A 71324-nucleotide genomic window follows, 5' to 3' on the forward strand; every position below is an offset into this window, starting at 1 on the left:
GGGGATTTCTTCTGGTAACTTCCTTGGGTGGACAGTGCTGCTGTGGGTGGGCAAACACAGTAACCTGGAGCTTGCAGCAGGCACTAAAGGTTAGAACGTATATAATCCATACTGTTTTATTGTTCCATTTACTTAGGTTTATGAAAAGAGCTCAGCTGTTGCCTTTTTTTTTGCTTAGTGGCACAAAAATGCCATGCCACTTGTACAGTTAAATGGAAAGGTCCAAACTATTCCATATTTCTATGACTCAATAGATAAGCTGTCCCCTCTTCTGCTTGGCCTTGGTGTGACTGTGGCTCAGCTGGTGTGAAGCAGGGACCCAGCAAAGAGGACAGGCATTGCAGCCAGGTCAGAGTGAGAGAAACCCAGGGATCAGGATGCAGACTGGCATGACTTGCACCAAGATCCCTACCGGCCCCAAATCCATCCCATATCACTGGGATAAAAATCCTTATTCTGGTATAATCTCTTTCTAAATTGAAATAATTTATATTAGCACACCTATGTCCATATTACATGGCTATAACTTATTATTTTTTTAAATGTGTAAATCCTGGTCCATCCCTCTTTCTCAAGCAGGGTCATCTGGTGCAGACAGCCCAGGACCATGACCTTTTATCTGTGATCATGGCTTCTGAATATCTTCAAGGATGGGGACACCACGTAACCTCCCTGAGCAATCTTTGCCAGTGGTCAATGATCAACATCCTGGTCATGACAGCTTTTTTCCATGGTGTGTCTTGATGTTACACAAGATTTAACACAGGGTATGTAAATTTTCAGAGATGCTGAGCATATCCCATGGCTGGGATTACTCATTACTTTAAAAGATCAGGCAGAAAAAGTGCTGTGGTTTTCCTCTTCTGCAGCAGTAACAATTTCTGGATGAAAAGACAGCAGATAAAGGATAAATCTGGGGTACAAACAGATACAAGTACACTGCCTGCCCTCTGCCATTTTTTTCTGAGTAACTTTAAACTCTGGTGCACTCTGGCTCTCAGGCAAGGCACATTTTCAGAAGCTCTCAGATGTCAGTGGTTGCAAAGCTCAGCTGAAAACTGAGCACAAATGGAAAATCCTGTCCTTTGGTCTCTCCTGGCATGTCAAGTATTTACTTTGACTTATTTAAAACTTACCTGCTCTGCCCTCACTTTCCCATTTCCACTCACTTCTACCAATTGACATCATTTGGCTGAAAGACAAACTATCCAAACAAATCAGTGTTGCTTCCCCACCATGAGCTAACAAAAAAATGATCCTGGGGGCAGAGACCAGACACTGGCAGGAAGGCAAGTATCAGCACACAGCCCTTGTGTGGTGCTGGTTTTCTGGGGTGATAGTCTATTTATGTGATGCTTTCCATACAACCCATGCTTGCCCTACCCATCATTGCCAAGGTGAAGCTGTCCAGCACAACAGCAAAATAAGCTGCTCTGCCTAGTAGTGGAAAGGTCTTTTCCCAGCACATATTACAGTTTGCTTAGATGGGTGCTTAAAGACAGTGTCTTGATTTTAATGAAGATTGATAGTCAACATGAATATGCTGCCTGCCTTGCTTCTCTGCTGGGTGCTCAGCAGAGAGCCTGGAGAACCTTAAACAATGGCATTGCCTGTTGATTTGGGGATTAAAAGCTGTCTGTGGAAGACCGTACTGAGAAAATGTGCTGAGAGCTTCTGCTGAAGGGGCTAATTCATAGTCTAGTCAAGTAGCTTTATAACCATGTCTATCATGAAAATTTGTTATCAGCATATTGTTTGAATCACAGATCAATGCACACTGATTTTGGCAAATCTAATTAGATTTGATGGGGAAGAACATGGATGCATTTTTTAAGGCTCTGTAGTTCCCATCGTTCTATGCCTATTTTCATTTTGAATTTGTTTAACAGCAATTAAAAGTTGTGAATCGTGATACTGTGGAGATGTCAGCCATGGTTATCCCACTCACTTAACCAATGCTGTCTGTCACCCAGCGCTGAGAACAAGAGACTGGGAGTCAGAACTCCAGTGCCTCCCTGTTACACCAGTCAGAACTCAATGTGCACTCTCTGTATGGCCACAGGCAAGATATTTTACATTTCTGCACCTCAGTTTACATATCTGTGAACTTGGATATAGAATATATATGCATCTTAAGGACATTGTAAGACTTCATTGATCACTACTGCTTCTAAGCTGCTTGCACTTTTTCGCTTCCATGGTGCAACACAACATTAATTGCCATTATTTGAGATGTGGCAGGGGCACAGCCTGGTGCTTATCTACCTTTGTGAGTACTGTGGCTGCTCTGCAGTTGTTTAAATGTCTTTTTGGTACAGCAAGGATGCCAGCTACACAGGTGTCCATCATGAGATCAGGGTTTAAATGGGACATTCTCCAGGACTAAACTGGTGAGCAGATTATGACAGATGCCCACATCAGATACTTCTGCCTCCCTTAGGTCTTTTCTCCAGTGCTGTCGGAATTTCTTTAGTGGCTGCTAACCGGTTTGCCTATTTTCATATCCTGTGCCTTGTAGCATAGGAGTACCAGCATCATGACTGTGAAATGGACTTAAAATCCCAGGACAGTGTCCTGTACATCTTTATCTCTGACATAGGAGCTGGGAAGAAAGAGGACAGCACAGGCCAAAAGGCTCAGGGTGCAGCCACTCTCCAGGCAGCAGGGAGATGCAAAGGAGGGTGTTGGAGCAGATCTCCCATTTCTTAGAGCGGTGCTGGGTCATTACATGAGACATGGGCAGTGGTGCCACTGTCACCAGTGGTGCTAATGAGAGCACAAGTCTCCCAGCTGCCTCCAAGGAAGATCCCATACCTGCAGCCACAAACGAGCCTGTTCAAGCCCCCAGAGGACCCAGCCCCCAAGCCTGCCCCTTGGCTGCGCCCACGCAGGCAGTATGGGGCACATCCATAAAGAAGCATTTTGGGAAAGCTGAACTTCACACAAGTGCACAAATAGCAACTGGTCTTGAAAGGAGAAGGACACCAGGTCCAGCACAGGTTTCACACACCATCCCCCGCTTCCCTGCTGTTGCTGGGGGAGCACTGTGCATTGCCCAAAGCTCAGGTTGTGGCTTGGCTGTGTCAACAGGTCTGTCGTGACAGTCCATGGGCTGCCAGTGTCACTCTCCCTTGAAAATTGTCCACATGAATGTTGTATATTTGTTATAGATGAAGAGATTAGTGTAAAGGCTAAAAAAGGAAAGTAAACAGAAAGGGAAGGACCCTGGGGATATCACGGTAGTGTCTGCCAGCTTGGCTGGTCCGACCTGTTTATAATGTCTAACACAATCACAGGTGCCAAAGAATAAACAACAAATTAAACAGTTTCCTCTTTGAGATTTAGCAACGGGATCTTTGTGTGAGGAAAGCAGAGATCCTGCTGTTTTCCTAGGAGCTGAGTGCGTCAGAAATAGGGGAGCAGACGCTAGGCTCTCCTCTGGAGACTGGTGGCATTTTACCTCCTCTGTGCATCCTCTGCTGCTGTTGAGACACACAGTTCTCCTGTGGGCACAGGGCTCTCCTGTGACCAGGCCCTTATCTCTCATCCAAGGGTATCCTCACATCCATGGTTTCCTACCTCTGCTGACAGCACCACTTTCCACTTCCTCTCCCAGGCATGCAACATCTCTTGTGATCTTTCACCCTTCAGACAAAACAAACTCCTTCTCCCCAAGGATTTAGTCAGTCTCTTTCTCAGGGGCTTCCTGGGAAATCTGGCTGGGACCTGAATGGTGCTGCCTTCCTCTCTCTTGAATTCTCTCTTGTTCACAGCATTTTTCTTTTTCACCAATGATGTCAAACCTCTGGCTCACAGTTTTGATAGCCCTCCCCCAAACTCAAGCATGCTCACCTCTACTTTCCAACTTTAGTAATGCAGACATTTGGTTTCACTTTATTCCAGTGCTTTCTTCTTTCTTAAATTACATTCAAGATAGTAATTTTAAATGCTCTTCATAATCTCTAGTGGAGTTTTTGTACGTCTGTTCTACTAGTTCAGTCTTGTTGCACATGCAGAAAGGTGTCTCTTTGAAAAGTTGTATTTCTTTTTTTTCTAATTATTTTTTCTGCCATATACTTGGGGAATATATGGAACATCTGAGTCACATGCTTCCATAGCTGGTAGCTGGGCCATCAGTGACAAGCCTGTTATTTCTGTTCTTCATACCAACCCTGAATATCCTCTTTCTCTGCTCTGGAGTCACATTTAAGCTACCCAGAATCCATTCTTCATCCCACATTGAGCACTGAGAGCACACAGAAGGCAGTGGAAGTCTTTCCAGCAGCTTCATAAAGTTTCCAGTCTTTATTTTTGGTGTTATCCTGCTCCTGGCTCTTTGTCCCCACCAAAATCACAGTGAGTCACCATCACCTAGAGATGGATCACTGTTCAGGTACAGGAGTGCCTTTTCTTTAAATTAGTATCAGTACTTAAATTAAAAGACTGGGAAAAGAAATTAATTATGATAAGCACCATTGCATTTTCCCATTGTTTTGTCACAGAATGAACTTGATATTGGTAAATACAGAAGGGAGGTATGTAAAAGAGTGAGGACAAGAGCTGGTTTTGTCAAATTGTAACACCTGCTGCAGAACAAATGGCTGTAACTGTCTGTAAATACATTCAGGATGACAATTAGGTGGTTTCTAATCTTCAGAGAAGAAGAGTTCCAAGATAATATCCAAGAAGGTGAGGTGAGGACAAGACACTGATGTTCGACTTAATGTCTTTATGGACAGGCTGATGTGAAATGCTGGTTTCTCTTAGGAGAGGAGCAGATGCAAGGACCTAACCCTTCCTCCTGCGTGTTTGAGATGACTGAGGGTTTTTTGGAGAGTTCTGGAATTAACCTGGAACAAGCTTAATCCCTGGATGAGGGAAGGTATAATTACTGCTATGATTACACACTCAGCTGTTTTTTCTTCTGTGTCTCTCCATGACCCATGTGTGCAGGGAATGTGCGGTGGTTTGCTCCAGCCTCTGCTGCACCTACCTGCCCTGGCTGATGACACTTCACTTTCCAGCTGCCTGTGGTGACCAGCTGGAAACTGTCATCTCTGCACTCTAATAACCTCAAAGAACACATCACACCTCTCCTTGGCTCCACTGGCACAGATTAAGAAGCGCTCATGTGATCCGTGCTGCCAGCAAAGCTTGTGGGGCCATAGGCAGGGAAGCAAAAGCAGAGTGCTGGAGGGTAGAATGCTTCAGCTGCCACAGCCTCATTGCAGCCTGACCCCTGATCTTTGCCTCAGATCTTCTTTTGGCCTTGAAAGAGCATGCTGTATCAGTTGGCCTTGACTTTGCTCTGTTTAATTTGCAGAGGTGAACTTAGAGCAATGCAATTGCCTTGTGTAAGTGCGTTAAGCTGTCGTAAGGATGATTACACTCGAGTGCTTTATTGATATGAGACTATTCAGATCATATTACGAGATGATTTTTACAGTACAAACACTAGATAGGCTGCAGGGCTGAGCGATAAGAACACAAGGCCTATTCTACATGCCTTTTTATGCTTCCTGCAATGAGAGACCCTTGGTGTGATGGAAACAAAGGGTCTCCCCCGGTCGCTGAGGCTCCAACTGTGCCATCACAGGGGAATATGCTTGGTGGTCAGCTTCCACCCCCCTGCCAGCCTCCCTGGAAAGGTATAATGGGTGGTCTGTGAATTTTTATGGGATGTAGAGTCTGACTTCCAAACCCCAGGACTGCCTTGCAGTGGAGGGGAGCAGCACGTCTTTTGTGCCACAGGTTACAGAGGTCCCTCCGGGAGCTACATGTAGATAACCTCTGTGATTGTGATCTGGCTTCTCTGTGTGTAAACAGGCAGGCAAACATTTTTACTCCTCTTCATTATATTTTTCTGGCTTTGTCATGCCGGGAATCGAACATGAAAATACCTGTCTCTCATCATGGCACACAGAGCTGTGTTCACAGCCATGCTGCTGGTGCTGGTAATACCTGGGCAAGTCTGGCATCAGGAAAACCTCTAATTAATTTGAACTGATGTTTTAAAAGCAGATTCTCTATGTGTTTTGCCAAGAAAGGAAGGGAGTCCTAGGGAGAAAGGAATGAAAACTCAATTTTCAGAGCTATTTGATACATATTTCTCTTCCGCTCTGGCAGCCAGGAGCTGTGAAGGAGCCATCAGGGCCCCATTTAAGGGCAATACCCATGTGAAAGCAGAGTAATACTGTTATGCCACTGCTTCTCCCAAACTTTGGAGTGGGAATGGGCCTGGAGAAAAAAGTGTGTCAGACTGCACCTGAAAAAATTGTGTCACTGTGCTCCAGAATATAATGTGTCAGGGTGCTCCAGCACTTGGCCCTTTTTAGCTGATAAAATGAACCTTTGGTCTCTTAAGTAACCTTAGATTTTGATCTTTGTCCTGAGTTCACTGACCTCGGGAAGTAATTTATTTCGGACTTGGTCTCCAGCCAGTTGTAGGAGTATGGCCCAAAGTGATCTCCTCCACCTCTCTTCTGCTGCAGCAGTTTGCTGAAAGGGACAGCACAAAAACCTTTAATCTACCTGCTCAGGAGGGCTCCCACCTCTCTTACCATCAGCATGCAAAGCCTCTTTTTTCAACCCAGTGTTGTATCTTGTTAAATTGCAGGACCACAGAGTTGCAGCTTGCATTTATACCATAATTTCGTGCCTTTTGCACAAGCATTTGCTTCTCCTGTAATGACTGAGTAGTTTTTGAAGATCAGCTCTTTCTTGGAATAGTCAAAGCATTGTGGGGGAGTTGGAATATATTCACTAATTAAATGGAGCAGCATGTGTTATCCACATGAAGATGTCACTAAGCCTGGTAGCACAGGCTCTGTGCAGAGGCTGATTAGCTTGGTGTGACAGTGACAGCTCCCAGGCTGGGCACCACAACCCATGCAGATGCCAGCACCCTCTCAGGTTGTACACACTGCAGAAGTGACACTGCAGCTCCCACCTCACTGCAAGGGTGCCAACACAGCAGGATTCTGGTTTCCCTACTGGAGAGAGCAATAGCAGTATGGAGAAAAATCTCACGTGGCATTGAGGCTTCTACTTCATTTTGGGTCCAGCCTGGAATCAAGGGGATACATTTCATTTTTTTTCTCAGTTTGTTTAAAAAAAAGCAACAAAAAATGGAAATAAAGCTTGTTCTGTCCATTTACTGGAGATTTGCTCTTTTCCTGTATCAACAGTCTGCTGCCTGTTCTGTATTCTCATTGTTCCCTCTCTGTGTTCTTGGAGGGCTGCAAAGCTTCTTTCTGTGTTTGTGTGGAGGATGCTTGTATCTTCTCCTGTGATAATTTGGAGACAGCCATGGTATGTCAGCACTTGGGAGAATGGTACTTAAAAGAAAAAAAAATTCTGTAAGAAGCAAACTCGCAGTGTTCGAGAGAAACGGGGCCGAAGGCTTCTGTTGGAGTGAACAACCGCGTAGGATGGGAAGTGCAGGATTCCGTGCTGCCTATCCGCTGATGTTGAAGCCGATTCCGCTCTTCCGCGGCACCTTCCTGTCCGTGGGGAGCAGGACGGGATCCTGTAACCTCCCCATGCACGCTGCGCGCCTCCGCGCCGGCTTCCCCCGCACCTGCGGAGTGCCGCCGTTAAAAATCGGGTCTTTTCCTTAATTATTTTCAATGTACGCCGAGGTATTGGCGGTGCGGTGCTGTGCCGTGCGGAGCGATGCCATGCGATGCGGTGCGGTGTCGGCGGTGCAATGCGGAGCGATGCCGGTGGTGGGATGCGGGGCAGGAGCGCGGGGCGGGCGGTGGGATGCGATGAGGTATGGGGCGGTGGGATGCGGTGGGATGTGGTGCGATGTAGGGCAGGAGCGCGGTGCGGGCGGTGGGATGCGGGGTAGGAGCGCGGGGCTGGCGGGGGGATGCGGTGGGATGCGGCGCGATGCGGTGGGATGCGGTGGGATGGGGTGGGATGCGGTGGGACGCGGTGGGACGAGGTGGGATGGGGTGGGACGGGGTGGGATGGGGTGGGATGCGGTGGGATGGGGTGGGACGCGGTGGGACGCGGTGCGGTGCGGTGGGACGCGGTGGGATGGGGTGGGATGGGGTGGGACGCGGTGGGATGCGGTGCGGTGCGGTGGGACGCGGTGGGATGGGGTGGGAGGCGGTGGGACGCGGTGGGATGCGGTGGGACGCGGTGCGGTGCGGTGGGACGCGGTGGGATGGGGTGGAACGCGGTGGGATGCGGTGCGGTGTGGTGGGACGCGGTGGGATGGGGTGGGATGGGGTGGGACGCGGTGGGACGCGGTGGGACGCGGTGTGGTGCGATGGGACGCGGTGGGATGGGGTGGGATGGGGTGGGATGCGGTGGGACGCGGTGCGGTGCGGTGCGGTGCGGTGGGACGCGGTGGGATGCGGTGGGATGCGGGGCAGGAACACGGGGCGGGCTGCTGTCGCTGCCCCGGGCTGCGGCCGCGGGCGGCGGGGGGCGGTGACGTCACAGAGCCGCTCGCCAGCACAACGTTCCATTGAGCCGAGCGCGTGCTCGGGCGAGCACATGGGCAGCGGGGCCCGCGCCGCTCCGCGCCCGCCGCTCCGCTCCGCTCCGCTCCGCTCCGCGCCCGCCCGGCCCCGGCCCCGGCCCCGGCCCCGGCCCCGGCCCCGGCCCGCCCGACCCCTGCCCGCAGCGGGCTTCGGTGAGTACCGAGGCCGCAGCGAGGGCGGCGGGGTGCGGGGATGGGGGGTATTTATTTGTTTATTCTGCTTTTGCCTTTACTTTCCCCAACCCCCCCGCGTTGTTATCCCAGTCCCCGGCGGGGCGTGCGGGTCGCGGCGCAGTTCGGAGCCCGGGCGCGGGGCTAGCGCGGATGGGGGGAGGGGAGGGTGCCTTTCGTGTTATTTATTTATCTTTGTTAAAGCGCTGGGTCGCCCGTGGCCTAAAAAAAGCAACTGCACGGAGAGACCCATGCGGATGGGGAGGAGACGGGGGCCGGGGCACCGTCCGGCGGCGAACACGGCCGCGATGGGGTCGGCGCGGCTCGGAGTGACCCGCAGCGATGCGCCCATCCCCCGCAGCTCCCCCCCACCCCAGGCTGCCGGGCCCGGGGAGGGACCGGGGCAGGAAGAAATGGGTGCCCACCCTCGCGTCCCGCGGTGTGGGGAGACCCCCGGGGCAGGGAGGTGACGGGGGGGTCCCCGCGGTGCGGGGCTGGACGAGCCCTCTGCAACTGCGCGGAAAATGCGCGCAGCGCGCAGGCCGGGGCGCGGAGCCGGCCTGCTGCCTGCCCTGCCTGCCCTGCCTGCGCTGCCTTCTCTGCCTGCTGCTGCTGCCTGTGCCTGCGGGGTGAATTCGGCTTTAACCCGCAGCGCTCGGCCACCGTTAGTGTGGTCAGCCTGGTCCTAAGCTGGGTATCAGGACGGCCTGAGGAGAAGACTGGGAAGATTCTTTGGATGTTCCACGGACCGTTTTTACAGGCGATTTTTTAGGCCGTCTTTTCCTTAAAAGTTGTTTAGGGTTTTTGAGTACTTTAATAGGCCTCAGTTTAGTTTTATATCTAAATAATACTGAAGTATTTCCATTGAGAGGGTGCTTTAGGACTTGGGTCTCAGTCTGTTAAACTGTTGGTTGCTGCATCTTAAAATACCATGTGGAGAAATCCCAGCAGAACTGAGAACTGAATCTGAGAGATGCTGCAGGCCTTCAGTGAGATCTTGTTAATCCCATCCTTGTTGACAAGTTTAGACTTGTTGTCCTGGCCACGTATCTGGTCAGACACAGCGAGCCGTGAGCCCTACACTAGTTCCTCTTTACCAATATGTTAAAAAATTTATGTTATTTAAGTCGTTGATTTGGAACAAAAGAGCTTTTCTGAGGGTGTATTAGATAGAACATGTTAGCCATTGCTACATACAAAGAATACACTATGGTTACAGCTGTATGAGATGGAGTGTTTATTTCTTCACAAGAGCAGAAATGCAATCTCACTAATGCCAGTTTGCACCAACTGCAGTCCACTTGTGTGTGTTATTTGAAGAGTACCTATACACATTGTTGCAAATTAGGAGGATATTAAAAAATGTGGCTTGGAAGTGTGGACATCACTAATAAATAAGCATACAGTCTGATACTTAGTCATGCATCATAAACATCCAATTTCCTTTTGATTGTGGTTTTAAAATTATTTAAGAAATATATGTGTTTTCCAAGCATGTGGGGCAGTAAGATGCTCTTTTGTGCTGGGAGCTGCATGTCTCTGATAAGTGCCAGCTCGCAGCCTAGGGAGGTTCAAGTCATTTTATATTCACTGTGCATCATTTTAGGCATGCACCTCTAACTTTATTCTTTCTCTCTCTCTCTTCTGTCTCTTGTAGCATTAAGTCAGGAGTATGGGTTACAGCTAGCTTAGGAATGTTATAATTCTGATTGGCCTGACTGTGCCTCTGTGTGTTTTAAGTTACATTAACGTAATTAGTGATACAGGTGCAGTTTGTCAGCCTGTGGGAACGCCTGTTTGGAGTAAAATGTGCTTGTGTGTCTCGCATCCCTGGGAGAGGGGCTGCGCCGGTCAGCCTGCACAGGGACAGCAGGAGCAGTGCCAGCTCGCTGCCTCTGCACGCCCTGGAGGATTTGGCATCGTTTGCATCTGCACGCTGATGTCCAGCCCAGTCAGAGCCGTCTGCAGTCGTGAAACTAAGGAAGGGCTCAGGCCTGCCGCCGTGCAAGGGCCCATCTGTTGCAGAAAGGAATCATGTGTTCCCATTAGTTTGTAAATTGAAACATTGGCTTCCTGGGTGAAAGTGCACGCTTGGAATATAACTTCGGCTAGAGCTGATGGATTTCAGAGGTGATGGTGAGTTGTGTATCCTGACGGCAGCACAGCTGTGTGGCTCTGTGTTACGGTGTGCTCTCCTCTCTGTGCCCCCGCACAGCCAAAGCCCAGTTTTTTGTTTCATTGAGGTCTTTTATCTTCTAAAATTGGAGCTTATGCTTAATTCTTAGCGAGATTTGAACCATGTCTTCCTGTTTTTAATCAGAATGCTTTACAAAGGCAGCTTATGCTTCCTGGCTGTATATATTTAATTCACTTTTTTTAATGAGAAATTGTTGTCAGGGGAAGGTGATGTGGAGCAAGGCTAGGGGTAAGAAAAGTGTATCTATGTACTTTCAGGGTATTGGTGCATCTTGTGTTTGTTAAGCACCTTTCAGCTGAATGTGTTTAGCAAATTATTACAATCTCACTTTTTCTACAGGCCTCTTTCTACAGGCTTTTTCAGTAATTATGCTGGTGCAGCTCTACTCGGAGTTGCAAGGTTGTAGTTACAAGTGTGACAGCTTTAAAAAGAATATTTTTCCCCATTGGTCTGTGCAGACAATAGTGCTGGCAAGCCATGGGGAAATGCTGAGTTTTGTGACATGGGAGGTGTTTCTTGCAGGATTACTGGGGGTTTGTCTTTTGCTCCCAGCAGATGAATTTAGCGAAGTCTGGTGTCAGGAACTCGTGGTGCAGTGCACCGCAGCTGTGTGCCAAGCAGTTCAGCAGTGCAAATGGGTCTGTCAGAGCCTCAGTGGAGCCTCTGTGCTGCTCTTGGTGCATCACTGCTGGGATGGAGATGCTGGGATGGTGGGCACGTCACCCTGACCCCTCACTGCTGGCCAGGGGGCTGGCGGTGTGGTGTGATGTGCTGTTTTGTGAGCCAGGAGGGGTGCAGAGCTGCAAAGTGAGCTAGCAGAGGAAAATGCATACCTGGTCAGGAAGTTTTTGCCTTTTTGCAACAAGGTGATAGTGATCTTATTTTGAAGTACAGCATGTTGTTTTCTGTCTCCTTGCTGGCTAGTAGCTTTAGTACTGAACACCTGCATAGTTCCTGGTGAGATTTATGAAGAGTGAAGAGGGAATGAAAATATCATCTGTCTCTTGACTCATTATCACTGTGTATGGGGCACGTTTTCCTATGTCACAGCTGCATCTGCTCCTGAGGTTGTCCATCTTCTTATGTAGCAAAGTGCTCTGTGTCCTGGCAAGCAGTACTGATGATGTGTGCCTGCATATGGCATTCTTATACCTGGGGGTACTCACCTTGTGGGTACAGTTCAGTGGAGGACAGCATTTTTTTGGGCTACCAGTGTTGCAATGAAGGAGTGTTCTCAGTTCTCTCTCTCTCTGGCAAGTGCCAGAGGTTGTTTAGAACAGAGCTTGCTGGTGGTGGTTTTTTCCCTGTCACTCCAAGGGTGGCAGGTGAAAAGCACTGAGATGGTTACCTGGAGTATCAGCTCCCCTCAGCTGAACACAGCAGCCTGCAGTGACTCAGACACTGGGCTTTTGGAGTGGTCTGGATGTGTATGATCTAAAACATCCAGATGTGTATGATCTGAATGCCTTATAATGCATGCTCGGATGGTATAATTCATTATGTGAATTCAAGGTATGGATGGGAATATCAGTGTGGAGCTCTATCCTACAAACCAGGGTAGGGTACCCCCAGTGCTGGGGGTATACTGTTTGACTGTCTCCAAGGTTTTCCTGACAGGTTTGTCCCACCCCTTCTGATGCCTGTGCTGACACATCTTCACTGCTATTGGTATCTTATATTTGTCAGCAGATGCTACAATTAAATCTCCCATCACCTCAAAGGAAAAATGATCCATGAATTACTGCTGGTATTGTGCATCATGCAGGAAGGGGCTCTCAAATGCAGCAGTGACAGGCAGAGCTAGAACCAGTGCCTGGTAAATAATTCAAATCAGAAATTATGGCAAATTAGAAATTAAAGGCAAGAGTGATTAGCCCCTGAAACAAATTGCCAAGAGAAGGGGCAGGTTCTCTCTCTCAGTCATTTCCGCCTTAAAGCCTGAGTCAGAAGAAGCAGTAGAAGAAGCTTTGTGTAAAAATTACTGGGCAGGTTCCTGAAAATCAGCTCGTTAGAAAGTTCCTTGACAAGAGAGGGAAGGCTTGACCATGCCTCCCACACTGTGAGGTTGGGTTGGCCAGCCATTGAGAGCCCGCCTGTGCTGCTGAGGTGTGGGCTGGGCTGAGCTGCAATGTGTGGAGCACTCAGACAAGGAAGAAAAAGCCCAAAGCCCTGGAAGGACTGTGTATTTGCATGGAAGAGTGTCATTGCACAGTGGAGCGTTTTTGCCATGAGACATTTTGGAAATCAGCCTTTTGTCACCTCTTTTGCTTGTGTCAGTCAGGAATACCCAGTGCCAAGTCATGTACCTGGCCAAGAGCTGCAGGATTTTGAGAGCTTTTGAGGGGAGAAGTTTACATCACTGGGGTTGTCATCTATAAGCTGGGGGCTTTTCCAGGCACAGGACCCACCTCCTCTTCTGGAGGATGAATGGCAGAGAAGCCTAAAGAAAGCCCCAAAAGGCTCTCCTGTTTTGGGGAGAGGAGGTCCCTACTGCAAGAGCAGTACCCAGAGCTATAGGCTGTTTCCTTAGAGGCCAGTGCAGAATAGAGCTGAGTGGCAAGACCACATCTCATCATGTAAGCACCTTGGAGAGACCCTCAGCAGAATGTGGGTTGTGCTGGTAGCCCCCAGACTTTGAAGTGGTCCTGTGCATGGATTTTAAGGTGGAAAACTCAGGTTTCCTAATCCCTCGTCATCATCTTCCCTTCCTCCAGCTGGATGGTCCAGTCTCCTTCTCCCTGGCTTTCTCTGAATGGCTGTTCTGCTGCCTGGCTTCCATGAATATCTGCTGGTTGGCTGCCTTATCTGTGCCTTAGCTTTATTGCTGGAATGGAGCTGGTTAAGGGGTATGTCAGCCCAGTAGCACCTTTGGTTTGGATGCAGCATCCTGATTCCTTGCTTGGATTTGGTAGAAGCCATCACCACTGTTAAGAAGCCAGTACCACTGTTAAGTTCTCCTGCTTCATGGGATTTTTGTAAGGTAGCAAATCCTACAGGTTCAAAGTCATTCCCAAGCAGGCATGGTACGGGTTGTCTGCTGCCTGCTTAATGTGCTGCATGCCTTTTGTCTCGGGTAATTTTGTACCTTTCCCAAATTTACAACAGCTGGATTTAAGAGGTTGCTTGCCTCACTTTTTTCCTCCCTATCAGGAGAACTAAAACTTTAGATCTTTTCACCAGTACTGCAGGAGTGGCATCCTGTGAGGTCCTGTATAGATCTCAGCTGGTATTGGGGAGCTATTACCAGCAACTTGAAAAGAACAATTTCATTTAGGAGTGTTATCTTTTAAAAAAAGCAGCAACCTCCAACTCTTGATTAGCACTTTGTATTTTGAGGCCTAGATTTGATCATACTGCAGCCACCTCATCTTGAAAATGTTGTCTGAGCAAAATCCCAGCCAAAATAAAATGCATTGCATTGCCTTGCACAGTTCCCTGCCCACACGGGGTGAGCCCTGAATGCACAGGTGGAAGGGGCATGCTGGCTGTGCATGGAACATGTAGTGCAGGAGGCTGGAGGCTTTTACAGTCTCTGTAGGTTTAGGAAAAGTGGCTTTTCCTAGACGTCTCTCAACGAGATGCTGTGTCCTTGCAGCTTAGTGTTGGATCAGGTATCACTGTCCCTGCCAGTGGTGCAGTGCTGGTGTTCATGTGGTGTTGTGTGTGCTGGTTTATGTGGTGGAAACAGCAGTCCTGGGCTCCTGGCTGAGCCTGTGGGATGTGGAGCAATCACCAAAGCCCAGACTGTGCTTGAACTCATGACAGCTCCCTGACTGGATAAAGCATGGGTCCCTCTTTGCTAATATTGATGTTTAGTATTATTATTATCCTCATCAGTGTAACCATCATTATTATTTTATAAGCTGTGTTGTAAACATAATGTTTATTGTACAGTCATGTAGTCATGCAGTCTCTAGATGTGATGTACCAAAACCCCTTTATGCTTCAGCTGGGGTTGTAAATAGGTAGTCACAGCTATCAGTGCAGTGGCCTGTAATTTAACACACAGAGCAAAAAGCTACCATACATCCTTTTGGAAATTTTTAGCAATGTTTCCAGCCCTGTAATAATAATAATAATAATAATAAATAATAATAATAATAATAATAGTAATGTTATTTAGTTTTGGTCCTCCTTCATAAGAGTAGGAAAGTCTGAAATACATTTTCCCAGAAGTTCTCCTGGGGGGAGCAAAGGCCAAGAGCTTCATGCTGTGCCACAGGCAACTGGGATTCTGCTCAGGGGTTTTAGAAGATGATGTTTGCAGTTTGAATTGCTGTATCCTTGGATTTACAGGTATGTCACATCTGGTTCTGGTTCTTCTTAGTTAGCTTTTTGGGATGAGTAAAGCTTTACACATTTCTTAACTGTTAAAAAGGCTGCTGTTAGATTGTTTAAAATTGCTAACAAAAACGTACTTGTGTTAGGTATTACAGAGGAAAATAATCAGCCTTTTATATGAACTGGGAGGTTGGACTGGAGACCCCAGTGGGTTCTTCCCACCAGCATGTCTCTGTTTTTGTGGTATCTGAGGCAAAACTGAAAAGCTGAGCTTCAGGTCTCCATTTGTGGAAGAAGATGGAAGGAGGCCAGCTTTCCTGAATACACAAGAAGAGTAAATAAATGTGATTAACAGGTTCAGAGAGGAAATTTGTCTTGCAAAGTTTTCCTTATCTTGGGTTGTTAGCATGAAGACCCACCAATTCTGCTTGTTAGAAGCATCTTAAAAAGATGATGGGGTTCCCAGTGATTGGCCATGGGGAGGGTTTGGTGTCTCAGCAAGGCATTTTTCTCCCCCCAGCTTCTACTCTTCTGCTTGACTCTTTCATCTGCAAATGTATCGGGGCAGCCACTCTGTTTCACAGGGTTGTTCACAGCATGGAATAGCAGAGGTGTAATGTCAGGTGGACCCTCAGATCCTCATTGAAATGTTTGTGCTCCTGTGTTTGACATGGTCAGAAATGGTAGTGATGACTTGTTGTGCTGGTTTGGCCAAATTTAGAAATATATCCTCTGAGAGAAGGCAGGTCACCACCCCTCCCCCACCAGGTTCGGGAAAAAATAAATTTTCCTTGAAGGAAAGTGAAAGAGATAAAAGCTATTTATTTAACAAACACACAGGAAAAGGAAAATAATGCTAAATAATAAAATCTCTCGCTGTGGAGAAAATACCTGGGAAGATGTTCGAGTCCTCCCTTTGGTCTCCTCAGAGCTGGGGCTTGGGCCAGGGCCAGGCCCTCTGTGCTCGGTGGAAAGTCCTCCCGATGTGTTCTGAGGTTGGAAGCAGTCCAGTAGCAAAGGGAGAAAATCCGAAATTCCAGGGAAGGGAAAAAAAGTTCAACTCTCAGTCTCTCTCCGGAGAAAAAGAAACTGAACAACTGGCCAAGAACTGACCCGGGAGCAGCAAGCCCGGTGCTTCCTTGCTCCCCTGCCTCAGCTGGGGAAAAAAAAAGTCGCTATCTCTGTGTGACCTTGAACAAGCTGCAAACTGCTTTGAAAAAGTTTTGTTCAGTTTTTCCCTCCCCCTCTCAGGCTCAGTTTAGAGGCATAGAAAGGCACAAGAATTAATTTCTGAGCATAGGGCAGCGATATGGGATACACATCATAAAGCCACCCCAAGACACTTGTGTAGATTGCTCTTTAAGGGTCTGGTGGCTGCAACTAACACAACCAGACAGAAAAGAAGCTTTTGAAGACTTCTCACCAAACAGCTCCATGTTTCAAGTGCAAATGCTGAATGTCTGGAAATAAGACCTTCTGTAGCTCCTGTTTTACTCTGACAGTAAGAGTGAATACTGGCTTTTCATCTTTCATAGCATGGTCAATGGCCATTCTTCATATGGAGGAAGAAAAGGAAAGGGAAATTAACAGTGATTTTATAATTGTAATTCTTAGGATAAGTGTATCAAGTACTGTCTACAGGTTACTAGGTGGTAGTTGGAGTATAACTATCTTTGAGACAGGTTGTAGCCTGTTCAGAGCTCAAGATGTTGCCATTAGCATAAAGCACAACATTATATTTCCTGGGGATTCAGCCTGTACCTCTGTTGGTACCCACTGTCCCTGCCTTCCTTATAAATCTTGATGAACTGAGAGACTTTTAGCAAAAAGCTTATTTTGCAGGATATTTTTAATAACTTTTAGTGAGTATTTTTCTTGGACACTTTTGTGAGACAAATTACAATAAATAGAATTTAAATTCTGTACATCTCTCTGTTAATCAACACCACTTCATGGATCACGGCAGTATGGTAGGGGAATGTATGGCAGGAATCCAACAACCTTCAGACACTTGTCCTGATCCTCTGAGATTGGGAGAGCTTACAGTTCTTCTAGCTAATGCATTTCACCTTGTAATAATATTAGGAGTGCTAATATTCATAGTGATAAATACCTGTATCTTGTTCTGCTTGGAAAATTTGGATGTTGAGCAGGTAAAAATGTCGTCTCCACTGGGGCAGCCAAAAGACAGCTCAGGCTGGTGCAGGTACGAGATACCATCCAGAATAGGCTGACATGTGGGATCCATGCTCTCTTGAAAACCAGGGCTAAATCTCTTTAAGGCTTCCTTGAGGTGTGACAAGGCCTGGAGACCCATGATTAACATTAATATTTTATTTGAAGATAGTCAGGGATTCTGATGCCCATTAGAACCTGCCAAGCATTAAGGCTGAACTCCTGTGGCTGCAGTTTCACTGGAGGCTTGGCCAGCAGAGCAGGTCTGCACAGAGGCTCCTGACCTCCTTCCTCAGTGGCAGGGCACAGTGGTGCCAAAAGAAGGAGCTTGAAGTCACGTATGAGTTCTTTGAAATGGCTGGTACCATAGGAAAAACAATGAGATTGTCTTCTCCCACCAGTGTTGGCACTTGGAGCCCCACGCTGCCTTGCAGGAGGTGACCTGGCTGGGCAGCCCAGGCTCGGGTGTGAAGATGATCTGTTTAAACTTTTAGTACCCAGCTGCTGCCAGGGAGCCAAGTTCCTGAACACTGTTGGTTCATTGACAAGGAGCAGCTCTCTGAGCTCCAGCAGTGCCCAAGAGCATGAGGAAGGGAGTGAAGAGCCTGCCGTGCTATCCACAGGTGGTCACTTGAGTGGGATAGTTAGGAGTGCTCTTGACTTTTTCCTAGTGATAAACTTTCTTATTTTGTGTTTCTGTCATGTCTGGCTGTTTATCAGGTGCAGCACCTCTTCATGGGAAGAGTCCTGGTCTTGTGCTTGACATTTGCTGTATCTTGGCTTGACAACAGCAGTGAGATACTTGTGTAGGGAGCCTTTGAGTGAAGGGAGCACTGGCCCATCCAGAAAGCTGCAGCACATCTCTGCTGTGTGTCTTTCTTTGCTGGCTTCTGTATGAAATACAGATCAAGTTTTGAGGTCTTTTGTTCTGTTGTTAGTGTTCTTCCTGAATTGCCTCAGGTAGCTGGAACACTGCTTAAAACTGTGTGCCAAAGGCCATAGGAACTTTCGGCAAGGAAATGAAGCTCTGCTCTCTGAGGGTCCAGTTTTGCATAAATTGTGCAACCCCAAGTGATAAGGATCACCATAAGCCTACCTCATAGTATTCTGCTCCAAGTTATGTCCAACTGAAGGTCCTTTTCCTAAATACATAGCAGTGTTTTGTATGATGTTTAAAGACAGTTAAGGAGCACACAGGCAGAACAAGACCCTCCAGTGCTGGGTTAGAGGAAAGAAGAACATGTATCAGATGTTAGTTCATCAGCTAATACAGTACCCAAAAGAGAATATGGTCATGACTGCAGAGTTTAAACAGCATTGAAAAAAATATATTTGACTGCAGTACCAGTTACCTGCAGTGATTTGAGCCTTTTAGGAATATAAAAAAAAGTTAGGAAATTGCAAGATTAAGGTATGGGCCCAGACATCCTTAGCTCTGCCCTCCCTTTCTTCACCCGTTTCAAACTAGGGTTAATTATCAGAAATTTTCTGTGTCACAAGACTGCTTTGTAGCACTTTGTTGCATTAGCAGGTTAATACAAAAGAGAGTTGCAAGCTCTATTATCTAGCAGATGTGTTAAATGTTAAATTAATATTTTGTTAAAACTATGTTGCCTCATTTATCACCTGGGATGGTCTCACGGATTCCAAGTTAATTAATGTAGGACTCTTGGTCCTCATCTGTTTTGTGTGTCTCAAAATGTGATATAAACAAACCAGCAGTTAGAAGAGGAATCTCAAAGTCAAGATCATGATGGACATTGTGGCTACTTTAGTTAGGGGTTGTTTCTGTGTGGTTTGATGGATGTGGTGGTTCTGATGTGGGCTACTGCTTACTGCTGGTTTTTTCAGTAATGGGGGATCTTTACACCATATCCATTAGTGGTTTAAGCAGGAGTTCAGAGAACAGGGAATGGCTGGGTCTTTGCTTGTGCTTTGTTGTGGTTGACCCCCCAGCTTCCTGTCTAAAGTGGGATTCTTAGATGTGCCCATCCAGGATTGCCATGTATGGTGAGTTGACAGTGTCTCCTTTGGCATGGCTCCATTCTGGTCAGCCTGCCTTATTTGCTTCTGCTTTCTATCTATATCTTGGTTTTACCCTAGGTCATTGGGTCTCTGGGACAGGGTTTGACCTTTCTGTTCTATTTTTATATAACATCCAGCACAGACAAGTTTGGTATCTCAAGCTCTTGGTGGTGCTGTATGTAATGCCAATAACTAACAGTGCTGATACTCCTCCTGGGCATCTGTGGCTGTTTGTGCATACAGTGACCATACGCTGCCATAGAGTGGAATTTCTTACATAGCTGTGTTGTCTCAGCTCTGAGTAGCAGTAAAAGTGGCAGCCGGCTTGGTACAAGAAGTGTACAGAAATCATTTCCATGCCATGAAAACTGTCATTGCTGACCTGGCTGGTGGTGAAGATACAGAATCACAGAAATCCTAAAATGATTTGTGTTGGAAGGGACCTTAAAGATCATGTTGTTTTAGCTCTCCTTCCTAGAGAAGGTTGCTCAAAGCCCCATCCTATGTGACCTTGAACACTTCCAGGAATGGGGAGTCCACAGCTTCTCTGGGCAGCAAGTGCCAGCGTCTCACCATGCTCACAGGAAAGAATCGGCTTTTGTCCAGGGCAGTGTAGATAAAGCATAGCACAGTTTTTCTACTTGTGCTTGTAAGAAATAACATTTCTTGTATTTTATATATGTACAAATATATGTGTGAAAGCATAATTGCCTGGGTATCTCTAACTTTGCTTCTTCCTCCTAGTTTCTCTCCACTTCCTTGTTTCTGTTCCACTTTGTGTTTGAGTGTTATGCCTATGGTGTTTTTCATAAGCCTATTTCCCTTTCTTTTTCTTACCTTCTTTCCCCTTTCTTTTCTATTCTAGCTTTTCATTCTTTACCTTCTTGTCCACATATTTGTACTCCAGGTTGGTTTACAATTTCTGTTTTGTGTGGCTTCTCCTTTCTCTCACCAGGGCAGGTTGGCCAAACACCCTGTTAACCTCTCAGCACACCCCAAAGGTTGGTGACCAGAGAATGATGTCAGCTGTGCCCTTAATTCTTGGAAAAAAGGAATAAGAGACTTGGAGCTGCTCTCATTTCCCTTCTTTCTAAATGATTCTCAGCCTGGATGTTTTGGTTTCCCTTGCCTGCTCTGGATTGCAGCTGCTGTGGGTCAGTGGATATTTCTCATATCTGATGGTTAACAATAAAATTGAGGTTAATGGCCACAGGTATCCCCTGCACCTCAGACTGAGTGGTGTTCCTTTCTTGGTTGCAGTCTGTACTCGAAGCCCAGACTGCATTCCTTCTGTTACCTCTTATCTTGCTGCTGCTAATTTTGGTAGCCTCCTCTGTCATACTGCAAGCCCAGGGCTTCTCCACCTGTTTTCAGCCCCGTTTCTGCCCTGCGTGGGGCTGAGGCCCTGGTTTGTGGTGGTTCTTAGAGGGCTGCCGTGCCCTCAGGGCAGAGCTTTTGGCTGTGGGAAGAGTTGAGGTGCTGGGTTTGTGTGTGCATTGGTGATGGCTCGATTTGAGCCATCCCCCTAAGAAGATGCCACCCGTGAAGAGCAAGAAGGCAGCATTGGGAGCAGGAGCTGGGGACGTGTCCTGTGCAGCACTTGCCAGTCTGTGCAAGCAGTGAGTGCTGCTAAACTGCCTCTTTTAGGGGTTGACTTGTAGACAGTAAAACAGCATTTTGACTGCTTTCGATTATAGAAACAGAGAGATCTGAAATGGGAAAGGCTTTGATGTTGGTGATCTGCAGAACATCCTCAATATCACTTGACAGCAGACATTTTATTCTCTGCTGCATTTATTCTCAGCTCTTGCAGCAAGGCATTGGTTGGGTGACTTTGCTTGCACAGCTGTTTTGGTTTTTTTCCCCCCAAAAAATCCCAGGACTCAGCACTACATTTCCCATCCTGGAAATCTGATGCTTCTAAGCCCCGGTTTGTGGCATTGGTTATTTTCTGTGCATGGCAATTCCTGAACATGCCCAGCCAGCACTCCCCGGGGTCAGGTTGGGTGAGCTCTGCTGAGCGTGGTTCAGGCACACAGACCTATGGAGGGGCTTTCCTTCCAATAGATGGAAAGAGGGTTTTTTTCTTTCTTGGAAAGATGTAACCCGAGCATAAAATTTCAAGGGATGTCATCAAAGTGAATAAACAGAAATCATACTCCAGACATGAAGTTCCCTTCATGTGGCTGATGATAATACGTGAGGCTTCTTATGTGAAATGTGAACACTCAGTGTCGTGTTTCATCCAGGATGACGCTTCATTTTCTTTTCCTTTTTTTTCCCCTATGCAATTCAGACTTTCACAGGTGGTGCAAGTGTCCTCTGCCTCTCACCCCCACCCCTCAGCCCCCTTGGATGAGGGACTATTTCAGGCCATGCATATAACCTGATCCTGCTGATGACCTCTTGCACCCAAGGATCATATAGTGAGAATTGTTAGGGTGATCTGCTATTTTCAAGACACTCAGGCCTGATCCTGTTTCCCTTGCTTGCCCAAATGGGATTTTTTTTTTGCCCTGGCTTAGTTTGGCTCAGGAATGGGCTGTTTGTCTCCACATGAGTTTGGTGCTGTCAGTCCACTGAACACAGTGGTGGCACCTGAACTTCTCTTATAGCTGCAGCCTCAGGGTGGGACACTGAGTGACACTGGTTGACTTGTGGGGTGCCAAGGACCTTGCCTTGGAAAGCATAAGGAGCAGATCGTCGCTGAGGTAACCTGTCAGACAGCTCAGAAGATTTGTTTCTAAATCCAGCTCTACCTAATGCCGAGCGGTCACTGTGCAGGTCCTCCCAGATTCAGTGGTGAGGCTTGCAGTGCTTCTGGTCCTACATTTTTGGGCTCAAGTGGGGTAGACTTGCAATACTGGGAGACATGCTCACATCGTTCTTAGCCAGCATCCTGTCTGCGGCGATGGTCTAAGGCAGGTGCTTCAAAACAAAACAGAACAAAACAAAACAAACCAAAACCAAAACAAAAACTGTGGGTGAAAGTGAAATAGGTGGCTAAAAAGTAGCCAGGTCATATGAGCAGTTTTCTACCAAAAACATTTCAAGCTCATGTTGGCTTGTGCCTGAGTCATGCCTGCTCACTGGAGGGCTTGGTGATGAGTTGAAGGTGTCAGATTCCAGCTAGTTTACAGCATCTGAACAAATAAATCTTTCCTTTCTTCCCCTCCAGTATCTAAGTGTGTGGCCTTTGCTACTTTAGTGTCTCTTTTAAGCAGCTTAAAAGTTTTTCTAAGTGAAATATGCTTCTGTGCTGCAGTTGAGAGATAAATATAGCTGATGAGTTGAAAGAAGGCCATAGTATGTGTTATGTTGCCTTACCCAGTATTTTTTTCTTTTTGTGGTGATCCTGTGCTAACTCAAAATGGAAAATCTCCTGAAAGATGTTATTTTTCCTGTTTAAAGAAATTACAGGCCAGAATACCATTCACTGCCTTAAGCTGCATCCAGTAAATGATTAACCCCCCACCCTTCTTCTCCAGCCCAGCGCCGTGTGTTTGGAAAGCGGGCGCGTTTGCAGCTGAGCCAGCTCTAATAATAATAATTCATGTTGAGAAGCACAGAGCAGCCTGTGATTAGCAAAATAATTTTTGCAGAGTATATAAATTGAGAGGTGGGGTTTTGACAAGGTGAGAGGAGTGCACACTGCAGCTTCCTGGGGTGGCAGTGGACTCCTGTCTTCCTGTTGACATTCTCCCTGTAAAGTTGGGTGCAGGAACTGTGCAGAGCAAAACATGTTTGTAAAATGCTTTTGAGTTTTTCCAGTAAATTCTGGTGGTGAAAGAGCAGCCAGAAAACTTGTAAATAAGAGTTTTACACTGTGCTCAGCTCCCTGGGGTAATTTTTTTTTTTTTTAAAGTTTGGATACTATTGTTGGATTTGATTTCTTAGCTTGCCAGGAGGTCAAACTTTGACTATCTGTTGGCTCTGGAACCTAAAAAATAGCCTAGGAGCCCTTCCAGAACTTCTCCTTCATGGGTTCTGGTTCAGATCCAGCTCAGTGGGATGGAGAAGGATGTCTCTATTACAGGACTCTGCTCTGACATGTATAAAGGCAAGTTTTAGGCTCATAGCTGGTGACTTGTTGCCTTAAAATCTAATCTGTCCTGCTGCCTAACAACGAGCAGAGCATTTTACACATGCTTTCCCCTCCATGCTTGGTGCTTGGTCAGCAAGGGCAGAGTTTCTCCTGGGCAGCCGCTGTGCCGGAGCTGCTGGCACAGAGCAGGTTGGGAGGTGGCACAGGGCACACACAGTTTCCATTGGCCATCACTGGTGCAGGGCTTTGGGGTAGAGCTCACCCCAAAGGCAGGCCCAGGATCAGGGGCTGTTGGAACTGATCTAGCCCAAAAAACCAACAGAGCTTGGGAGATGCTTCCTAAGGATGGTGGCAAGACAGGCATCCCCAGACAACCAATCTGTGGATGGACCTCTGCCTGGGTGCTGCTCAGCCTATGTACCCTCCCTTTTTGTAACATAATTTATCTTCAAATAAATATTGTATCTAATAGAAACAAGTCTCTAGAAAAACAGGTTTAGGCTAAAATGAATAGGGGGTATTCCTGTATCAGTCTAACTGAAGCCAGATCAATCTCTTCCAGACTGCCTTAAGTGTTTGCAGTGGACTTGTACAAATAGGGCTTGAATCTTCCCCCTTGATGCTTGCTACTGTAATAGACAAATAATAATAATTTTTAAAAAGTGCCTTAGTTAGATTTGTTTTACTTGAGGCAAGCAGGTGGAGTGCATCCTTTGATCCTTCCCATCTTTTGTTTGTTGTGATTTTGTGTTTTTCTTTCCTGTATCTCTTTTGCTGACAATAATCAGAAGGGCGTGTGTGTGCATGCATGTATGTGCATGTATGAATACACATGGCACACATTCACACACTTACCTTAAGCTTTTTCTGTATTATAAAGTACGTAGCTGCTTTTTTCCCCTGTCAGAGACAGCTGGTATTGCCTGCATCCAGCTAAACAAGCCACCGAGTTAATACCACCATGGTTCAGGAATACCGGGTTCAGGAAACCCGGTGAATGTTTTTCTAATAAGAGGATATTCTGGTCCTCTTGATAATCAGCCCCCCATTGTAAAGTCATTTTGAGTCAGAGGTTTAAATCTTTGTTCCAGTGGAAAAGATTTTTATGGGCAGCACAAACAGGCATTACAGTCTGGGTATTTTTTTTAGCATAGTTGCTTAAAATAGCACAGATTCTGAATCCAAGGGAAGAGAAAAGTTGAAACAATAGAAATCATGGTCTGGTGGCACAAACCTTTTGCTCCACCCCAGCCCTTGTTAGAAATTTGGCAGAGGCAGCAGGCTGGGTTTCCTTGCTGTGACACTGAATCGCATGCTGGTGATTGCTCTGGGCAGTTGGGTTTCTGTCTCTGCTGGTGGTCACCCTGCTTTTGTTTTGAGGATGTCATAATATGGTTTTTGAAGTCAAAATTATGCCCGTTATATGCAGATTTATTCTCCTGCTTCCTTCTTGTATTTGCAGGCAAAAGGCTTTTCTGGGAAATGTGCATTTTGGAAACATGTTGTCCCCATGATTTTGGGTTTTGATCCTTTTTCCATTCCCTTCTTTCATACTGTGAGTAGGACATCCCCAAATGGGCCCAGTTCCTCCCACCAGTCCTGCACAACTTATTCATTACCTTTGTTTTCACTGGCCGGGGTTGCCACGGCAGCAGCAGCCTTTGGGATAATGATTTTGTCATGGCAGAGCAGCGGAGTCCACACCTCAGGGAAGGTGTGACTTGTGTATTGATGAGGTGGCAGATGGCTCAGAGGAGATGGTACCCAGGTCAAGGTGAACTGGGAAATCTATCCAGATTTTCCTGTGCTGTAGAGGATGCTCCTGGGTGCATGGTGGGTTTTGCCAGCAGCATTGCAGCGATGGAGCTCAAAGCTCTTAAATTTTCTTTTGCTCTTCATTCCTGAGCAGTCTGGTACTGAAAGGTGGCCATGCATCATTTTCTGCTTCCCCGTCTGATCCAGATGCTGATGTTGGTGCTGGTGTAGCAGCTGGGCACGCTCAGATGTGGCATCACCCTTGCACCTGCTGTGCTGCAGGTGATGGATGTGCTGCCTCTAGAGCAGCTTCTTCCTTATCCTTGCAGGTCCTTGGTGAGACCTTCTCCTGGCAGGTGAGATGAGCTCTCCTCTTATCTGCCCCCAGCTATCTCGGTGCATACCTATGCTGTAAGCACTTCACCTGAGCAAACAAGAGCAGCACTTTGATTGCTGCTTTATTGCACAGGAACGGCAGCCGTGGTGCAAAGAACTTTTACACCGGGCAGGGCCTCAAATTGCCAGTCCTTGGTCCCAGGTACTTCCTTCGTTCTCCTGACTCTGATATGGAAGCATCTTTCCAAAATTAAAAAGTGACAGCAGTCTTACTCCTTTCCCTAAAGCAGTCCCTGAGGATGGAGGAACGGCAGGGTTAGCATCTGGAGCTGACGCATTTATTATTGATGATGTCTTTAAATGATTAAACTAATTTTCCTTGCATTATTTAGGGAAATTATGATATTCATCATTAATGGAAAGATGTCTGGGGAAATGTGTGATTCACAGCTGTAAATACCTTCTCTCATTTTGTCACTTGCTGCCTGTCTTCTCCCAGCTCTTGTTTGTCATTTTGGAGTCAGTGTTCGTCCTGTCAGTACCTCCTGCTGCCTTCCCCCTTGATGTAGGTGACTCGTGGTTGCATAAGGGTGAGGTGACTTTTATTCTAGACAGGTGATTTAATTTTCAGTGTCACCAGGGCTTACATAAGGGATGTAATAATCTGGATAAGGAAATAAGGTTTAGAAACTCTTAAGTACATTTAAGAGCTCTTTCTAGCAAATGTTATTCATATTTGTGTTCTTTATATTACTGTCAAGGATAATGGGAAGCATGAACAACCCTGGCATTAGTTATGCTTATCTCCCCATGATATGGTGCAGTATTATAGCTGGGGTTTATTGCAAAATGAGGCATTGTTAACAGATAAGGTGGCTGTGTCAGGGTAGATTTCCCTCTGCAGAATATGGGAGTCCCTTTGCACCAATTAGTTTTACTGAATCCTTTGCACACAGCGGAAATACTTCTTACAGGGTGTGATTTTAAACGTGACAGTTTAGTTTTTAGCTTACTTGCTGTCCCACAGGACACCAACATCCATCGGTGAAGCTTGGGTTGACCTCCATATAGTAAACTCAGTTGTCTTCAGTCATTAATCTAAAAGCTATTTTTAAAAGAAGAGGGTGTTTAGATGGAATCTCAATTGTTGATATTCAGTCTTTTGGCTGAAACTGTATGTCTGCCTCATGCAGAGTGGTACTGCGAGGTGAAGTGGATAAGAGGAATGTGAGGTTGCCTCCAGGCTAGGTTGGGAGGTGAGAACCTCACCTTCGAAGGGGTTTGTGGAAAGGTTGAAAACGACACTAGGAGTCAGTGCCTTCCTCTAGAGCATGCAGAACAGAAATAGCCTTAAGCAAAAAAAAAAAATCTAGGTAAGTGGTTCCACCTCTTCATTCTTCTTCCTGCCTTTACTAATCTTTATTTCTGGTTTTCAGACTTAAAATCATTCCTGTAGGAGCCTGGGAAAGGGTTCATGCTTTTGTAACTTCTCCCCATACAGCTCTGTAAGGGAAAACAATTTCTCTGCTACTTTTTCACCCTGTTTCATTGGCGTGAGAGGCAAGAAGAGGTAAGAGGTGCTTCTCACCTGACATCTCAAGCTTGAGTGCCCTTACAGTGTCTTTCTGGTCTGAGTGGGGTAGCACAAGCAGGGACCTCACAGGTGTGTGGCAGCCTGGGAATGTAGTGATTTTGGAGTGGACCTGGATGAAGGCCTCTCAGCTTTTTCTGTACTTTATATTTTGTAGTCCTCATCCTTTGGGCAGGCTGCTGAACCCCAAAGCACTTGGTTATGCAGGGCACTGTGGTGGTGCTGGGGGAAAGGAGGCCCCACTCCCTGGCTTTCCCTGCCAATCAGTTCAAGTCCAAGAACATAAGGATTTATTGTTTTCTTATTCCACCTAATCTCTCTATAGAGGCTCTGTTTAATATCTTACCCTTGTTTGAAATGTGGAATTCATCTGCTGCTATTATTATCCCAACACAAAGGGGCCATGAAACTCTTTTTTGGTTCAGCCCAGCCCGGATCACTTTGTGCTGGGGATCCTGGCTGTGGGATGGGGCTGCCCTGGCTACATCCTCTGCAAAATAATGTTTTTCCCCTTGTTCTGCAGCTACAGATCCTTTTCCTCTAAAAATTGTGAGTAGGGTGGGAGGTTGCACAGGATGCTTTTGGGGGCCTCGTTCTCTGAGGAATCTTTCATCACCAGTGAGTGATGCAGAAAGTGCAGAGGAGACATAGGATGGTTTTCCTAGCTTGAAACCTCTCATGTAGCCCCACAGTCTTGCTTCTGGATTCCTTCCCAGCAAACTCTAACCCATCCCAGGAGTTTAACTGGGTCCTTTCCAGATGCTTCTTGTAATCTTCTTGTCGCCTTCTTGTGACTGGTAAATGACTGCCACCTCTCCAAAATTGCAGCCCTGTCCCTCCCGGGAAGCACCTGGCAGCCAGCTGTCCCCTGTGCCATGGATAACATCACATTTATCCTGTCCTGGGCTGTGCCTGTGCTCACAGCTGGTCATGGGGCTGTGCTGGCTTTGCCAGTGCTGAGCCTCGTCACAGGCACATGCTCCCGGGGTGCAGCGCTGGCTCCCTCCGGCCCCTGCTTTGGTGGGAAAGGCAGGGAAAAATCCCCTGAATTCTTCACTGCTGACTGTGAAGGGCAATTATTTAATGGGATTTTGCGCAGAGGGAGCCCAAAAAGGTTAGGCTGTTCGGAATCTGAGCCATGAGGCTGCACCGGATGAGTCATGGGGAGAGGAATAGAAATCTCTGAGTTATAATCCCTAATACTACAGAGCAGATTTGCTCTGGGCTGTTTTTGTGTTCCTATGTGCTGACTAATGTGCAGAGAAACAGTGAGAGTGCTTTCTCTGCTCTTTCACCCATGAAGAATGCAGTCCTGTGTCCCCCTCCTCGCCTCCATGACTTACCAAGCCTGGAGTCTCGTCGCTTCCCAGACAGCTGAGCAACACTCACCCTCCTCAAAACCCCCCAAATTCCAGTGGCAGCAGGGTGGGCTCTGGCACTTTCCCAGCTGAGGGGATGTGCCGGGGCAGGACCGTGTGCCAGCAGCTGTTTGTGCCCCTGCGGCTCTGCACCACTGGCAGTGGGGGGACAACCTTGAAATGCCCCATCTTGCAATGGGCACCTGCTCTTTGAGAATCTCAAAGGGATTTATGAAGGGGGTTCAGCAGGGTGGCAGCCACCCAGCACCTACAACTCAGTGATAAAAATACGCTGAAGTGAGCTAGCTGCCATTTCCCTGGAGATATTCCTACAGCTTACCTGAGCCAGACCCCAAGAAGTTTGAAATCTATGTATTTTTAGAGGACATGTCAGTTTTGCCATTTTATTCTGTCAACCTGCTCTCATTGTAATTTCAGATTCAGATGGCACCATGATTCCTCCTATCTTAGATTCATTTTGATTAGATCTCCTCAGAAGGCATGTATAAAATCAATATTCATTTAATAAAATATACCTGCCCCTAGCCCTTTTCATGCACTATATTGGGGCCAGGGATAGAGTATTAAACTGAGTCCCTGGGACTGGTCTTGTCAGCAGTGGCAGCAGCAGTAAGAGGCATCAGACATCCCCAAAACTGTGGTTGAGAGGCTGCAGGAGGTCAGGTTGTGGGTGACAGAGTGGGTCCCCCAGAAAGGACAGCTTTGTCCTTGGGAGCCAAGTTTTGTCTGTCTTGTTACTCTAACTGATTAGATTCATTTCCTGGATGTGATAACTGACTGACATTTTTAATGTTACTTTACCAATATGAACTGCTGGTTTAGACTCTGTAAGATTAAAAAAATACTTTTTAGTATTTTTTTTGCTTAAAGAATGTAGAATTGAAAACTGAATGAACACTGTACTTGCTCACACACAGAAAAGTGGTGCACAGAAAAATGTTACAGAGATTGTAATTTCAGTGAGGAAAGTTGTTTGTTAGAATATGAGGCTGTTCTTTTTCCTTACAATATCCTTAATTAATTTTTCATTATGACGGGTATTGGTGATAAGGTAAATGCTCCTCCCCAGAGAAGAGCTGGTGGCATCCTCATCCAGGAGTGGCAGCTCAGAGTTCCTAGTGCTGGATCTGAGTTCCACTTCCCTTGGGTTTTGTACACTTTAAACTGCTCAGACAAAGAGACAATCTGCACTGTGAAGTTCCTACATTGTTTTGTTTGGGTTTTATTCCTCCTCTGTAAGGTTACTTTTTGCTTCCCTGATGGTATTTGCAGCCTCTCTGCAGGAAAAGAGGAGGCAGCATTTAGGAGAGCAGTGCGCAGTTGGGCAATGCAGATATCACTTAGGAGAGGTTATGTTATCCACTCTCCTGTTGCTGAGTAAAGCCCTTCTGCTGTGCAGCCCAAAGCAGGAAAAAATAAAATTTCTTCAGCAGAAAAAAACCCTTTTTTCTGTTTTTTCTTTCCCACTGCCTCCTTAGTACTCTTTCCAAATCAATTGCATTTCCTCAGCAGAACTACAGAGGTTGTGGCTGTGGGTGTATTCTGAACTTTATTTTAATTTATTTTTCAGCATTTCACAGGCTCGTGGGACATCTTAAGTATGGATCAAGCCAAGGCAAACGTGAGATGCTTTGGTTGCTTATCTTGGTTGTTTGTAGAAAGGGCCTGGTATGCCTTTGGGTGTGAGGATAGGGAATTTGCAAGTCTCTGGATATGGATTATTTTTTTTTCTTCTGTTGTGCTTATGAGATTTAAGGGGGAAAGGAAGTCTTTGTATATTAAAGTGAAATTTTAATTTTTTAAGTACGACAGCATTTCTGTATATGCAAAGTCTTCGCTGACTTGATATTTAATTCTTTATCTTTTTTTGCCACATTACCTGTAGTGATGCAGATGTTGGAGTAAGTGCTTTTACACTGCTGTGCTGACCTGGAAAGCAGACAGACATTTTCCAAATCAAATCCAGCACTTTAACATAGGATCACGCCCCCAGCCTGCCTGGTTGCTGCCTTGGGTTGCAGCCTCAGCCAGCCTTGCCTGCTGTGACCTGTGATGCTGTGATGGTAGCAACCCCTGCCTTATGAGCAGGCAGGGAGGGTGATAGGTTTTAAATAAATATCCATCCAGCTGAGCCTGGTCAGGGGTCTGAAATGAGAAGTGGATTTCCTCTGCAAACATCCCCATCCTTATACACAATCTAAATGAAATGGGGTTACTAATTAAATTAATGCACTCTTGGCATGTAGAAGAGTGTGTTAAAGCAGGTGACACAATCCCACCAGCTTTACTGGAGGGGGGGACATGTCACTGCTGCCAGGCTTTGATAGAATGAGGGCAAACCTCAATAAGATGCTGATGTTTCTGCTTTGCCTTATATTTGCATATTTCCCTGTGCTTTCACAGGCCTGCTTGCTTGCAAATGGTTATCCAAACATTAAGTAATCCTCATCACTTTGGAGCTGTTATTGGTTGTAGTTTTTTTTCTTGAAGGGTGGGAGGGCCTTGTGCTAGATGTTGAAGGTGGAGCTTCTCCGAGAGATTGGACCACCTCCACCTGGGACAGCCCAGCAATGCACAGCAAGACCTGTCTAAACGCAGACTCATTATGTTCTAGAGTACACTTGAGTGCTACCGGAATCTGGATTAAAAGCAGAACTCCTGGTTATTCCTGACCAGCTGCAGCCGGAGCATTTTAGGGGATATATCCTGTGGTTTATTGTGCTGGGGTGGCTTGAGGTTTGTCTCCAGCTGGTTGTCCCTGATCTTCCTGCAGGCTGGAGCATCTGTGCTCAGGTTTTTCCCCTAAGTCCTCAGTGCCAATGAGGTGTATTTCAACTTAGGGAGAGGCAGTGCAGCAGCCGTGCCTGTGTACAGACAGGCTTTCCTGTTCACTTGGCTGAGAATATGAAGGCAAAACCAGGGTCCCAGATTTTCTGTGGAGCGTATGGGACCCCTCAGCAGATGTGCATGGAGACACCTCTGCTGGGATCTGGGGTGTGCCCTGACTGATATAAACCCTCTGGTCTCATGAACACCCTTGCAGCTCCTGAGTCCAGCCTTACGTTAGAAGGCAGTGGAATACAAGAAATGAATCCATTCGTGTATCCTGGTAGTTGTATCAGAGCCACTGGGGATGTCCAGGAGGAAATGGAATCACATGTTGGCAAGGCAGCAGCTGCATTTACTGGCTTAGCTGAGATCTGGTCATTGAAAATCTGCAGCTGAAAGGCTGGACTATGAATCTTGGACTTGAAAGTAATTTTTATCTAAACATAGGGATCTGAAAGCTGGAAACCTATCAAAGATGCAGGCAAAGTATCTGAGTACCTTTGAAAACAAATGGCTTAGAAGAAGTCTGAGCAGTAGTCTCCAAAGACAGCACAAACAAATGCTGGAATTATTTAGGGAATAAGAAACTAGAGTGTCTGATGTAGCAAAGGGACTTCAGGGCAGTGGGATGGAGATGCACTGGGAGGTGGTAGGGATAACATCTCTCTATATACATTGAGAACATACTGGATTTATCACAGCATGCATCTGAAGGGTTTTCAGCAGTGGACAAGGGTGATGGAGCCTTGCTTGTGCTGACCAAAATAACAAAAATCATTGGAAAGCTCTGGGAGTTCTTGTCCTTGGAGGAGTGGGGTTGTAATGCTGCATGGATCAAGGAGGTCTCTTCCTTAGCCTCATGAGCAGCCAAGGCTATAATCTCATTAACAAATTTATCAAGCTGCATCTTAAGACTGATTGGGCTGCCTGCCCTGTGACTGCTGAAAGGCATCCAGAGCTTGGCATGGCAAGGGACCTTCGTGCTGCAGCCTGAAGTCATTCACAGCCAGCTGATGCTTATTTGTTCTTGTGTCAGTGTTGTCCTTTAGCTTAAATCCCTGTTTCCATGATTCAGACAGCATACGTCATACCTTTGCATACCCACTGAGCTGTGCAGGTCTGACACCGGCAGTTCACTCTGTTCTCTCAGATGAGAGGTGTTTGTCATTCCCCTCCTGCTTCTGACAGCTGGATCCTCTACCAGGCTCTATTCAAACATGGCCTTTTTGGACATGAGCTCCCAGGTGGGACAGAGCACCTCGGAGCCAAGGTCTCCTGCTGCTGCTGGTGCATCCTGACATCTTTAGGTCTGCCAGAAATACTTTGTCCTCCAGCTGCCAGCAGAGCCTCATTGCCCCTGAAACCCTGCTGTGCTGACATCCCCAGTTCACCTGCACTCACCTGCAGAGAGAGGTGAAATTTTTAGTGAGACGAGCCTTAGCTAAAATCAACCTTCACCCAGCTCTGGTACTAAGCCCCAAGCTTGGTGGCTGTGGGAAAAGGCAGTACTTAGAAGGACCAACAATGAAAACGGTTTATTTTTCATGTTTGTGTCTGCTTTAGCAGGATTGTTTGGCAATGTCATACAATCCTAGAATGGTTTGGGTTGGAAACGGACCTTTAAAGGTCATCTAGTCCAACTGCCTTGCCGTGGACAGGGATGACTTCAACTCAGTTAAGTTGCTGAAAGCCCCATCCAGCCTGGCCTGGAATGTTTCCAGGGATGGGGTATCCACAACTTTTCTGGGCAACCTTTTCCAGTGCTTCAACACTTTTTGGGGAACCTGTTCCAGTGTTAAGCACCTTCATTCTAAAAAATGCCCTTCCTTATATCTAATCTATATCAACCCTCTTTTAGGTTAAAACCATTGCCCTTTGTCCTATCACAACAGGCCCTGCTTAAAAGTTTGTCCCCAAAAGGAACTATATAGGGTATAAAAACCCAATATATGTTATAAAAAGTACATGTAATATAATGGCGTATTTATTTCGGGTTATTTTTTCAGTGATGACTTAGAAGATACAGTTGCAATTCTGTGATGGTTTTGTTCATAATAGACCTTCTGCTGCTAAGCTGAAATTTTTACTTCAAATTTTCTGCAGATTTTGAGTGCTTCAGTTCTTTGTTTAAACTATTTACATCTCCTTAAATGGGGGTCACAGGGGCTGGAGCGAAACACCAAAGCTTTTAGGCAGCGTCATGTTTCACTTGGCTTTCAAGGGGTTCTCTTTAGCGCTGTGGGTTCATTGCAGCTCCAGCTATTCATGCACTGAAGTCAGGACAAGACCCTGCTGTGGAGGGTCAGAGGAGTTGTTTGCAGTGGTGCAGTTTGCAGTAGGCATTACTCTGCCATAGATAAGGGATTTATCTGTCCAGTTGTACTTGTGGTGACTGTAGTTTGAGGCCCATCACACTGGCCGGGATTGAACTGTCAGTGCAGAGCAGATGCTGACAGGGGCCATTGCTTTTCGTGCTTCGTTTCATGTGTGTGGGAGGAAAGGGAAAAAAAGAGGGAAAAGCCAGCAAAAAAAAAAAGCAGGATTTCTGCTGCAGCTGTTTGAAACAGTGAATGAACCATGATGTGATGTTGTGGGTGTTTGTTTTATTTTTCCCCTTATTTCCTTATCCAGGTTTTGTTATTTCTCAGTCTTGGAGGTGGGAAGGATCATTCTCAAGACCTGGTGCCTTGCCCTGAATCCAGACATCCCCCATTAGCTAGAGTGGTGGGGCAAACCCACAAGAACAGAGATATCTGAGATAAAAAAATATGTCTGTATATCTACCTGGAAGTAAGTGGTTGGTTTAAGCAATGACCTTGTGGTACAGTGGACCTCTGGAGGTTGTAGCAGGTGATCTCCCAGTGATGCAACACCCATAGTAGACGTTGTCATCCCTGTCAGCTGCTTGCTCTGCATCCTGGAAGCTGCCATACTTGCCTTGGGTGACAGAAGGAGAGCCGTGTCAGCTTCTCGGCTGCTACCAGTCAAAGCTGAGGAATTAGTTTAAACTGTTGATTTAATTAAGCTGGAGAATGCAGCAAATAGTTTGTGCATGCCAGTAATGGGTGCCAGCAGGAGTGTCCTCTCACTCCTGCCAACTGCACGGGTCTGCTCTCCAGAACATCTGAGAACTGGATGCTGACTAAGAGTGGTGGTTGGGTTTGATCCCATCTGGTGATTTTTGTGTCACCATGTTTAAAAAAACATCCCTTTCACTGAGAGGCTCCTCACAGGGTCTTTGGAGAGTTCACATTCTTCAGAGTTATTCTTGGTGCCTTTAGATACACAGAGCTGTGATCTTTAGGTATTACGCCTGATGTGCCCCAGGCCATCCTAATGAAAAGGACTACATTAGTGCAAAGGAACCACTTAAAATAATATACAATAAACTATCACAGGCCTCTGGGCTTTGTGCTTGAAGGCTTGGATTTAAAAGGCAGTTCACAGAGGTCTCTTTCTTAGGGCATGTGGAGAAGGAGAGCGGCAGGAAGTGGTGACGTTAACGCAGTTGAGGATCACAGATTCCCTCATCCCCCAGTATCCCACAAGTGGGGCTGTTTGTTCCACTTCATTACACTGTGTTAGGGCTGGAAGGGAACAGACTCCTTTTATCCTTCCCAGTGCCCCGTGTGGTCTTCAATGATTTTACACTGTTGTGAATGTTCATGAGAAGACAGGAAGATTGGATGCCCTCATATCAGTTTGGGTGCATTGACTGCACATCTCTACTGATGGAGCTGTTTCAGTTCGAGGAAAACCAGCAATTTCCATTGGTTTCAGGTCCTTATTAGTGGTGTTTCTGGTACATGAACTGCATGGGGAAGCATGTGGTAGCTGTGTGTGTTTCCAACTGTAGCTGAGAGTGGTTAGAGCTCCTCAAATGAAGTTAAAGTGTGCTCAGAGTTGATGCAGACACTTAGCGTTTGCTTGCCATAAGTTGTTCGCATGCAACTTGAGTACCCAGGTGGATTGAGGTTGGCATGTGAGGAAATGTAGCCTTGAGAGGGTGAGTTCTTACACAGTTTTGCCCTGTGTCGGTGAGAATAACAGTTGCCAGTTAAATGGGCTTTGTCAACTCAAGGCCATAACTTTGGTGTCGCTCTGGAAAGAGCAGGCTGGCTTTGGCATGTTTGGATATCGACATGATGCATTTCCTGGTGGTAGGTGGTGGGAAAGCCCACGTCTGTTGTGAAAAGAACACTCTTTCCTTGGAAAACTATTTACTGAGATAGCGATGATGGACAAGTCTCTCATAATAAATGTGACTTCACAGATCGTGTTTTCAGCCTCATGGAAAAAATAGAAAAGGTATCTTACACAGGTCTGGAGGTTTGAAGGTAATGTGTTCTAAAAATAAATACTAAAAATTATTCTTGAGCTTCGGCCAGGTTGTTTCAAGATCAAAATCAAGACCAAGGCACTTAAGTTTAGCATTCCAGGTCATTTTTATTGGCTTTGTTAATCCATGCTGCTTATGAGGTAGGAATAAATGGTAATATCTACAATGATCTTCCTACTTTCTTCCTGAAAACATGTTTCTAAGAAGTTCTGACTTTTCTGCCAGCTATACCAGTCTGCTTTGACATACAGTTTATCCATTGGAAAAAAACTAGTTTTTGATGCTTTTTGTATAACCAAGAGTCTTGTGACAGTGTTTTGGTGTGTTGACGTATATATAGTGACAGTATGTGGATAACTTCAAAGGGTTGTCGGACTTCAAAAAGATAGATACCAAAATAAATAAATAAATTTTAAATTGCCATTTATGTGAACCCAGATAGGCAGACCAAAAACGTAGCAAATAAACAGCTGGAATAGTTTCTTCTTCGGTTTTCTGACATCTCAAAGGCTAGCTCCAGCACTTCTGATAGCTTGGAATTCCATCCTGCTGGATGGCAGAGCTGCAGTGAGCACATCAGCCAGAGCCAGCTGTGCCCTGGGGAGGATGTGGAAGAGACCAAAACCCAGGTATGACCAGGCGTGCACAGCCTGATCCAGCACAAGAGGCAGTGAGAGCATTTTGATGGAACCAAGATCAGATTTGGCTCTAAGCATTCTCTTGATGGTGGCTTCTGGCACCTGTCTCTGGGGCTGATGAGTTCTGATGTTTTCTCTCTGAATTTTCCAGATTTTTGTTGCTGGCTCTCAGGTCCCGGGTCTGTCATGCTTTGTTCCCAGGATGGAGAGCCAGGGAATTGGAGCTGAAAAAGCCATTGGAGCTTTTTGACATGCTGGCACAATTCCCTGGTGCCCCTTTTTTGGTAAAGGAGCATCAGTCCCCTGACTGAGACAGCTGGGCTTTTCCTTGCCTCCAGCATGGAGCCAGCCTCTGGAGGGGTGAATGGGCCTGAACACTTCAGGAGCCACTGGGAATGGGAAGAGGTTCTCTTTTCCTGGGAGAACCTGTTCTGATCCCCCTATCACTGGGGATAGCTTTGGGCATGGGGTCCCCTCTCCTGCCCTTAGCTTACTGTCCTAGAAGGGCATAACTCTGATCCCGGGACCAGTTGGAGCGAACAGCCACGACAGGGCTTGTTTTCCCAAGATAATCTCTTATCGGGAAGGTGGCTCGGCAGATGTAGGTGAAAGGTGATGCTGGCACGCCAGGTTGGCTTCCACTCTCCAGGCTGAGTCCTCAGCTTTTTATATCCCTGCTGCATCACGCCGCAGCTGCCACCCTCCTCCTGCGCTGCGGATCACCGGGCAGGGGATCGTGAGCATCGTGTCAACTGCAGCAGCAGCGCTGGGCACTCACTGTTACAGCAGGGTTGCATCAGCCACAAACGTGTCTGACCTGATAGCCCGACTCCCACATAACCAGCATCAGGTCAGAGGAGGGCAGGAGGTGTCATTGTCTTGAGGAAAAAAATTGATTAAATTTAATCTTCTATAGTATTTTAATTATTGTTGCTGGTTTTTAGCCCTGAATCATGAAGTTCAGTTGTCAGTATGCCACTACCTATGGTGTTCTTATGATGTGTTACCTGTGATGTGTTTCAATGTCCTTTCCTTCCTCCTTTTCTTCTTCTTTAACCTTGGAGCTTCTTTACCAACTCTATCCCACATTCTGATTGTCTACTGTGAGTACCAACTCTGCACTTGCCATCTTAAGTAAATGGGGGAAAAGGTCTGGAAAGGGCACTGATTTCTGCTGCAGCATCATCTCCAGGAGAATCGAATTCACCCTAGGAAGCAGATTGGCAAAAAGGGTGTCTTGATGAGCAGTCTTCAGAAGGAAGTTATTTCAGATATTTCAGCCAAATAGCTGTGAGGACTTACGACATGGGGCTAACAGTATCTTCAGCTGAGGAAAGATAGGGTCACCTGCAACGATCTGTCTCCATTCTTTGTGATAAAAGAGGGGCATCTGCATGAAAACAGATCTGTTCCTGGAGCAGTTTATAACCATGAGAGAGAAATCCTGACTCCACTGAAGTTAACAGAGAGACAGAGGTTGGGACTGTTTGCTCCTGGCACGGGTAAGTCAGATGCTCAAGAAAGGCTGATCTCCTCCAGCAGCTCTTAGGGAGGAGAGTCATAAGCTCAGGCAGCAGCTTCCCATTCGGGTGCAGTGACAGGTGGCTGGGCACAGGTGGATCTGCTGTTGGTGTTAAGGATTTGCACAGCTGGGAAGAGACATCCCTGACTTCACCTCTGGGTTTGGTGGACTTTCTGGTGGGCCTGCCTTCTGCAGGGAGGCTGTGTGGAGGCTTTAGCTGAGTCTTGGCAGTGGAGCCATGGCATTGGTGAACAGTCAGTGCTGCAGGACCAGTTGTACAGGCTCCAGGTTTTCCCTCCCTATCCAGTGAGCTCAAGTTGATGTTTAAACAGCTTCATCTGACCCTAGCTTTTTTTTTTTTTAATTTATTTTTTCTGGAGCAAGTCGAAGGGCACTCACCTGCATTGCTGCCCTCAGAGGAGTGGCAGTGCTTCCATCAATGGGGCTGTGGCAAAGAGCAGAGAGGACAGAAATGCTAAACTGTGGGATGTGTGGGTGGAGAACCCTGCACCCTCCAAGGCAGCATCATCCCTGCAAAAGAGAAGAGACCTTTCAGACTGGAAACATTGATTGATGTGACTCTGAGCAACCTGATGGAGTTGAAGATGTCCCCGCTCATTGGGGGTTTGCACTAGATGACCTTTAAAGGTCCCTTCCAACCCAAACCGTTCTGTGATTCTCTTGATTCTGTGTCTGTAAGTTCTCCTGAGTCTCACAGGCTTTATATGTAAATACACTATTTAACTGCATTCCCATATAGCAAGTGGTATGTGGCTAGGAATCCCTTTGATGCCTTTAGATGCTAATATAGTGATAAAACTATCCCTTCTTTTTCCCTTATTTTTCTCACAGCATGTAAGCTCTTCAGAAAACCAGGTCATTAAGTATTTAAGAGCCTAGACCTGATTAAAATAAAGATATTGTTAGCAATAAATGAGTGGGAAGAGGTGCAATACTTCGTCAGTCTTGGAATAAAAATTCAGAAATCTCTGGGTTACAGGAAGGTTAGTTGAATTTCTGAGCATATTCAGGCATCAAAATGATGGGGATGCCAACCTGGGGAGGTTATCCATCCGTGAAGCTGAGCTGGACCCTGGCTGCTGCCCTGCTTGTGTGAGGTGCAGGGTTGGTGGGAGGCAGCTCCAGGGCTGAGGAGTAAACAGCTGATTCCCTGCAGCTCCCTGTCACTGCTGGGCTCTGTGCTTGTTTTGCAAACGTGAAAAGGGTTATACAGGAGCCAGACGTGTTTTCAGAGGTCTTGTTTTTTCCTCTTGAGGTGGCTGCAATAATAATCATCAAGGATGGAGGTGAAAGCAGAGTGGTAGGAGCAGAGAGCTGGTAGGAATGAATTGTTTTTTTCAGTAGAATTAAAACTGGTGCATGGTCAGGAGAGCTCTGCAAAACAGTGAGCAAAACACCCCTTCACAAACACGAGGGATGGGACAGGTAGAGCGGGAGTGCAGTCCCTGGTAGGAATCCTTGCATCAGCAGAAAAAGGATTTACTCTTGGATATCAGCAGAAAAATGAGTCCTGAGCTGTAACTTAATAGTCTAACTGTATGATGCAATAAATAGAACCTTTCCATGCTGATTTAATTAAACCAGTGCAACATCTATGTTTAGATGAAGCCAAGTCCTCCACTGTTAAAAAATCTTCTAATAATAGTATTTTTTTTCACCTCATGAGGGTCCTGATCACTGAGCTGCATGTTAGAGCTGCCTGTAAAAGCAGGGCAGGCATTTATTTGGATCTGACAGCTGGAATGAGTCAAGATTATTCCGTGGGCTTTGGTTTAATGGCAAACACTTTCTGTTATTATTTACTGAATATTGAACATGTGCCCTTAATAAGTAGGACCTTTCAAAAAAGTAACAGGCAGACAGAGCCTAATCTGCCAGAATGTTTCTGTGCTGGTATTCCCAGAGCTGTTTTGAAATCTTCACCTCAGTTGCCTTTGTGGAGCCTTGTGCCAGCCCTGGAGCACGTGGGGCTTCTCCTGGGCTCCACAGGGATGCTTGGACCTCAAGCCAAGTGTGACAGTGCACAGGGAAAGTCATTACCACTGGGCTTCTGTCCTATTCTTGCATGAGGAGACAGCCACCAAGGATTCAGCTTTTAAAGGAGCCAGATATTAAGCTGGAAATGTGTCAGTCCTGCAAGGAGTGACTTAAGCTCATTAAAAAATGTCTTTTTCCTCCTTGGCCTTTACCCCCTCACTGCTTCTCGGCAACTTTGGGCTGATTTGCTTTGCCCATGATGAATGCTCCCAGCAAGAGCAGAGTGTGGTTTCCTTTGGGTTGAGGAGTTGAGGTCCAGAGGGACCCAGAGAGAGGCTCAGGAATGTCCCCTTTTGGCCTCACTGGGCCAGCAAATCAACTTGGTGTTTGTGGGGCTGGAGCTGTGTTGGTCCAGTGCCACAGGGATCAAACTTCCCCAGAACTGGAGCCATTGGCTCAGTTTTTGTCCCACCAGTTCCTTCAGAGGACCAAGCCCATCATTCCAACTCTGCCTTTTTGGAGCTGAAGCAGGGACAGCATAGGTGGCATAAATGGGGACAGTGATGGCATACATGGGGACAATTGCAAATCCATTTTAATAGAGGGATTTCAGGAGGCTGCAGTGGTGGGGGCTTGATGAAAGCAAATGTCGGCTGTGACCAAGATGCCTGGAGTTGGTTGATTTTATCTTTCAAAAGTAAGGGGCTGGTGTCTTCTGTTTTGCGGTTTGTTTTTTTCTTTTTTTTTAATAGCATCCAGTTAATCTCTCTGTTAGCCACTTTTATAATTTTAGCACAACTCCTTTGCTCCTGGAGTGATGTAGTCTTGTGAGAATTTCAGCATTTATTTGACTACAAAGCATGTTGTTAGCCTGCATGGTGACAGCCTATATCCTGAAGGTTTAAAGAATAGGTCTAAGATAAAGAACTGAAAATGTAATGAGCAGGAGGATTATTTTTGCAGCTGGCATAGTGATTTTTCTTTCCTTTCATTGTAAGCTAGTAACTAATGTAGTAGACTGAAAATCGTAAATAAAAGGTAGCAAAAGGTGTCTGCAGGCTTCCGACTGAGCCCTGCTCTGGGTAACTAGGATGGTTTGTGGTGACCAAGCCACGTGTGGGGAGCTGTGGGTCATTTTGGCCAAGGCATAAAGCGAGTTTGCAGTGAATTTCCCCAGTTTTCTGTGAATTGCAGCAGTGCCCAGTGAGGGAACCTGGCACTGGGCTGTGTGTTGGTAAGCAGTGGAGCAGCTCTGGAGATGGAGCAGCAACTCTGTGTCACAGCTGTGAGAGCACCTGTAGGTCTTTGGTGTTAGACATGGGATGGTGGGAGAGCCATTGGTGGGAGAGCTGCTGTGTACCTGCATAAGGGACCAGGGAAGGGACAGAGGCTCTTGCTTGAGCCTGCTGGCAGCATGGGAGGTGACGCGGTACCCACCTGGGTGTGAACAGTGGGATGGAAGGGCCCTCCCTTCACCCAGGTGTGGGAACCTGACTTTCATTTTGATGCAGAGATCTTGACTTTATTGTGGTAGTTGAAGTCGATGACAGAGATTGTGGATATAATTGAGAGCAAGCCAATAAACAAAACTAAGGCGCAAAAATCCATTCCCTCATGCACTTGAAGGGTTACAACTTATCTCTGCAAGATTAGCCTGGGGATCAGCGTTTCTGTAAAACACCTTTGAAGCAGAATGCACAGCCCTGGGAGAGCAGGAGGCATGAAGTACTGTCCTGAAGTGTTGTCCCTTGCATTACACTGCATCCCCAAGGAGCCTGATTGCATCTCAGAAGGAGTGTGGTCATTGTCTGAGCTGCAGGTGGTTCAAGGCTGAAATGGTCATTCTTTGTGGACTTTGTTTCTCTGTGGCCTTTCAATTTTTCTAGGTGAGCCAATCCAGTATCTCTTAAGAATCACACTCTTCACTTTGTTGTAAGACATCTTTTGCCAAGAGGAGGATGTGTGGAATGCTGTGTTCCGTATTAGAGGTGATTTTGATAGCATGAAATAAAATTATTTTTTCTTGGTACTGTCACCCAAGTTGGGAAACATTCATGTCTTGAATACTATAAAAAGGCTAGCTAATATTTATCTTACAGTTTGTTCCTTTGGTCTTTTTATGTAACAGTCTGCCATTTATCAGGAGAGTATCTCCCCCCACTTCTCCTTAGGGAATCTTTTAAAGATTTTTTTCTCTTGATGTATCTGTGTCAGCTGGTGCAGACAGAGAATAAGGTTATTAAATTTTGCTTTGAAAATGGTCCAAGGTGACATTAGGTGCCTAAAATATCAGATTGTGTGACATTTGCTTGCTTTTTGTCTTCAAAAATGGTTAAAAGAATGGGGTTAATTGTAGGGCATCTCAGCAGTGCTTCAAATTGTAGCATCCCAGCTTGTGATCCTCATGGAGTCATTTTGTGAAGTCAAAACAGCATAGTCATGACCTGCATTTTGTGTGAGAACTTGAGCAGTAAATACACAGCCCATTGGTCACTTGGGTGTTGGTTCACGTTGGTGGGCAGACCCACCCCGAGTGTGGGTGAGGAGTCCTGGGTGGATGCAAGGGACACAAATTTGTGTGATGATACCTTCAATGGAATAGCTAGACTTAAATTTTAAAATATACACTTTATTGTGAAACTGTTACAAGAGTTCTTGGAAGCATTTTTATGTTGCACTTTTACTGTTACCAAACAATGCTTTTCTGGGTGGAGTGTAGGTTGGAATTCCCAATCTACCAGGCAGTCCTTCTGTGCTTGTCTTTTTTCAGCTTTCCCCTTTTCATTGGAGTTCCCAGAAAGGAATTGATTTTTAGGATGAAAAATGGTAGGGTGAGGCAAGATCAATGGTTCTTGCCTTCATCTTGTTTTCCTAAAATACTCGGGTATTGGATGTGCAGTGTCATTGCCTGGTCACAGACTGGTGGAGCATCTGCGAAGTGCCCTCCCCTCATTAATCATGTCCCAGCTGGAGCTGCTGTTCCTGATCTGGGAGCAAAAGCCCCAGCTCTAGGGACTGCCTGGGATGTTGGCCAAGCTTGTGAAGCCCTCAAAAGCAGCCAGGTTACTCCAAAAATTTGGTGCTGCTGAGTGAGGAGAAAAAGGAGCAGAGGCCTTTACACTATTTTCCTATGTGTTTCTTTGGGAAATAATTGGTATTGTTTATTTGTCTTCTATAAGGACATAAATATATTATAGGCACATGATATAAGAGACTGTCAGCTGGTGTCCTTCCGTAATTCCATAAAGCAAGCCAAGTTCATGTTTCCTCACTGATACGGAACACAAGTCCTGTTGACCTGGAACTCCCTGATTTTGCCACCCTCACTGCGATGTCAGATTCAGTCTATGGCTCTTCTAAAATTTCATGCCTAAGAACAGGAAGCCAAGGAGAGGTTTTGGAGGTGACTTGAGCTGATTAATCAGCTGGATGTTATTGCAGGGGACAGTCTGGGCTTGGTCCTGTGCTTGCTCTTTCCTCCAGGGCTGGTGCTGAGCCTGCTTTGGCTCACTAAACCAGGAGAAATGCATTCCCTCGTGGTAGCTGAGATACCCACTGTAGCAAACTGCTGCCTTTCAGCAAATATATCTGCAACCATTCACTGGAGGATTTATAAAAAAAGGAGAAAAGTTGGATTGTTTTCTTTTTTTCCCTTTTTTATTCTCTGCTGGGTAACACTGACCTTGATAAGCAGTCTCTGTACCTAGAGATGTTCTTCTGCATGGGGATGTAACAAAGCCATTTTGGGATGTAACGAAGCCATTTTGGGATGCTCACCTTGTGTTTAGGAGGGGATTTTGGTGTTGACAAACTGAGCACATCCTGCTCACAGTGCCTGGTGGCAGGAGCAGCAGACATGAATGCCCCAGTTGCATTCTTGCCCATAATAAAGTTACTGCTGGAGCTTACTGCAGATCATGAGGTTTAACAGGTCCCTTACTGCATTTAACTCACATGGCTGGATTGTAATAAACATGCTAGCGTGTAAAAAACCCAGCCCTTGCCTTAAAATAAAACACAGGCACAGAAAACACCCCTTGTTTTGTGAAACGAGCCATTGCACTTGGGACTCTTTAACATTCAAAGTTTAACAGGTGGGACTCCTACTCTCTTCCTCATGTATTTTTCAGCTAATGAGGAACAAGTCTTTTAACTCTTTTTGTGTGTTTATTAATCATTTGGGGTCTCTGTGTTGCAGGGCACACTTTGCTCATTGCTGGTTTCCTCCAGCTGGTGTGTTCAGGTTCTTGCTGCCCTTGGAGAGGAGCTGTGGGCTCGGGGTGCTGCTCTTGTGTTGATGGTGATGCCTTGTTTGCTCAGAGCTGACATGTGCTCGGTGCGTGGTGTTTCTGTGTGCGAGTGATTCAACCCTTGATGTGCACAAGTAATGGAGTTATTTCTTGTCAAGGGATGGGGAAGATGAATGTGTTTTTCAAGTGCTGGCCCATGACTTGAAAAATCTGGATGTGCTTCATGGCTTTGCTGCCAACCTACTGCATGACCTTCAGTGAGTTGATAAGGACAAGACCTAAACTGCTGGGCAACGCTCATGGACAGTTTGCAAGGAAGTCCCTGCAGTTTGAGGGGGAAGCAGCAATGGAGTGAGCTGGAATGGAATGATGTTCTTCCCAGCAAGCAGTGTGCACAGTCTTAAAAATCTGGCACATTTTAAGGGTAGAGTCTAGACAACTGGAAGGTTGTCTTTTCAGGCATGTGCTGGGCACAAGGGTTTGAATTTCATCTGCCTCTCAAACTGGGAAGCAATGAGACAGTGTCTTCTCACATCCAGGAGTGGAAAGTACTGAGGTTCCTCCATACTATAAAGGAAGATACTTAAAATGAACATTAATCATCAGCCATTCGTTTATCTGTTACAATCTGACTAGAAAAGCTCATATGTTTATGTAAAAACATAACCTGTGCAAGATGCTGATCACTGAGCTCTTGCACAGCCTGTGAGTCCTGCTGCCGTCCAGCTGGCCTTGAAGGCAGAAGATGAGAGTGCTGTGAGTGGTGTGGTATATGCAGGATGGGGGGAGATAGAAAATGAAAAAATTACGTTTTCACTTGTTGGACAGTGACAACTGCTGGGCTCGTCTCCCAGGAGAACTGAGCAAAGTACATATTGACACATCCGTGTTGGAGCCTGGAGAAAAAGCCCTGCTGGTGCATCAGGCACAGCACAGCAAGGGGCTAGGCTGGTGGGCCGAGCCTCATTTCTCTGGAGACAGAGCTTCATCTCTGTTTGCATGCTCAATATTTTACAGGTAATTGGTTTATGGAGAAAACAGTTAGCTCGAGGATTTTGGGCAGGTGTTCTTGCTGTAGAGAAATAGGTTTTACAGGCATTTTCAATGTCATACAGTTATCAGAGTGGCTGAGATTGGCTGTGTAATTAGTGGGATGGAAGTTATTTTGGGAGATTCAAATCCTTTTCTGAAATGTTTTCATCAGCTCAGAGGCTTGGGTCAGACCTTCTTCAGCTTCAGTTCATTTATCTGGGGGGAAGTCAGGGAATATTTCATTTCCTAACTCTCCCCATCACTGAGAAAACACTAGAAGCAAGGACAAGGTAATTCAGACTTCTTTTTCCACGAATTAGAGACTTCAAGTGCAACTTCATCTGCAAGCCTGTCTGCAGACTTCCAGTTGGCTTGTACTGATTTGCTGGGTTTTTTAACAACAAAAACATGTTGCAAAGGCACCAGATTTTTGTGAGTTATGGTGTTGTCCCCATAAGCCAGCTTAGCCTGGGTTGTGGTAATGCTGCATCTTTCCTGCAGAGAAGGTAATTTTGATTGTTTTCCCAAGGGAAGAAGAAGTTTTGGTTCAAAGTAGATTTTGTACGTGAGGTGACTTAAGCATGATCAAAGTCACTGGAATTTTATTCAAAATAAACGTGATTATCCTAATCAACCCTTTAAAGAGACCATCTGGGGAAAAAATGTCGGGTTTTTGTACATTTAATTATTCACTTGATTTTTCCCTTTCAAATATCTGATGACATTTCCGCTGTTTGAGGGTAGATAGGTCTTTATTGACACAATTAGCAAAACAAATGATTATCACACCTTTTCCTTAACCCTGTGCTATTTGATCTATTTGCTTGCACTTTCATTACTCCTTTGCTTGGTTGCATTACACACAATGTTATCACCTTCCTGTGCTGCTGCAGCTAAAACAAAGTGAAAAAACCTCTTTTGGCTCTCAGCTGCTCTCTGCTGTTTTCTTTTTACAGTTGGACTAGAAAGCAATGTCAGGCAAAGAGTTATTTGAGTTTCCTTTCAGCACTTGCTGGGCATTATATCTGAGCCTGGCACTTGCCTGTGTTTATGTGACAGCTTTCATATTTTAAAATAACAAACAGAAATCCCATCAGCTCTACTCCCAGCACAATTGGTAAAATCAAATTAAAAGAACTGAAAAAACAAACAACCCCAACCCCCAGATTATGATGGGTTTATATACGTCAAGTACTAGAATCTTTATGACTAATTCCTCAGGTATTTTGAGCCACTTTGCTGGGATGTGTTTATTTTCTCTGATGGTAGAGGTGGGAAGTGTGGCTCTGCCTGGTCGGAGGTCACAGTGGGTTGTTGTACTCAAGAGCTGAGTGTTTCTGCTATGTCACTGATGGGTTGGGCCAGACGTTGATGCGGGTTACTGAAGGTGTGATTCTCCTGGTGGTGGAAGTCAGGAAGGCAGATGATGCTGCTGACCTGCTTCTTTACAACCCTTTCCATCCTTCTCTTCCCTGGTAGAGAAAATACTTCATTAGGTTTAGAAGGTGTGGAAAAAGGAGAGGAGAGGAAGACTCTGTCCTTTCACCTGACAAAAAGAAAAAGAAGAGAGTTTTGGAAAGATCTGTTGGTTAGGTGAAAACTTTTTTCAGTTGCTGGCTTGTCATCCTCCTCATCTCACATCAGCTAGCACTATGAGGCATCTGGAGGTGGTGACTCCATGTTGTGCCTCTGCTCACTGTTACATTCATTTAAGTAAATCATGCAAATTAGAAAACAAAACAAAACAAAAAACAAACACTAAAACCTTCCTTCCGTGCAAAAATAAATCAAAAGATAGGAGTTTCCATGGGAATAGACCTTGTCCAACGTGGTAAGAGCTGTTGTGTAATGACCTGTCCCTTTCTTCTCTCTGAAGGTCCCAACCCCATGTGTCCCACTGGTCTGGGATGACGTTTGGAGGAGCCTGGCAGTCTGGTCCTTTCTGTAGCTCCCAAGGATTTTTAGGATCATGGGATGCATGGACATACGGACCCACAAAACCCTCTGGAGAATGTCGGCTATGGATATAAGCATCTGGAAGTTCCTACCATCTTTTTGCCTTCTTTTTTCCTGGGTCACTCTGTGTCATTTGTGGCCCTGTCCTGAGGATTATAGCATACAGTCACTTACTGGAATATCTCCCCATGCATCTTCTTAAGACGGAGCTATTGCTTTACCCAGCTGGAAGATATTTTCTCTTCTCCCAGAGCTTTTCCAGGGCAGCAGCACTCCTGTCCAGCAGGTATGTAAATGGTTTTGTTGTTGACTGCCCAGTTTGCTTTCTTGATCTTCAGTCACTTTTTTTCCTTATTAGCTTCTGCTGAAGGTAAGACCTTCCAAAGTCCCTGGTGCCATACTCTGAAGGTGGCTTTTCTTTGTTGGGAGAGACCCAATTTGAGATGAAGGTTCTCGTGGATCAGTGGTGTCAGCTTCTGAAGGTTTTTATGCCCAACCATAGCCTCATACATGAGGGAGAGGATGGATCAGATGCTCTGTATTCCTCCACCTGGATCCTTCTGGACTCCTGGGCAGCTGTGTTTGTAACCCACAGCTGCCACCAGCCATGTGTGGATCAGCTTATCGGGCTTCATCGTCTCATTTCAAAAAAGATGACACAAGTGTTAAACACATTTTTTCTCTTCTTAGTTTAATAGAGTTTCTGCTGAAGAACATAATTTTGAGGATCACTTATCCCATATAAAAGGAGATGCCTTTAGCTCTAAAATTAAAACTTTTCCTATTCCATATAGATCTGTATAACTCAATAGGACTAGTGATAACAACCAAATTTGTATTTTTAGAATAATTTACAATGAGTTAGGTGTTTTTGTGAAGGTGACAAATTCTTTTTCCATTCTTTCTAGCAGAGAATTGAATAATTGTTTTGGTGTCTGTGGCTATCAATTTGCTGTGAAAATCATTCTTTTTGGCACTTGTGCTGGTTTGGTCAACTGCTCAGGTGTGCTGGTGAACAGATTGCTCCTTCTACAGGGTAGACAAAAAAGTAGTTCTTTGTATCTAACTTTTATTTTTACTATACAAAGAGGAGGTGCTGAAGGAAAAGGGCTGAAAATGCTTTGCTGTACATTTATTTTGCGTTCCCCTCAGCATTTGTGAGGCATTAAAAGTTTCATCTTCTTGCTTTGTAAGCACAATTTTGCATCAAAGGAAGGAAATGAGGGGGGCCGGGTGGATAGAGCATGTTCAGTGGGAAACATGATCAGTTGCCTCTCTCTTCAATTTGACTGTGACTCCTAGGCCAGATGGAGATGGTAGACAAAGACTGGGGATAAAGTTCTTTGCTTGATCAATGAGCAAAGTCAGGCACTTGCTGTGCTTGTAGGAGAGGCCGGAGCTAACAGTGGGGATTTGGACTCAGAGGTGAAGAGCAGCATCCTGCCAGGCTAGTGGGCATGGTCGTGGTCAAGCCCTGTGCAGCGTGGTCATGTGCCAAGGCAGAGCCTTCTCCCGTAGGATTGCCTGGAGGCTCAGCCCTGCAGTGCCAGACCCCTTTGCTTGCTTGCATGGACTTTGTGCTCTGCTGCAGAGACATCCCCTGGAACCAGCTCTTCATTTGCGCATAGGAGTTTTCCTTGCTTAACCTGAATTAACAGCTTCGGCATCACTGAAATCCCTGGTGTTTTATTAACTAGCTCCTAACAACTTCTAAAGCACCTAAGAAAGACTGGATCACTTGCAGTTGTTCTTTTTATCTGCAATTAAAGCAAACACCATTGATACTTAAAATCCTTATTTTTTTTCCTTGTAGTCAGCTGTTAAAGACATCGCAAACCAGATCTCCACTTGCTCCTGTAAGATGTGAAAAGGTCCCTTGTCAGCAGCACACTGCGGTGGAATGAGCTTTATCTTTTATAAGTAACTGGGATCGAATGGGGCTTCAGTTGCTCTGCTCTAGTGCTGCCAGGCCCTTTGGTGCTTCTGGAGGTGCCTTCTGGAGACCGAGCAAAACCTGCCTGTGACCTGAGTAACCCAGCACAGCCCCAGGGTGCTTGACCTCTGCATTGTAGGGTCTGCACTCAGACCCAGCAAGGAGAAAAGCCGTGGTAGGTGTACCCTGAATTTTGCATTCTGCATTGCCTCTTGCAGTGTGACTCCCTAGTCACACAGAGTCTGGCAGGCACGTGGCACACCTGGGTACCTGGGGGTGGCCCAAGAATTAGAGCCTGGCCGGGAACGATGTTTCAGTTGCAAATGTACAGCTGTCCTTTACAGGGAGGAAAAATCATCTCAGGTTTTGTTAAGAGCAGGTCTCACCCTGCATACATGTGGGGCAGCTTCAGAGGGTAAGTAGTTTAAGGGCTTTCGTGTAGGTCAGCGTGAGGATCCAGGCAGGGGGGCTGCCAGATACATCCCTAGGTGCCAGTTAAAAGATGAACACCATCAGCATTCAAGGTATTTGCTGGTAAAGTGGCAAAAGTTCTCTTTCAGTCAGGTTGCAGATCCTTGGATCAAAATATCCTTTAGGGGGTTGGTCTGTACACAGATGCATGTTATTAATAATAATATAAAAATACAGAAAGCTTCTATTTGGCTGCTTGTGAAGATTATGTGTGTGGGTGTGTTTCAAAAGCACATAACTGATTATGAAAATCATTGATGGACTAAGTCGGTATTAAGCATGGTTGGATGACAGTGAAAAGCAGCCCTGGCACATTGCAGGGATGTTCTTGTCATGACTAACCCCTCTCACTCTCACCCCAGTGGAATTTTTCGGTGCCCAGCACAGACCAGCACTGAAATTGCAGGTTTGCAGAAGTTTTTAAATCTCTCCCCAGCTGGCAGCAAATTAAGGAATTGGAAGTATTTATTGGTTTAAGGATAAAATATAACCTCAAAGCTATAAAAAATTTTGACAATGAGGCTTTTTTAAGGGAGTCTTACTTTCTTTATGGTTTTGTTAGTCGAATGTGTCGAAGCCTGACAGAGGAAGAGGTTTTAATCTACAGGTGCTGTCTCTTGCTTGAGGGTTTCCTGCTTCTAAAATTACTTCCAGGTTTTTTGGAATTGGGGCTGAAACTAGTTTCAGTTTTCAGTTTGTGGGCAACCTCGCTTACCACTTTAGCAGGCTGGGTTTGCAAGGGTTGAGGGCAGCAAATGCTAGTGCTTTTAAAGGTTCTTATTTTGGCTGCCAAAAGTCCATTTGCCACTTTTAAAATATTTACAGCTGAATCTTTGGATTCACGTCTGCCTCTGCTCAGGGAAAATGCTGAAGCTGCCGATGCTGAAATTTTGCTTTGATCTTTCTTCCCCTGTTCTGCATGGGGAATTTGGAGGAGAAAGTGCCCAGGGTGAAGGATGTTGATCCACCTGTGCTCATCCTGCACAAGTTGACTTTCGCTCATTGTGCAGCAGCGAAAGCCAACATGAGGAAAGCAAATTAATGGTGGATCTCAGTCCTTAGTTTATGCTAAAAATGTCAACCCCTTTCACAGAGTGCATTTTCTCTCCTTAAGGGCTGTCCCTCTCTTGGGGCACTTATTAATGAATGCCATTTGTGCCCAGACTTTGTGCCCTTACTGCAGGACGTGTAATTTGGGATACATTAGGCCATATTTCTGTTTATTTATATAAGTAAATAAATATTTATGTATTTTAAAATATCTGAAATAATCCTGCTAGTATGTCTTGAATGATCCTCTACTGATTGCTTTAAGACCTTGCTTGGAATTTTGTATTAACCAAAGCATCACAGTCATTACTTTCAGAATAAAAACCTTTCTTTATGTGTGATCTTTGCTTTTCCATGAGCGCCTGCAGGTGCAGACTTACTGTGCACAGTAAATACTGAACTATCTGCTGACTTACTACTGTGCTCTTCGGGTTGCAAAGAAGCAGTGACCTATCATGAGACGTACTGTTAATGCCAGCAAGAAAGCAAGAGGTATCTGCTTGGCTTCTGAATCCTCTGCATTGCTTTGAGGGGTTCTGTGCAGAGCTGAAGGTGTCGACAGGCTGTTTTCTTGTGCTCCCATCTGCTGAGCAGCATTATGTGGATTAGTATTGAGGAACTCTTAGTGAAATTTGTCTCATGCCACGAAAATGTAAAGCCTTCAAAGCTGGCTGGCATCCCAGGGCTGTGAGAGGCCCTTGGAGGGGCTCTTGGTAAAGGTGGCAGGATTTGCACTGTCCCAAAGCCATGAATGGGACATGATCTGAAGGGTTTCTGATTAATATTTAATCATCTCCAAGCTGGTTTGCTTGCTTACATGGGGCAGCAGACAAAAACTGCTGAGCAGGAATGGCTGCCATGGGGCCAGTCTGCCCCCATGGGAGGGCGTCTGCCTAATCTTCTTGTCCTGCAGTGTGGAACCCAGTTCAGAAACACAAAATGCCATTTTGGGCAATATTTTTATTCACGCTGTGTTTCTTGAGCTGGAATCAAACCTCTCACCTGGCCTCCTAGTTTTTCCCTGGCACTGTTTTGGGTATCCTGTGGTTTTGCTGGCTCTGCTTTTGCAGGGTACCATCATTGTGCTGCCTCCTCTTTACCTTTGCAGTGTCAAAGCCAGGAGGTTGGATTAGAGACCTGAGGCTTCAGCAGCAAAAATGGGACCTGAGTGTGTGCAACAAAAAAAAGTACATATATTTATAATGGTTATTGTAGACAAGTTGAGGGATGAGGCACAGCTGCATTCCAGCCCTGGTGCCTTTGGAAGGTGGATCTCTTACTATGCAGATGAGAAGTGTATCTTCAGCCAGTTTGCCTGGCAGGGGGCATTCCCTGGGGTGGTGAGCAATGCTGGGAACCCCCCACTGCCCTGGCTTGGCCCTCTCCACAGCTTGGATGTGCCCTTCTGCCACTGGCAGCATCCTCGCGGCACATGGATGCCGAATTGCCATCATCCTCCCCACTGCCACCATCTCTTGGCTTTCATTAAGCTTTTTGCAAAGAGCAGCTCTTTCTGGTGGCCCCTGTGCAGCTTTATCCGGGGTTCCATTTGCATCACCATCAGGTGGTTTTCCTTTGACCTCCACCCTGCTTAAAAATTAAGTACCGATGTACTAGGAAGAGAAGTAATCTCCTAGATAAGCACTTTTTCCCTGCTCTTCTGTAATTCATGGGGGAGATGACTTACCCTGCCTGTGTATGACAAAGGAGGAAATTCTTTTTTGGTTTGGATAATGCTGACAGTTCACTGGAATTTTTTTTATCATGGGTTTATCACTTCTTCCCTATGAATTCCTAACTCCTATGTGCAGGGGAGGAAAAAAATAGTGGTGACCACAAGTTATGGAATTTGTCTTCTGTGGAAAAGATGCTGAACAGCTAAATGATGCTGTCAGGTTTGCCATGGTTTGCATGGATTTGCTTCATATCCAGTTATATAAACAGGCTAGGTAAGAGTCATGAATATTCTAGCAGCTATCATCTTTCAAATGTGTTTTTTTTAATGTTGGAGTTAATTAATGCTCCTATCTCTTGAATATAGGTGAGTGTAAGCCTGCTCATCTTTCAGGTGGGGAGGAGGTTTGGATTTATCACCCGTCTCTCAGAGATGGCAGGGTCAAAGTTGAGTTTATGTGTAAAGAGTTTCTGGGTCACCTTGTTAATCTCCCTACCTCCACTTTTTTAGAGAGGGGATCTGGATGTGTGTCTCTAGAGAGGGCAGATGGAGTTTGGCCAGAGAGACTTGGCCTTTCGGTTAAACATGTGTGTGTTCTTGCAGTGTTTGCTTGCCGGTGGTGCTCAGTGATTGCTCTGTTGATCCTTCTGCAAAGGCTTGACACTGCTGCTGAAAAGCTGTGACACTGCAAAGCATTGTTTACTTATGAAAGTGTTATTATATTTTGAATATCTATTATTCATCTCTTGTGCTAAAAGTGACATTATGTCATAAAATTGCTCTTAGATTTCAGAGCTTTGAGGAAAAGCTGTGTTTTTGTCCCAGACTCTCTGACAGTACTGGAAAGTGCCTTACCCTTTGTATCTCTGTAGACCTCTTTTATGAATTGTGAGTGACAGCAGGAAAGTATAAAAGAGTGCAGAGGAGCTGGTTTTGATGTTTATAAAAGGCTTTGATAAAAGATGCAGCGCACAGACTTGATATTATTTCCTATTTTTAACTTCTTAGGAGCATAAAGCGCTCAGATCCAATATTTATGTAAAAAGGCAAAGAGGGGGGCTGTATTTCTTCTATTTTTTCCCCTTTATTTTTCTTTTTTAGGGCCAGGTGAATTAAAATAGAAAAGTGTCTCTCTTCTATGCCCTAGTAAAATTTTCTTCCATGAAGCATCAGTAAAGCCAGCTCCATGGTGTTGAATGTGTGGGTGATGCTGGAGGAGACCAGCTGCAGTTTTGAAGGCTCCTTGTTTGTAGGTTTGTGCCTTCAACCTCCCAGCCATGGCTGGCTCCAGTGGGCCCAGCAGCCATGGTGATGTGTGTGGTGATGCCTGTGCTTCCAATAATAGGGAATGAGAGTCAGAGAAATAAAACATGGGAAAGCCAGGGCAGCTCCTCTCCTTTCTCTAAAAGTCAAATCATAGTGGAGGCATCTCTATAATAAGTAGTTTTGCTTGCTCCACAGAGATGCAAGGCTGTGTGCTGGCTGCATAATTGCAGTTTTACTGATGAAAGTGCTTGTCATGATTTCCAGCTTTCTTGTTGCAGTCTCCTCTTTAGTCTTGTCTGCCAGCATGGCTGGCTTGTGGTGGGCCTCTGTACTCCTGCTTATTCCCATGCAAGTACACGTGAGCACATCCATAAGGCTTCATGGCGCTTTCCCATGTGTGTGCATAGGCACATCTGGATAGAAAACACGTGTGAGGGTGAGTGTAGGCTGTGAGTGCACGCATGGCGTTGGCACAGACATTTCCATGATTGCTCCTTCATCCATGCACAGGCCTTCAGGCTGGATATCCAGACTCCTAATGAACGGCAGTGTGCAAATGTGTCCTTGAGATCCACCTAATGGCAAAAGTCATCCTCTTGCTGGAAACACCACATTTTCTATTTTACTGGGGCTAAATGCCTTGAAATACCCTGTGCAGGGGAGGATGAGTCCTGCTATCCCCTTGGAGAACCCCAGGACAGATCAGCATTGCTGAGTCCCATCTTGCTGCAGTGCTGATGAACAATTCATATTAATGGGATGGGCACAGCAACAGCTGTCAGTGGGGATTTTGAGTTCTTCAGCAACATGTAGTCATCCAAGGGGCTGTTCAAAGCAGGTGCTGGTTTGAGGTAGCTGGACTTGTGCAAAGATATCCCAACCTCTCACCCATCTGAGGAGAGTAAACACCTTCTGCTCTGTTCTTCATGCTGGAGCTTTTATGTGAAACCATAAAAACAAAGGGAATTATCAGCCTTGGGTGGTCACCGGAAGTGTGTTTGCTTGGTGTTGTCTCTGCTGTTCCTCTAGAAGCTTGCCAAGCTGGACACTGAGGTCTACAGGGTGAGATGTTCATTTGGGATGTGTTGTCACAGGACTGTGCCTGCTTGATAGCCTTGCATTTTGTGTTCTCCTTGGTGGTGATGAGTCCCCCGTTACATTCCAAAACAACGACCCCAGTCACACACAATTAAAGGGGATGAAGCACAGTCTTATTTTTTTCTTGCCTCACCCATGAAACTGTTTACCACCACATGTAAGCAGGTGACTTGTTGGACTTGGCTAGCTTATAGCAGTAGTGTGTCGACTCATGTAAGTGTCTTTTCAATTTCTGACAGGTTGTTCAGTTAGGCAAAAAGTTTGGGTATCCTTAGTTCTTTTGCAAGGTATGGGAGGACTTTTTTGTTCCACTGGAGTGGGAAGTATGGTAAAATGGAAAAGATGTTGTTGAGTCCAGAAGAGGCAGGTCAGGGTAGAACTTGTTAAGCTGAAGTAACACACATTGTCTGTGCCCCACCTGTGGCACAGGTGTTTGGGGTGTTCTCACTGTGCCTTGGTGCCTGCTGTTCAGCAGGTTGGGTGCTTCAGTTGCATTTCCAGCAGCAGTCCCTGTGCCTAGCTCTGGAGCACAGATGAGGGCCCCCCAAAAACCCAGGGCTCTGTGTCACTGAGCAGAGCTGTGCCAAAGTGTCTGATGAAACATGGACCTTGGTTGGCAAGAGCTATGTTTCCTAGTCTTTTGAAAGAAGCTGGGAAAGGCTTCCCAAAACAACCACCGGAGAAAGTGTCCAGATGAAAGATCTGGTAAGCGTCAGTGTCCCCTCTGCGGTGTTTTCAGGCTCTTTTGTAATCAGCTGTCATTTGAGGATCTGGACATATTGGACCTCAGGGAGTATGGATTGAAACTTAAACAAACAGTGACTCTTCTATAAATATTTAGCTCACACTGTTTAGGAGCTGCTGGGAGTCGGAGGCAAAAAATAGTTTAAAGTTCATGACTGTCTAGAAAAGCTATCGGAGGAAGGCACTCGGTCACCAAATCACCTGGCATGTAGGTTTTGAATCACTAATCCTCTTTTTTTTTTCCCCTTGAGGAACAGGATGTGTTTAGGCATCCTTTGGAGAGACATAAAGTTGCATTTTTCTGGTGCTTACACAGCTGCACTGGGGACTCAAATCGAAGAAATTTCCTTCAAGAGAAGACCTGGTATGGAATAAATGGATGGAGCACCGTGGCTGTACACACCTTTGCAAATTTGGACTGGTCATCTGAAGTTCATACATCTGCATGGGAGAGGGGGATGTGTCTCCAAGTGTGTGCTTTTTTCTGGCCACCTTGATACCAGGACAGAGGCTTGTGCCTGGGCCAGCTGCTGCTGATGGGGCTTGTGCAGACAGCATGAGATCTTGGGCTGCCACATTGTTCCTGCTCTTGCAAAAGCCTTGATAGTGAGCTAGACCTATCTCTGCCAGCCTTTTTTGTCTCATAAGTATGGAGATAATACACTTTTTTTCACTTTGCAAAGCTCTTGAAAGAATGGGAAAGAGTGAAATGTGCTGATAAGGAAGGTATTGGTAACCAAGACAGGCAGAGGCATACAGGCTTTGAATAAGCAGGGAACTTCACCGTGCACAAGAGTCTGGGATTATTGATTAAAAAGAAGAGAAAATAATTGATTATTTTCTCTCTCCCTCTGTCTTGCTCTTTTAACACAAAGTAGTTGCAGTTGAACTAGGATGATGGTTGTAGATCCCATCCCATCCCATCCCATCCCATCCCATCCCATCCCATCCCATCTCATCCCATCCCATCCCATCCCACTAATATAACAGTAAACACTAAATGTTTGCCATACCCTGTGAAACATTTTACAACTGTTTGCACCACCCCTGCCCCTGATTACAGCATCCTGGGGCTTTCTGTACCAGTATGATCAGTGTGCCCTGTCCTTGCAGTCGACTGCTTTCCCTGCATGATTAATGGCAGAGGAGAAAATGTGAGGGAAGGATAGGTAAGAAAAATGTAAATTTCTCATTTGCCAGGTTGATGAAACTACTTTTGAGGTTTGAGAGAAAATGTCAGTATTTGAGTTGGAGGTAGTGACAAGCTTGATGGTTTTTCTCTTTTGATAGTTTCTTATAGTGCCCTTCCTAATTTAAAAGAAGGTGTTTAAATTATTAATGTTTTACCACTGAAGCAGAGGGATTCCAAAGCCTTTGGCAAATCTCTGCTAAAGCATCTATCTTAAAAAAGAGATTCATGTTTTTTCCTGACTCCATCTTTGACAGAAGCTCCCCTTCTATGAGAAGCACTGAATCTACAGAGGTGGACAAAGAGCTTGATTTATGTCAAAGGTAATTTTCTCCAGTGGTGTTTGGCCAGAAAACATAGAGATGATAGTGATTTTTATTTTTTGGCATAGCCTTTGCAGATCTCTGTGCTTCTGCCTGTGGCTGAAGCAACACTATGCCATGGGTGAGTGCCAGCACACAGTACATGATGCTCAGGTGCTGCCTGTGAGACATGGGTACCCTTATCTGGTCTTTCTGGCTGCAACATCCTGGAGATGAGAGGCAGCTGAGGCTTCAGACACTCTCACCAAAGCTGTAGCTAGAGCTCAGGCCTCCCATTAGATTTACCACACATTTTCCTCCCTATTCTCTTTAGGTATTTGTCCTGATTTTATACCAAATCTCCTTCTTGCTACTTGAACTGAAGAATAAAGTATTATAACTCTGGCCTGGAGCAACTGTCTAAAGGATATATTGGGATACACTTGGCCTGTGCAAACAAGGACTTCAGTCTCCAATTCTGTCAGTCCTTCTGGCTCCTGGAAGTTTTTCTTCCAAATGGGTATTTCAAACCTCAGAGAATAAGTTTGTGTTTTTTCAGAGCTATGATTAATACCATTTTTACGCTTCGTTGCAAAATGCCACACAATGAATGAGACCAGCAGGGTGGTAGTTTATGGGTAGTAGAAAAAAAAAAAAAAATCAAACAAACACCTTCAAATGCTGCTTTGGAAGAGTGATGTGTGTGTGCATGTTTTATAATCTGCTGTGAACTGTGGGGTTGCGTTCCTATTAAAAGGAAGGGGGAGGAAAAGGCTTAAACCTCGTCTATGGAAAGAATGTCAGAAATAGTTGAGAAGATGAAAAATTACAGTCTTTTTTGCAGGTAGTGAAGGATTGTGATGTAGTTGGCTTTGCAATAAAAAGTCACAGGATGGTTGAAGCTGGAAGGGACCTGTGCAGGTGGTAGGTAGCTACAGCCAGTTGCCAAGGACCATGTCCAGATGGCTTTTGCATATCTCCACAGATGGGGACTCCACAATCTTCCTGAGCAAGCTTGGTCACCCTCACAGTAAAATTAGCCATAGTGCATGGTATTTCAGCACATTGGCTATAGGTTTCTGCTTGTTACTGTTGCAGTCTGGAAAGTTTGTGGGGGTGTGTGGTGTTGGGACAGGGTGGGCTGAGCGCACGAATGGGTTGGAAACGCGGGTCCGCAGCTGAACCCCGTGGCTTGGGCTCGGCAGTGCTTGGCTGGGACTTGGGAGAGTTGGACTTGGCACAGGATGCCAGGAATGGTCCCTCCAGCGGTGTGCAGGGAGTCTCGCTTGCCTGATGGCTGGGTCTGGGAGCTCATGGTCCCTCTGATTTGGTTTTGAGGCTGCGCTTGTAGCTGAGCCTCCAGCCAGCTCTGCTGTCCCTTGCTTCCCTTCCCTTGACACTGTGTGACTCTTCCCAGCTGGCAAGTCACTTTGCCACAGGAATTTGGGACTCATTTATCAGCATAAAATGAGGCTAATTACACCTCTGAAGTGTTCAGCATCAATGATGCTGCAGCATCAGGTGCTTCCCCAGAAAACTCTGTGTTGGCGGCAAATCCTGGGGAAAAGAGGCCCAGAGGTTTCTTGTGGCTGTGTGCATAATATATTCCCATCTTGGGGACAAAAGAGGATGCTAGGTCACCTGATTCCCTATAGAGACATTGGGGTCAGCACAGATTTGCTTCCTGGTGGCTTCATGTGCATCCATCACACATGGAAAACAAGCAAAGATTAAGACTACACTCAGCTTCCACTTGGTCTCTGGTGTTTCTTCTCACCTTCCATCCATGGAGAACAGTAGCCCTTGTTTGTTGCCCTGGATGCATTTTTGCTTTTCTCTAAGCCATGTTCTTTTCATCCTGTTTTTGTTGCGGATAAGTGATGGGAATAGCAGCATTGAGATGATGGCTCCCAATGAACACTCCCACTGTCCACAGACATATCCCATATAGCCCTTGTGCCAGTGACAAGGGTATTTTCCCATTAAAAATAGACCACAGACAATGCCACTCCCCAAGGACTGTGATTTATCACTTAATAATAAGTGGTTACTCATTTCCTTTGGAAAACTTTCTGGAAGTGTTATTTTTCCTTTTCCCCTTGCTTCCTTTTATTTTAAATTTCCTTCAAAACCCTGCATTACCCATCAGAGCCTCTGTGTCTGTTAAATGAAGTGTTCCCTTTTCAAGTGGAAATCATATTTATGATTTAAAGTTAATGAAAATAACAAGTCTTAACCCGTTGGGCATGAGCTTTTCTTTGTAAGTGCCTGCAGCCCTGAAATCTTAGCTCAGCCAAGGGAAATAGCAATGGAGAGCTGGTTAGGTAAGACTTGAAAAACTGTGATGCTGATGCTAAATGGGAATGGATGATTTGCTTGACCTGACTTTAAAGAAAATTTCAAGTAACTTTAGAACTCGTATTGTCTTGAGTTGCCAGCTCTTAGCTCTGATACCTCCTGGTGTGCCAAGTTCTCCTGAAGGATGGAGAGAGCCTGCAGAACTACTAGGCAATCTCATACCAAGTCTGGTATTTTAGTGACTTTACCAAAGAAGTGCAGAAAGTTGTAGAGTAGTTCCTTGAGGAAGTCCCGACAGCTCAGTAAACAAACTCGGGAAATGTGCTGAAGATGAAATCATTATAAGTAGGTACTTACGAAGCTAAAATAAATAGTTCTCTGTTGGATCAGGAGGGCATTTTCGGGGTCAGTAGCAGATTAGATGGTAGACTGCAGATGATACAGAAGATGAAATGCAACCAGGGACATTGCAGGTACTTCAGGTAATAACATCTTGTCTTACAGTTGCCTTAATGAGTTGCAAGTTTAAAGATAAGAAAAATAAATTCAATAAAGACAAGTGCAAAGCAGCACTCTTGGAAAACAGATGCACATACCCAAAATGTGCAGTAACTCTCAAAATGAGCAGGTTAACTACAGAAAGGGATCTGTGAGCTGCAGTGAATTTCACAAGCTGGTTGTTAATTGCAGTCAGATGCTGTTACAAGACAGGCAGATCTTTAGTAGCCCAGAGAAAAATGGCAAAGGCAATAATTGCAGCTCTTCCAACTTTGTTGTCCTATAAAAAACCCTGTTTGAAACACAGCATCCAGTCTCAGCCCCTCTATTTTAAATATGAAAGCAGGCAGCTTGGGAAGATGAAGCTTCTGTTTGGGAAAATTTACTTACGAGGAATAGCTGGAAGATTTGCATGGGTTACACCTAGGGAAAAAAACCCCAGCATGGGTTACACCTAGGGAAAAAAACCCCAGCAGCCCACAGGTGTCAGGCCATGGTTTGATGGGATGCTTCAGCAGTAGTTTTGGGGCTAAGTTTCTCTGCTCTCCTGGTGTTGACTGTGCTGCAGCTCATTGTGTGGTCAGTTGTGTAGCCACAACTTGTGTCCACACTGTGAGCTGGGACAAGGAACTTCTCTTAGTATAGAAAAAGCTGAAGTGTTTCCAAATTAATTTCAAAGTATGGCCACACAAGTTTGCCTGGACAACAGATGGCAGGCAGGAGGGAGGAGGGCAAGGAGAGGAACTGGGATTGTGAGCACCTGGTAGAGTTGAGACTTGAAGGGAACACAGTAGATGTGAGACATCCAGGAAGGTGGTGTGAAGAGTGCAGCACATGATGTCTTTCCATGTCTGAAGACAGGACTAAACAAAAACTGTGTACAGGGAATTGCTTCTCCAGGCACAGTCTTCCAGTGCATCGCCTCCGTCATGCCTGGTAGCAGTGGGGTAGGTTGGCATTTCACAAAGTGTAGCTTCCAGCTCCTGGTGGTGGTGGTGAAGGAGAATGAGTGATGCTGGAGCTGACCCAAAAAGCATTAGAAACCTCTTTGTTAGCAGCACAGCAGCCCTTCCCGGGTGGTGGGGCAAGTGCTGCTCATCGCTGGGAACTGCAGCTGAGTCCTGCTTGCTCTTGGCAGGGCTGTGCTGGTGTTGCCTTGGAGAGCACCACAAAGACAAGCCAAGAGAGGGTTCAGGGCTTGGAGAGGCGGTTTGACTTCCCTCTCGGCCCAGCATTTCTGCAGTCCTTGCATCCAGATTTTGGCATGGCTTCTACCCCTGTCAGTCCTGCTGAGGCTGAGTGTCTCAGTGCCTCCTGATGTCCTGAATCCAAATTTCTGTCATTACTGCATTGCACTTGGCTTTTTGGCTCTTGGGAGTAGTTTGGTTGACCACAAATTGGTCACTCTGTGCTGTGATGTAAGCTGATGATTTCCTCTGCTGTGGATGCTAAACCAAATACCCCTGCAACTGCTGCCTGACGGGGATGTTACCGGGCTGGTGTTGGCAGCCGATGGGAATGTGCTGGAGCTGTGCAAGCCTTGGTGATTCAAGCTGATACGCAGGTTTATGATGAAACGCTAAATGCCTGGTCTGTTCTGTCTGACCAGCTCTACCCCTAGGGAAAAAAGGGGGTTTACTGCAAGAAGAAAGGATATTCTGGTATTGGTTGGTTGATAATGAGAGCACAGAGCATCAAAGCTGAAACAGTGTGTGCTGGGTTTTGAAATCACTGGAGGATATAGAAGTGCCTTGAAGAGGAAGATCATAGATAGGCAGACCTACAGGATACGCCTGGTTGACTTTTTGTAGGCTGCAGAGCTTTCCCCTGTGGTTTGCAGGATTCCCTTGCTTTGCTGTGTCCTTGCACAGCTCAGAGCATAGCATCTGTGTCCACAGTCTTGGAGGATATAGATGTGAACCTTGCTAGGAAGATCTAGGCTTCAGTTCCAGTCTTCTTGATGCTAAAATTCCCCTGAAAAAAAAAAGCTTACTGTGCTTGTTTGTGACATGTTTGACATGCTGGCACTGAACCTCACTTGTGTTGATCTAAGTTGCTTAAAAAATAAAAGAGGCATGGTAATTTGTCTTAAAAAGGGTACAGAGAAAGTGAAGAAGAGAACAAGTAGTTTGCTATTCATTGCCTTTTCAAGGCTGACAGGCTGGCTTACTCTGGGAAGAAGTCAAATTCCCAGACAGTTCCATATAATATCACCAGATGAAGGAGTGACCACCACATGAAGCTTGCTGGTGGCAGAGCTGGTGTGGCAGCAGGACTGCTGACAGTGGAGCAGCAGAGCTCTTCAGTCAGCCAAGTTGTAGTGGCATCTCAGGGGTGTGTCTTTGGATACACAGAAAACCCTTCTTCTGCAAAACACAGTGGGTGGTTTGGGTGATGCTGAAGGCTCCAAGCTGCATTCCTGAAACCCCAGGGTGCCATGAAGGTGACTCAACAGCATCGCCTCTAAATGAGGAAATGCAGAGTCTGACAAATGCTGGACTTCAGAGGACAGTTTAGTAAAAGGGAGGACTGCAAAGACGTTGACAAAAAGGATTTTTAAAGTGTTTTTAAGGAAGACAAACTAATAACAACTAACTTCCTCTTTAGAAGTCCCTTTTCAAGGAACAGATCTGTTATGTTAATAACAGTGGTGAATGTAATTACATGTAAGGATGAAATCTTGGCTTCACAGGACTAGTACTTCATGCAAAGATATGTTATTGGAAGCCAACCTGGAAGTACAGTCATGGCAGGAGGAGTAGGATGCAGAACCGAGTGGGACTTGTCTGATACCCACAGGAGATGTTTAACGTTGTTGTTTTTCCCTTGATGCATTTGTCCCAGGGCTGTTGGTACTGCAGGGCATTCTGAGCAGGTGTTTGTGCCCAAGTGGGTCATCCATCCTCTGGTCAGTTCTCCTGTAAGAGCATCTCTCAGATAGGATCAGCACCTTGCCTGGATGGTACCTTCAGAAAGCTCCACCACCTGGGATGGATGCTGGTGTGTGTGCAGGACTGCCATAGCTTTGCTTTCCCCTGCTCATCTCCCCACATGCCTGCTCAGGGTGCTGAAAGCAGGGAGCCTCAACAGCCACTGAATGGTGACAGAGCACACACAGATCTCCACCCCAGCTCTTTTTCCCCATCATTGTCCTCAGTTTTCTATTCACCTCCCTCCAGCTCTGTGGCTGGGGGCTGCTGTGAGCACAGTGAAGCCTTGCTCTGGCATCTTCCTTCTCCTCTCTTCTATCCTGCTTTTCCCTCCCTCTTCGGCTGCCGGGTTGCTCTAAGCAACTTTGGCTCCTGTCCCAGGAACAATCTCTCAACACACACAAACCAGGAAGGCTAAAATAACACTTTAAAATTGTTAAATAAATAGCAATGGAGCTCTGCTTAAATGGGAAATGCAGCTTAATTTGTTAAAGGCTTTTTGTCCTCCCTTGGACAGGGATTCAGCCGGGCGTGTGTGTGTGTGTGTGTGTGTGTGTGTGTGTGTGAAGCATTTCTTGTAGCTTGTAAGCTGCATCTCGTGGCCCCAAGTGGGCAGAGAGGGTTATGTGACTCTGAGTTACCAAACACTTACAGTAAAAGTGTAGTCATCCTGAACCTCAGCCAAAGAGCTGGAGGTTTTGTAAGGGTTTTATTTTTATTTTTTTTACATTTTCCCTTCTCTCCCCGCAGGATGCTGCTGCGTCACTTGCATTCTTCACCCCAGCCCAGCAGTAACTCTTTCCAGACTACCAGCAGCAGCCCAGGCACTTACATCCTGCCCCATTCCCTCTCCAAGAGCTTTGTGCACGGGCAAGTGCATCCCTTCTCCCTCAGCAAAGGAGTGGCTGCCAGCACAGACAGAGGCACCCATCTTTCTGAAACCTGAAAAACACTCATTTCTCTCTTGCACCTTTTCAAAACTGGAGCAAAAATAGAATAGTAGTTACTGCCATGTGAGAGAGTGAGAATGGGAGGCTCTGGATAAGCATTTGTAAAATATCCAGGGAAAATGGATACCGGCAAAGGCTCTGCTGAGTGGGAGTGGGTGTACCAAAATGTGTGTGTCAGGATGAGAAATGCATTTCTTGGGAAGGACATGGAGAACTGGCTGCTTCCCAGCACACAGCTCCCTCCTGGGGCTCATCCTGTGGGAGCTCTCTGCATTTTTATTTTTTTTACATGTGGACTATCCCTAGTCCACTCTTCTGAGTAGAAATTAATCTGTGTTTTGGGAGAAAGTTGTTTCCTATTAACTCTCTGAGTGAGTAAAAAATAACCTTTGCTCCCTCCAGTGGGAATTGCACAAGTCAAAATTTTACATTCCCTTCTTCAGAGTTGTTCCTGGGAGGATGAGTTGTGGGTCAGAGAGGGGCTGTGCCCTCCTGCCACACCTGCTGTGAGGGCTGCCAGGTCTGGCTGTCAGTCTGAATGCATGATGAGAGCAGAGTAAAACTCCAGTCATGGCCTGAGCAGGCATACCCAAAATTAACATCAAAAGGACAGGAGGGAGTTGTCCAAATACAGCCTGCAAACCTTTAATTCTGTGTGACAGTGATACCCTGAGCCAGGTAATCTCCAGCATCAGTGTTGCTACAGTGATGGAAGCAGCTGGTTCTGTGGGAACATGGAGGTTTGATGGAAGGTATAATAATCTATCTTAGATGTTTTAATTTTCCCTTTTCATCCCAAATGTAAGGAGCAGAGTTTCCTCCACTTTGAACGGGTCTTTTTATGTTTTCTTTTTATAATTGGGTAGAACAAAATCATGTTTCTTCAGTATAGAAAATGAATCTGGCAGCCTGGTTTTGTACTTCAGCCTCCCAAAGAAACAAGCATGCATAAAGCAAGAAGATACACTGCCTACTAAAATGTCCCACTTATTAAAAAATTCACAATAAAATCCTCTGTGAACATCCTGTTTCAACTCTGCAATAAAACTCACTGGTCAGTTAATCATGGATCTCCTGTTCCCATGGAGAAAGGCAACTTAAGAGGTTGCTGTGGGAAAGGGGGAAAAAATAAAATTAAAAAGATCCTGTCTTGGTCTTGCAAACAAAGGTTGCCTTGGATTGCAGTCACATGTTGCAGTTCAGCTGATCTCGCTCATGCCAAAAGGGGAAAGATTTCTGGGACTTGCCTGAGCCCCACTGAACTGGTTTAGGGAATTAATTAGAAGAAAATTACTTACCTTTTGTGGTTTTTTTTTTCCTATCTAGTTTCTTCTTAGATTTGACTGCCCTGACTTGGCTCACCAGGTTAGGGGAGCCAGGGGCAGCTGAGACAGGATATGTGGCTATTGTGTGAATTTAACTGTGATTTAAAATTACACCACTGGCAAGTGTCTTCTGGCTTTTCCCAACTGGGGAAGAAGTCTCTAGGTACCCAAATGTGGGATACCACTGAGCTTTGTAAATCATACCTTGTGGCTGAGTTGCATCAGCAATATCGAGGCAGAAGCACCTGAAAGAACATTTTGGGGTTAATTGCAGTCCCCCAGCACATCAGATGAACTGATAAGCTGGTGTTGGTAGAAACCTCACCGTGCATATGTCTGCATTCAGTAAATAGTTTTGGCCAGGTCAAGCTCCTTCTCTTGGGTGCACCACTCTGTGCCAGGGGGGCATGTTTAGAAGACCCTCATGTGGCTGGACATCGTGTGAAATGACACAGAATCCACTGCTTGGGCTTCACGGAGTTGATAGGTGTGCATTACATGGCTTTTTGGGGCAAAGCCAGCATAACAGGTTTATCTCTCTTCCTGGGTGGTTTACTCAGGCCTTAGGGCTCATTTCTGATCTTTATAAAGTGTATCAGGTCCCTGGGTTTCAGAGGGTCAGAAGATACTTTCACTGAAGGGTATGATCTCATCAGAGCCAGGCATTGAAAAACTTCCCAGGATTTTGTCACCTTGCCCATGTGTGTGCTGTGTCTCGCTGTGCCTAGAGAGCTTCTGGGCTGGCAGTCACCAGGATCACCACTGCCCAGCTCAATCCAGGCTCTTGCCTCCTTGGTACCATGCCATGTAGCTTTAATTATTGTGGGGAAAAAAAACTAGTACTTGTAAGATCCCCAGACCTGTTAATTTTTAAAAGGTTGGTGGTTATTTCCTTCTTTTTTTTTTTTTTTTCCTTTCCGCTTCTTTTTTTTTTTTTTTAAACCTGAAACATTATGGATTAAGGCCGCTGAATTAAAAATAAGGAGTGAAAAATTAAATATATATAAAAATTCTAATTTTACAGTGAAAAGGCGTATCTCTGCTTCTTGGGTGAGGTGTTATGAAACGCTTGCCCCTTCCCAAGTTTCCTGTGCTCCCTGGTGGCATCGAGCTCCTTATTTGCAGCACCCCATGGCAGAGATAAAAAGCTTTGGTGTATGTTCCCTTCGGGGCAATGTGGATTTCTCCTCAAAAACCTCAGTTCTGGCGACCGGTTTTATAAATGCCTAAAAAATGAGGCTTGTACCTTATCTCTTGAGAGATCGTTGATGGATCCATTTCTCAGAAAGATATTTTATTCAGTCCTTTAATGCCACGCCACTCCCTTCATTCAGATGCCTGGAGTCTTTTATCACGTCTCCTCTTACTCATTGCTTAGCCAGGTTGGGCATATTTAGTTCTTTTAATCTTTCTTGCAACTCAGCTGTCTTTAATCATCCTTCTTGATGTCAGAACGTTTGATGCCCACTTCTACGGAAAACAAGCCTGGTTTTTTTTGGTGTGCGTGTGAATTGCTTGGGAAATGTCTCCGGCCGATTGCCCAGGCTCATGCCTGGGTTCCTCAAAAGCTCCCTCGAACGTCTCAGTGTGGATGCTGGGGAAAATTTCTGGCTCACCATGTACACCACCGGACTTGGCACCCTCTGGGATTAATTAACATGTTTATTTGTTGGGTGTGGGCTGCAACACCCCCCCAGATGTTCCATGGCTTGTGTTGCCAGGGGCAGATTTCTCTGGGCATCTGCAGAAGGGTGCAGGTGTTGATGGTGTTTATGGAGAACAGGCCCGAAAAGGTTACTGTAACCTGCATTTCCTTCCTGTACCTGCCAGTAACAAGGAGAGAGAGGTTTAATTTGCTTCTATGATCTCAAAAGCAAAGCCTGGTGATAACTGTTTATAGGTACCTGTGCTGCAGGTCAGGGTAATGCTTCTGGATGCTGACAGGGATGGTGACCCCTTCCTGCTGCAGCTATTGATGCTGTCTTTACTGACTAGCTCATCTATTTTGCACCCAAAAATAGTCATTCTCAGCTCCTTAAATCAGTTTGAAGCTGAGGATTGCTGCTAGCTGGTAGGAGGCTGAGCACTGCATCCCTTCAGGGCAGGGTCTTCAAACTCACTGTCTGAAGCTGATGTGTGGAGGTGTTCAGAATTCCCCGCACAGACCTCCTGGATACCTGTTATTTCAGTGGGAGCTGTTTCCCAAAGCCTGACTCAATCATTTACTTAAAATAGGCAAGCTCAGACGCTGACTGGAAGGGGTTAAGGCACAGATCTCCAGGTTTGCTGGGTCTGGGCCATTGCTGTGCAGCTCTAGGGGTGGCTTCCCTGACATGGACTTTGAATTACAGAGCACTTGGCAGGCAGTTAAAGAAGGCCAGAAGCAGGCTTGTCCCTCCCCCACCTCCCATTATGAGGGAATGCTTCTCATACTCTCCCAAATTTAGCAGTGCAAATGTGGCTGGGTTGAGTAGGCTGAGTGATGAGGCGATTTTGATGGTAATAAAGGTCCCCTTCCCTGCTCTGCCTCAAACTCAAGCTGCCAGCAGCCTGTGTGATAGAAAGCTGTTTGATATATGGCTCTGTGATTTATGGCTATGCCAACAAGGGCTCTGTGGCCTGAGAAGGAGAGGATGGAGACTTGGATGGTGGCAGAAAACAGTCTGCAAGGACTGCCACCCAGCAGAGCACTGAGAACCTGAACAGCCTGATGTCCACCTGACTGTCCTGTGTGACCCTTGGGCTGTAATGAGGGGGGTCAGCAATGTCTGGAGGTCACCACGAGGAAAAGCCCATGTCCTCTCCATGATGACAATGGGATACTCTGGGTTATGGAGCAGGAGTCTGCTGCCTCCATCCCTTTTCCTCACAGCTCTGGGCCACCCAGGCTCCCTGGCACTTCAGTCTGTGTTTCCTCCCACTACTTAGGAGTGTTTGAGGGATTGCTCTGGAGCTGGCAGTGAACATCTCAGGAGGACCATGTCATGCTCATTTTTACACCACATTGCTGGGTCATCGTGGGTGTCCAGCATGGGACAGGCTGTAGGGCTCCATCCCTGATACCTGAACTCTGGTGGCTGCAGAGGAATGTGCTGCTGCTTCAAGCACTCCCGTGGGGCCATGTCCCTTCACCAATTTATATATATATGTATGTATCTATGCATATATTTAAATAGGTAATATATATTAAGTAGATTTATAAATATTTAAATGTACACAAGCTGCAATTTATATAAGCTGCAGTTTATATATAACTGGTTTCCAGTGCAGCCTTATGTTGAAAAAATAAGGAAATTGAAGTTTTTTGGTTGGAGGGAGGGGACAAGATTGAGCTTGCTGACATTTCTTTTGTTGTAATGTCATTTAGGTCTTGGTTGACTGCAAAAAGAAGGGAGGAGCATGTCAAAGGGAGGTCAGATCCTGGCAGGGTTTCCTGGGAAATGAGGTGAGTGGTGATGTCTTTCAGCTCTCATAAGCCTGGAGATAGAAGCCCTCCTGGTCTTCCCTGCACCTTCAGGGTGAGACCTCTTCTGTTGATCCTCCAGATTTTCTTTTGGTACAGATTTCCCTGTATTTTGCCTCTTCAGGGCTGATGGGAGGATTGTAGACTGCTGTTGTGCATGGGAGTCTCAGAAGGGCTGGAGACTATCTGGAATATGTTGAGGTTTGTGCATCACACAGACCTTGTTTCTGGCTGTATTTGGGCTTCACAGCAGGGGACTTTACTCCTCTGGGTTTAGAGAACTCTGCTGCAATTACCTGCTACTGATCCACTTCTGCCCCCCCAGTTCTCCCTTTACAGTCACTGGAGGGAAATGGATATTTTTAGGAAGTGCCTGACCCTGACCTGCTGTAGGTAGCTGAATGGATTGAATCGTTCCCTACAATACCTGTTTCTCTGCACTGTCAGCACAGCTGGGGCAGCTGGTTTGGATGTAGGGTCTGCAAGGCATGTGTAATGTCTGTTCCCTGTGTAGGCAGACTGGAGTTCAGGGAGCTTGCTTGTGGCTTGGGGTGTCCAAAGCCACTGCATGAAAGTTTGGCCTCTCCTAAGCTGCCCTTAAATTTTCTTCAAGGTTTGGACACAGCTTAAATCTGTGAGCCACTTGTCTGAGCCTGCTCTCAGCATTTATACACCCTGACGGGCAGCATACGTACATTCCTGAAGGATAGGGTATGATTGCTCAGGACGTTTCAGTCCAACTGGGTCATCTCACACTGGCTGTTGCAGCCCCAGTGAGAATCAGCAAGATGATTCCAGCCTCAGGAGTTTGTTCCAGCCCCAGGAGCCGCTGCACTAAGACCCACGGAGGCAGCTTGGGCTGCACTGTAACCTCCTGGGAACCAGCCCTGGAGCTGCTCTGCTCTTTGGCATTTTGAGTGATGTGGCTTGTGGCTTTTCAGCCACAGGAAGGTTTGGAACAATGTAACCCATCTCCCCATGGGAGCCTGACATGGGAGCATCCACATCCTGGTACCTTGGCTAAGGTGCAGCATCCCCCAGGTGTGGTTCTGTGGAGAGCTGGGACCTGCATGCCAGGTCTGTGTAGGTTAGAATCTCCGTCCAGAGTACATCACTGCGTCTCCCAGCCAGGGGAAATCCCCCCACAGATACCTCCCTGACTTTGCTAGGCCACCTCCTCTGCTTCTCCTCCTAGTTCTTTGAGGGACGGAAACATTGTTTTCTGCTTGTGTTTGCAGAGTGCTCAGCCTGTGCTGGCTGATGCCTAGTGCAGTGAGGATAAATACCCACACTGGTTGAAATTTAGGTGTACAAGGTGTTGTACCTAAGTAGAGGTAACTCTGGAAGTTTTTTTGTATGCTTGTACTTCTGTCCTCAGTATGCTCTCTGAGGGCAGTCTGTTCAGAAAGAGGAATTGATGTTGATGGTCCATCGCTAAGATTGTCACTTTTAACTCAAGGAACAAATATAATTTGCTGTAGTACATCACTTTTGTTTAGTTTTAAGTGGGCAAAGGGAATGTGTGTGTGTTATTCTTCATTTATTTAGTGTTTTCTCTGCAATTTACTTTAGCTTTTCTGTATTACTAACAACTGGAGTGTTTTCATTGCCACCCTGGAGAGAGGAATCTCTTCTTTTTATAGCAAGGGAAACTGTCACAGTGAAATGATGTGGTCACTGCCCCCTGCCTGTGCCTGACACATGCATCTCCTGCCTTCCATCTGTCTGCCTTGGGGACCAGAAGATGTTGCAGGGACTCACGGTGCCCTTGTATCTGATGCTTGCTTCTGTCACTGGTCTTTCTGCTCTGAATCTGTCCCTCGATTCTCCATCCAGAGAGCAGGAATAAACTGATTATTTGGGGTTGAAGGGCAGGAATAAACTGATTCTTTGGACTTGCCATGAGAATTAATGTTAAGGATGAGCAATTTAACAGGAGATCCAAGGGCTGTGTCTAAGAAGGGGGGATGCTTTTTGCAGTATCAGTGATTCCCAGGGAACAGCTTCATTTTTACTTGGCTGCTGGATGTCTCTCTGGATTTTTCACAATTAGGTTCTCTCCATCTGGCTTTCTTTCTCTATCACTCCTTTTTATTGAAGCATTTTTGTGCTGGGCTGACACCGTGGACATCAGCAAGAATATTCAGGGCTCGTAGATGCGAAGCCACCGAGCTGGTGGCCTGGTGTGAGGCTCTCTGCTTTTTTTGAGTTTGAGATTTCCTTGAGCTGGGATGCTTTGGGATTCTGGGACCTGGTAAGCAGAAGAATGTCTCATCTCAATCTTAACCAAGATAAAATGAGCAGCCTGCCTGAAGTGAGGAGGGTTTTGCAAGCCTCAGTGACACCAGTTAAGTACTTGGAAGGGGTGTGAATTGGGGGTGGGTGGAGAAGGAGGTTTGTTATGTGCTTCCCGGCAGCTAAAAGCAGGTGTTCAGTCAACTGAGAGTTGCCCTAAAGGCAGAGAATAAGGATGCAAATGATCTGTGAAACATAAAAGGAACCATCTGAGTGCCCCTTTTCTTGGTTTACCTCCACCCTGGGTAATTTGCATGACACAAGTCGATCAACCCTGAGAAAAAGCAGTTCGGCCCAACAGGACAAGATAACTTTGTCAAACCTAACGACCTTGCAAAGAGGCGAAAAGAGGCAAAGCCCAGAGGCCAGGAGATACAGAGAGGGAAGGGTCGACTGTGGCTCTGCTGTCTTGGTGGGGAGCTGGGTTCCCCTGGTTGGCCCTTGTGAGGTCCTGGATCCCTCCAGGTTTCACAGTAGCCCACTTAAGTCAGTGCCGATTCCAGTACAGGTGTGTGAACCTTAAACCCTCCTTGATGCAGGCAGGGTGAGGAACACTGGGTGAGCAGAGCCTGCTGAGCTGCTGCCCCAACAGGTACCACATGAGATTGGTTAGTTTAAACTCAGCTGGAAGGGCTTTTAGGCCGTGTTTTGCCTGACGTTTGATGTAGTAGCAATACACGAATCCAACTGGTTGCTGCAGCTCAAGGGGTGGCTGCTCAAGTGGTGACAATGCCTTAGCTTGAAACTGGTGTGGATTCGGGATGCTCCATGGCCAGCCTGCCGATGCTGAGTGCAGGGTGGAGCAGAGCTGAGCTGTTGATCTG

General features: G+C 46.0%; 1 long non-coding RNA gene across 2 annotated transcripts; it reads left to right on the forward strand.

Annotated features, from left to right (window-relative positions):
• The first annotated feature begins 10470 nt into the window (after positions 1 to 10470).
• On the forward strand, positions 10471 to 50772 carry LOC138105468 (uncharacterized). 2 transcript variants are annotated; one of them, XR_011148487.1, is made up of 3 exons: positions 10471 to 10801; positions 46934 to 47299; positions 48827 to 50772. It is a non-coding gene; the product is annotated as an uncharacterized lncRNA (long non-coding RNA). The 2 variants fall into 2 exon arrangements; XR_011148488.1 differs by lacking the exon at positions 48827 to 50772 and adding an exon at positions 47372 to 48790.
• The last annotated feature ends 20552 nt before the right edge of the window (positions 50773 to 71324 follow it).

Source organism: Aphelocoma coerulescens, chromosome 2 (genome assembly GCF_041296385.1).
Source record: "Aphelocoma coerulescens isolate FSJ_1873_10779 chromosome 2, UR_Acoe_1.0, whole genome shotgun sequence".
In the NCBI taxonomy this organism is placed as follows: domain Eukaryota; kingdom Metazoa; phylum Chordata; class Aves; order Passeriformes; family Corvidae; genus Aphelocoma; species Aphelocoma coerulescens.